Below are 71,173 nucleotides of genomic sequence, written 5' to 3' on the forward strand. Positions count from 1 at the left end.
ATTCTTCAGATTGTTTGCATCTCACTTTCCTGTCTGGTTGATCAGCATTCCCACCCTTACTTAAGTTATTGCTCTTTGTCTTACAAAGCATTTTAAAAATAATTGAGTGCCTTTTGACAGATATTTACTACATTTGGCTTCCTAGTACAGAACAATTTCCATGTCTAGTTTAGTTGTAGGTACAGCATAGTACTTCTCAGTTCAGGGTTAAGGTAATGGTGTGACTACACAGAAATACAGAAATGCTGCCCATCCAAATTGACCACTGCTCTGTTTTGCAAACTTCCACATCAAATGGAAGCATTGACTGGTTATGGACTCAGTCAGTAAACCTAAGTATAATCTGACTTCCTGCTGAAACTATATCTTGCTGATGGCTGTGATCATCTTCCTATTCTACCTCTGAAATGTAGGACAGAGAAGGGAGCTGGCAAGCTGTGAATACGCCTCCTGAATGCTTAATTTCATTTTAATTTCAAAAAGCTTTTATAAATGTATGGTGTGTAAGCTATAATAGTCTCATGATGATATTGTTATGAAATCATCTGCCAGTCTTGGGCTTAATTGGAAAAAAAGATTCAACCTTCAAACAAACCATCATTAGCAAAAAGATGGGAAGGGAATTCAGACCAACTCAATGTATTGAGAGGTGCTCTGGCATTTTTTTGTGCTGATCCTATTGATCTGATGCATCTGAGTTGCTTTGCTGGTAGAATTCCAGCTTTTCTACTTACTGTCTCTTCAGCAATAAACCTGCATTTCTTCTAGTCCTGGTGTTTCTAAGGGTAAATCCAAGGGTAAGGTGGATCCACTGCATTTTCTCAAGGAGTGTGGAGTATGGAGAGATGCAGCAGCAGAACACCAGTGAACTCAACTCATGCTAAGATAGGATCAGATGCTGTAGACGCATCTGTAAAGATGTGAATTTACTCAGAGCTCAAGGTACCTACACTACTATTTAGAAAAATTTCAAAGATTCTTGGATCAAATGTGAAGTACTATCAAGGGAGTAAGAGCAGCGTTTGTATCTGGACAGTATTTGAGCTGCTAGGCCAAAGAATTAAATGCTTTTCTGGTTTTGCATATTAACCTGAGAGCCTGCCACATGCGGATTCTGTTTGTAAATATTTGCCACAGAGGAGTTTGTTTTAAAATGAGAGTGTGCAAATTTCACACACTATTACAGTGAGCTCAGGTCTGTTGCTATCTCATTTTGAAAAAACTTTTTCTTATTCACTAAATTCTGAAGAGGTTTTCCCCTGGAGAACGTTACTACAGTTATTGCTGCTTTAAAGAAATTCTGAAGTTGCACTTCATTTTCAAGTTTCTGTGGATAGGATCTGTCTTTGGCTGGCTTTGCTTAGAGCACTGTGCAACACGTTATTTTTTTAATTTTTTTTTGTGATGCTATGGGCTTGGTTGGTTCTGTGTACATATACATATATATGTGTGTTGTGACATAATAGACTCCTTTAAGCAAGATGCAAAGAGGAGTGTGCCTGAAGATAGGGTTGTTCCTGAAAAGCAATGTAAGCTTGTTGTTATTTTGCAGTAGTTTTGATGTTTTGCTACAGGTACTAACGTTTGCATGTAAGATGCTAAAAATGATGTGCCCACAAGGGGTAACAGTTGTTAAAATGAATGCCTCTTTTGACTCTGTTTCCATTGAGTCACAGACATCTCAATTGTTCTGTCCCTAAAGAGAAAGCAGAACAGGTTCAAACATCATCCAGCATGTTTACTCACTGCTGTCACTTATCTTTCTCCCCCAGGAAAGCTCTGATCTAGACACATAAATGCCTCAGGTTCTTAAAGTGAGATGGGGCAATATTTTTTATCCCTGTAGGAGGGAAAGTCTTGTTGCCAGATGCTGTATTACCATGCTTTCTTGCAAAACAAACTTCACAACAGTGGGATTTTATTGTAAATGCAAAATTTTAAGGATTTTTCTCATATCAAGGAAAAAAATCAGATGTCACTATAGAAACGTAGTCAAAACTGAGTTTTTGCTTAAGGGAAAAGAAGGCCTTGTGTTTTGAGGGACTACAGGCATATGAGTTGAGTGTGAGTCAAGAGAGCAGTTGGATTTCCTGTAAAATGGAGAGATTTAGTCCATCTCACTCGTTAGTTGGAAAGATCTGTGCTTGTCAAGTGACCTAACAGTCGGACAGAAAAATTACATGCATCTACCTTGGCTGTTTGATTTAATGAAATTTTATTCAGTGTTTAATGTATACCAGGTCAGAAGCTAGCCCTACCTTTTCACCCAGGTTTAGATCAATGTCTTTCCTGCATAGATCTGAATAGCGTTGAACTCCCTCAGAGTTGTAATGGTCAGCATTTTGGAGTAGATGAAAGGAAATTTTTTGGTTTTGGCAATTTCATTTTGGCTCTAAGGGAAACTTGAAACCAAACCGTGAAGTTCACCCACAGTGAATTAACAGCTGTGTAGTTCTCTACATTGTTTGTTAAACTGGTGGTTATAAAGTGAAGCCAAAATCTATTTATGTAGCTATTTATCTATTTATATACTCCTGGCTGCAGTTACTGAAGGGAAATCATTTGCCATTTTCAGGAGGTCTTTAATGCAGTGAAAGAAAAAATCCGCAGCACTAAATGGATCTCTCTTGCTGTGGAATGCATTGATTAGACTGTAGGATGATTGTGCTGTGATTAAGACAGAATTTAAGTGTCTATAAATAAATTCATCTCTCTTTGCATCTTAATTGTATTTGGTTAAGAATCCAGTGCCTGAGGGAATTGGAAAAAAGGAAGACATTCAAGACCTTGAACCAATGGAGAGGAAAACAAAGCATTTTCCAAGCAGCAGCTTTATTGTTAAATTTTTAATCTGAATAAAAAGTTTGAATTTTACATAAGAAAGCAGCATATGTCCTAACACGTCTAGCATGTGCAAGATGCCAACAGCCAAGTTCTAGGTAGGAAATGCCAAGGGCTTCTCTCCTTAAAATTAGCATCAGCATTAGAAGACCTGTGTCAGATCCTAAATAAGTATTTCCTATCCAAGGGCTTGGCTAATTGGGGAAAATTAAATGGTAAATACTCCCTCAGGGAATACTCTTAGAAAAGCAGCATCTGTGTAGGAATCGCTGTCAGTTTTGGTATATCTCCGGGAGCTGCCACAGCAACAGCTCACCCACAGGAACCCACTCATGTCTGTTACTTCAGATGGGGGGATTTAGGAGACTGCCTCATGGAGAACACTATGCTGGTATATCTTAATTGTTTGCCCTGTTTCATTAATGTTCTATCTACATCAGTTACCACATGTTGGCTGATGACTTTTAATTCATTTTTCCAGTGTAGTAAATGTAGAGCAGCAGAAATTTGTTGTTTCCTACTCTATTATAAAAACAGGTAAAATAATATAGTAGTATTAATTCAATCTATATTCAGTCCCAAAGGTAAATCTGCTGAATACTGGAGTTGGCTTGCAATGGTGTAATGAGTGACTGGAAGAAAAAATGTCTTATAGCAGTGCAGTTCATCCAGTTTTGAAACTTCTAGTGAAGTAAATGTGACTGCATGCTTGGTGCTGCTTCCACCCTGGTGCTGCTGGATCAGTAGTTCCTTATGCGTTTGGAAGTGGCCAGGCATTGCCAAACATCTTTCTGTGAGTGCTTGGCAAAATCTCACTGTGCCTGTGCTCACAGAGAGACCGGTGGCTAGCAGAAGCTCTATAGGACACGGAGTACATTTGGGACTGCTGAAGAGGCTGAAGGAAACAAAGGATAAAGCAAAGAAGTGCCAAGTCTGAAATCTGTTGGTAGTGCACAATGTGCATAATTCTTTTTTTAGAAGAGTTCAAAGTGGAGGCTGAGTTTAAACAAATGCATACTGGATGTTTCATATGATACACAATCAATAAAGCACTACTCTTGGAAAATCATAGGAAGGTCAATAATGCTAGAAAGAGCACTAAAGGAAGGATCTGACAGGGCAGCAAACTGCAGAGAAGTTTCTGGGAAATGGGAATGACCTACTTTGTACCGAGTGATAGAATCTGTCAGGAATAAAGAGCAGGAGTGAATCTTTCACACTTTGAGATATCTTTAGCAGAAGCCTCCAAAAATTCCTCAGCATCAGCAATCTGGAAGAGAGACAACAGCCTTCTACTCCCCTAAACTTTGTTTGTTTATGGCCAGCACCAGAAGATACCATTTAGGAAGCAGTGTTATCACGTGTAATGCCACAGGGAGAGAGCTATGGTTCTGACAAGGTTGTGAAGAGACTGGTGAAGAAACACCAGAAGAGAGAGCTAACTAATGAGAGGACTTGGTAGCTGTGGTTGGGGCTTCCTGGGGAGGTGTTTCGCTCGCTACCAGGCTAGATTGATTTATTCTATCTCAGAACAATGGGTAAAGTCAGTGTGTAGATGATCTGAAGAACTACTCCATGAGAATGAATGATAAAGTTGTTTCAGACGAATCACAAAAATACAAAGCCCCCGAGTCAAACTGTTGTTAAGGCAACCAAAATGTCAACACCACAATAGCTCTTAATCTTGTTGGGTGATAGAAGTGAGGAGGCAGGCTGTCTTGTTTTATAATGTGGTGTGTAAATAGGCAGCATTGGCCATATGTCTACTGCTGGTGTGACACGGCAGCTGGGAGGTGACACCCGTGGGTGGTGTGACAGGGCGTGTGGAGGGCAGCAGTCAGGGCTGCATGGCAGGCTGGCAGTGTGTGTCTTGTGGTGGAAGGCTCGGTGCTGACTGGAAAACAAGCACAAGTGCTAAAAATAAATAGATTATAAGCCATGTTCTTTGGCGATGAGTGTTTGGCCAACATTTCTAATGGACTTCTTTGGGTGGTGTGAGGGAAATAAAAAGAAAAATCCCTTCGTGAAGACCGCAGGGGGACGAGCTCCTGCCCCGTGAGGCGAGTCGCCGCCGCCCTCCCGCCAACCTCCCTAACGGCCCGTCAGGCTGCCGCCACAGCAGCCGAGGAGGCGGGGAGCCACGCAATGCCCGACGGGAGTTGTAGTCCCTCAGTCGCCGGCGCCGGGCGGCGGGGCTGCCGCGAGGACTACAACTCCCAGCGTGCCTCGGGGGGCGGCGGCGGCGCTTGGCAGCCGGGCTGTGGACGTGGGAGCGGGAGGCCGGGAAGGCGGCGGGCATGGGCGGCGGCGGCGGCGGCGGCGGGGGGGTGCAGTGAGGGGCCGCCGAGATGTGGCTGAAGCCCGAGGAGGTGCTGCTGAAAAACGCCCTCAAGCTGTGGGTGCTGGAGCGCTCCAACCAGTACTTCGTGCTGCAGAGGCGGCGGGGCTACGGCGAGGAGGGCGGCGGCGGGCTGGCAGGTACTGCCCTGCAACGGGGGGGGGGTGAGGGGAGAGTCCTGTGGGGAGGGAAAAAAAGGGGGAGGGAAGGGTGGGCGAAATGCCTGGGGCTCGGTGCGGGGCCTGCTGGGTGCCCCCCGTGCTGGCAGCGCTGTGAGGGGCCGGCAGATCCGCCTCGGAGGCGAGCTGCTTGGGTGCTTCTGAGCTCGCATTTAAAATGTAAAAAAAAAAATAAAAAATAAGCGTGCGATGTGGTAGAGTGTCTCAGGGGCAGCTGACCAGAAGCTGACAGGGCGCTGACCCCAGTATAATAAACTTTGTTTCATGAGAACTGAAGGTATGGACCAGAGTTTGTGTTTTTAATTACCGGCTGTGTGTCTCCTAACGTGCTGCAGGGACCCCCCGCTGCCACTGAGCCCCCTGTGGTGGGGGAGCTGCTCAGGCTCCTGCCTGGTCTGGTGGCATCGGTCATCGCCCCTTCAAGGAGAAATGCCCCAGGGTAAAGCCAGGGTATGGTTCTTGAACGTTTTGCATGAGTCTGGGTTTTCTAGGCGCTCTCTAACTGTGTCATCATAGTGTAAGGTGTTTTAAACATAAGGCGTAGTTGTCTTGTTGAAACATTGGTTTATTCTGCCCAACAGAAAAAAAAAAAAAAAAAAAACAACATCAGTTTGGCTGATGTAATTTCCTATGTAGAAGGAGCCCTCCTGGCTGGAGGAAGGGTATTCCTCGTTGGCATCTGAACCACTTGCAGGGAACAGGGAAAACATAAAAAGAAATCACTGCAAAATCACAGGTTCCCTTTTAGGGGTATCATGATATTCTAAGTAACATCAGGCTTCAACTTAGAATCAAGGGTCATATTTTTCAGCCTTGGAAGACTTGTGGTCGTCAGGCTAGATTGGCCATTCCTGTCCTGGTGTCTTTGGAAAACAAAGCCAGCTGAGTCAGTACAAAGGTTGTCTGGCTGTGTGATAAAATTCACGTAAGAACAGTGATGAAAACGAAACGAGACCTGGAATCAGGTGTTCATTTAAAAGCATCCTTGTAGACTTGCAGCTGGCAAACAGCTGGGGCCTCCTATTGCCCTTCTGCTGTTGTTGAAGGTGAGATTTCTATTGCTTATCTTCTGTCCTTGATGGCATTTGACAGCATGGAAAAACACTTGAATGAGAGTTCCAGTAGGGTGCCTTCTTGTGTGGTGTTGCACATTGTATTTCTATAACTTCTCTCATTATTTGAGGTTCATTCAGATTTCATCTGTATGTGTTTTTTCAGAGGACAAAATCAAAAATGTTATTGAATTAAAATTGGAAATAAGAAAGATAAGAGAAGTGGAAAATAATATAGCTAGATTTGTGTTTGCAGGTATAAAAATATTCAAGCCTCCTAGGTATAAACTAGCACAACTTGCTATGTCAGGTTTTAATTTTGTATTGCTGTATGTTACTCAAGAAAATTAGCACTTGCTTTAGCAGGAAAACACCAATGAGCAGCTATTATCTCATGAGATCATCGCGGATGTGCCAAGTGAAGCCTTTTTCTGGCTTTCCAGAGCAGCGTTTTCCAGCAGGTGTGATGGAAGAGTGGAGGTGCCCAGCAGCCGGAGGGGCAGGGGGTTCCCGGTGAAGGAGGCAGCAGCAGCGCAGGGTGAGGTCTCGCAGGAGAAGGAGCGAGTATTGAGGAAGCAACCAAAAGCAGGTGCAGACCAAGCAGAGAAAAAAGACAGCAGCAGAGACACCTGAAGGAAGGCTGGAATTTGCTGTGCTGGCCTAGGTTTATAAAGGAAACCACGCGTGGATGTGTTTGTATGACCCTTCTGCACTGACACAGCAGGGCCAATTGGTAATCCGTCGGTGACAGAGTTAGCTCTGAGGCTTGTCTCTACTACACACAACGTAGTTGCTAGTTGGCTAGCATGGGTAGAAATGGATGGAAGTGCTTTGTGCTGGTTTTGCTTAGCCTCGTCTCTCTCTGCTGTTACGCCCCTGCCTGGTTTTCCATTTCATTCTCTTTTCTTTCATAGACCTCACCTAAGGATACAGATACTGTAACCTGTTGGGCTGGTTCTATTTCCTGATAGCTCAGCCCGCAGACTGTCACAAAATGTGTTGTTGTATGTCTGGCAGCGCAGCCGTGTGGCTGTGTCCTCTGCTCCTTCTTTTTTCTGCAGAGCCACCATGGGAGATTTGCTCAGGTTTGCTGGACTGCGTTGGAAATGTCAGAAAACAAATTATTTGTTTTCTGCTTCCATTGCTTTAACTTCTTTTTCTGCTTCAGAGTAGAACACAGCTGTGAGAGGGAAGACAACTGTCAATAAAGTACACGGCTGGAACTGATCTTCCCTGCTTGCTGTTTGTGCCATGCTTGAAGAAAGGGGGATCCCAAATGCAGGAAAAAGTCCTGACTCCTACTCCTGACTCCTACTGAGTCCTAGTTTTCCTGGAACAATTATTGCCGTCTTGAATCTGTAGAATTCCCCTGCTGATATTCTTGCTTTTTAAAGGATGTAGCTTGTTGTCTGCATCATTGCTAGCTAATTTGCAGGTGTAGGAGTTTGGAGGAAGGGGAGACAGAGCTAGACTTGTGTATTTGTTCTGGGGAAACTTTCTTTATCTGGCATCTGTCAGAAGGAGCTATGTGAAAGTGTTATGAGTGGTAGGTATCAGTGGCAAGGACCTCGTCTCCAATAGATTTTCCTCTTGGACCAATTAAAATACCTGATGATCTCACAGAAATTCATTTTGGTAGGAACAGCAGGATGGGAGAGGAGACTTTAGCTGTAAGCAGACTTGTTATGCAGCAAAGAAATTTGCGTTTCAGAACTTAAAGTTCTGTGCTGTGGAATCACTAAGTATACAGTAGTAGAATAAATGGTAGAAATCATTTATACCTGCTGGGGTTTTAGCAGACTGGAGCTTTTGGTTTGGCTTGCTTGCTGCAGGTTTTCCACTGTGATAGGAATTGAGAGGAAAACTTGCTAGATGAATAAAGATCTGGAATGATCTATGCTGCGTTTTTCATTTCAGCAGCTGCAGCAAAGATTGTTTTTCAGTGTGTATATTTTGCAAGACAAATAATACTGCTCTGTCACGGAGCGTTTTTACATCTGGGGATGGCAGGTGGCAAAATGATCAGCGTGTACTCTGGTCACTTCCCAAATACTTTCACTTTCCAAATTAGAGGAGCAAGTGCACCCTGGGGCCACAGGAGTAAGCACCCTTGGAAGCATCAAGTCGGACTGCCAGCAGTTACGGAGGCGCTGTGACTTGCTGCAGAATGGAGGGGTTGGTTCTGAGCCTGGAGGGGCAAAACTTGTGCTCCCCACTGGGCATGGGAGCAAAGGGCTGTTGCTAAAGTTCATTTCCTCTGCTTGGCCCCTGCAGAAGGTGCTGTGCTGTTTCAATATTGCAGGAGATTTTGCTCAGCTCCGTATTTAGCTCTGATTGTGTATTGACTTCATATCCATGTTGTACAGCTTTTTAACTGTACAGAAGCAAAGACAAGGAGCTGTGGTATCTGCCAGGCTTTTCTGTGTACCCCCCAAGGAGACCGATGCTTACTTTTCTCAGAGTTGTGCTTCTAATTTCCCTGCTCTCAGGGATATCCGTTGCCACAAGTACTTTTACATGTGATCTTGAATACACACCTTAGTTTAATGAGTTACCATTGTCTTACCTGAGCCATCTGCTGACCATGATGGACGTGAGTTATTGTAAACAGAGATGAAATCTTTTTCACTGCAGGCTTAAACTAACCTGTTTGACATCTCAGTTACCTAAGAACATTTGCATCACAGCCCAGGCTCAGCATTGCGTTAAGCTGAGGTTTCTTGGTCATGAGACCAAGTTCCTTTAGGAAATTAAATAATAATAATAAAAAAAGAGAATTCTGTGCTTAATTTAAAGAAATGGGAAAGAGGGCCTTACTATCAAGTTGGCATTCATGTGTTTTAAATCAAATATATCAAGCCAACGGCTTTTCATGGCTTATATTTGTGTCTTAGTTTGTTTGGCGAAAGCTGGGCCTTTACTTTTTTATTTCCTGAGCCAGAGTGCTCTGTTTGCCACCCTGGAATGAAGCTTTATCCTTCTTTTGTAAGCAAGTATTTCTAGTAGTAGGACTTTGCAGTTTGGGTCTCCTGTGTTGTAATTTGGCAACAGCTCACTCCTGGTGTATCTTTTTCCCCGATACTCCCCCTGGGGACCTTGCAGAAGGTGTGCTGTGCTGCTCTGAAAGCTTTGCTTTCTACAGATCTGCACCTTCTGGTTTTTAAGAGGGATTTCTCAAAGAATGTAGTCCGCTTAAATTTTAGTTGGCATAGTTGAATTCGTCTTCATGTATCTGGGCAGTGGGTATCAGTTTTGTAGTAAATCTGTGTATTTCACATACTTCGTATATTTCCTGTTGATGTTACTCCTTGCAGCTGTGTCTAGGTATTGCATTGCCTTCAAGTTTTATTTTCCTTTTTAATTTACAAGTTACTAACAGGTTGACTTTGTGATACAAAAATAACATAAAATAATCCTGTAAAGTTCATTGATTTTTATTTGTGTTTGTATTTCTACTAAATGTACAGACTTTAGTTTTCAGGAGGTGGCTGTTTAAAACCCTTTTAAGGTTGCTCCAGGCTTCCTTGCTGTGAGGTGCCCTTGCAGGGAGGGATCCACTGAGTCTGTTCGGGTAGCTCAGGATCATACAGACATCCTGCTCAACTTCTAGCATTTCTCCTTGTTATGTCAATGTAAATAAACGAAGAGTGAGTACTTGGCAGTACGTGGAAGTGTCTGCTGTTCAAAGTCCTTAGGGATATGGGGCTGGCCAGTGTTGTGCTAACAGAGTATCTCTGTTTGTAAGGAGCTCCTACTCATAAATATTTTATGTCCAGTAACACTAGTAATGTAGTAAATCAGGAGACGGGCTGATCCACTTCTAATATCATTAATTATTGACCTCAGAGGTGCTGTTAGGCAGCAGAGGAGAAAACAGGCTTGTGCTAACTTTGCTTCAGAACAGTAACACTCTTTTTAGGAAAAGCAAACAGTAGTACTCTCTTGATGTACTTGGTGAAATAAATACCGAAGAACAAGGCAGTGTTGCTCCCAAACTGCAAAATGCCAGCCAGTTATTTTCATGTATATCGGCTTTATTGCCATAAATTGGTACAACTGAGAGCAGAATTCATTGCTAATATGCTTTGGTACATGTCACTGCAGGAAACAGGCCGCGTGAGCTGCTGCTCTGGTACATTGCTTCATTGTACCACTGAACCATCTGCACTCATCTCTGAAGGTTTGCTTTGGACTACTGAGACTCTTTCTATTTGCTGATATTCTGTTACCTAATGTTCATATGCTGTCAACTGAGTATTGTAGAAACTTTTGAAAGTAATGCTTCCGTATTTCAAAGCTATTCTATTTTCCTTGCCCTTTTTTATTATTTTGTAGGGTGTTTTACCCCATTTATTTAAGTATCCAGGTTATTTTGTAGTGGTTTGACACAAGTAACTCCGAAATCAAAAATGTTTTCCAAAAGCAGAACCTTTTCTCCTTGTGAATGTGCATCACCTTCCATATCTAGAGCTGAAGTTCTTCCCTGCGTGAGGCTAGAGGATGATGTGGGTGAAATCACCACTGGACACTGCAAGTCTAGCTTAGAGCAGAGGTGGGAGTGTAGATGACCTTCTGAAGGTTTTTGTTAGAGAATGATGTATGCTGCATTTCATTAGCAAGGAATTGGCAAATAGGGCCTGATTTTTCCCCTTGCATCCCTCATGGAGATAATGCTAGTATCTGGGCTGAGCAGTTGCTGATTCTCTTGTTCTCTGTTCCTCTATGTTACAATTAATATCCTTGTCATTGTACAGGTGACTTCTAAATCTTTTCTTGTCTGCAACCCTGGAAATGAATCATTCTTCAGCAAGCTGGTGAGAATGGGGTCAGCAGAGTGCCAGCAAACCGCTCAGCATTGGTCATGCTTGCCTGCGTGGACATGGTTCTTGATTTCCCACGGGAAATAGCAAATAAAGAGAGTGCTTCCTCTGGTGCTTACTGCCCAACAACTTGCAGTTACGGAAACCCTGACTGACAGTACAGTATTCAGAAAAGTTCACAGCTCGTAGTTAGAGCACATTCAGGGCTAGGGTAAGAAGAAGGAACTGCCAGTTCCTTGCAATTTTGCCAGTGCCCATAGCTGTGAAATTAGCTCATAATGTACCGAGTAGTTATCAGCTGAAGCACAAACCTGTGGTCTGTATCGTGGACGAAGCAGCATTGACTAGTGTACCTGCAGAAATGACCAGTCCCAGCCTGGTGCAGCGTTTTGTGTCCAAATCTGACGACCTTCCTTCCCACAGACGGGAACTTAGGGCGCAGTGAGGAGTGCTGCTCTCTGGTGCGCTGTCGTGAGCATTCGCTCAAGCTCAGCACTTGAATCGACCTCATAAATGGTGACTAATGTCCTGGAACAAAAATTAAATCAGGAAAATTGTAAAAGATGATAAAGTAGCTGCTAAAGCACAGCCATCTTTGAGATGAGCTCAGTGTTCTGACTCATTCAGAAAGGCAAAGGTCTTTGTACAGATCTGAATGTTATCTAGTCAATGTCTGACTTCGGTTAGAAACTACAATAAATGATACTTACTGTAGTAAGCTACAGGCTATGAACTGCAGACACTACAAGGTGGTATTTTTGATCAAATTTACTGGCCTGTGGGTTTTCTGTGCTTTTTTTTTTTTTATTATTATTATTCACTTTTTTTTTTTTTTTTTTTTAAGAGGAGGAAAATCATTCTGCAACTTGAATAGCCACAGGGAGATAGGTCACACAGGCTCTGTGCTGAAAATGAATCCTTAGGAAACATGTTCTGAGGATGACTGCCTAGATTTCTCAATTTTGCCTTACTTTGCTTCCTTGTATTCCCACAGTTAATACCGTATATATCCTCCCTCCCTTATATACCTTAATACCCTCCCCATCACTTGAGATGGGATTAATGGCAGGAAAGTGGAATGAAAGGTACCAGAAGCCAGCCTAAAAATTCTGAAATCACTTTTGAGAGACGCAGTTGTAGTAATCTAAATCTAATGCTTCCATAGCATATTAAAGCCTGAATCAGAAGATAACTTTCAGTTTCCGTGGAAGGATACCTAGAGGAGCTATAAAGGGATGTACTAACTTTGCAAACAAGCTCTCTACCCTAATAGCAACTCTCAATGAAAAGTTCTGCATCTATGATCCACTTTACAGCATCTCTTTGGGTAGCTGCCTCACTTGCAGGCCTTACTTTTCACTTCTTCTGTAGGAGATTAAAGGCTGTGTGTGATTTCTTTGGCAGCATTGCTTTATTTGAACCTTCCATTTAGGCGGCGATGCTAGAAGGATGCCAAGCATAGGAAATACAGGAAGGAAACATAAGATTATGTTGCCCGTGTTTTTGTCACTTGTAAAACTTCTTTTTATGAAAATACTTGAGCATCAGGATCCAAAAGCTTATATTTTTTTCTGTATGGATTTTTCTTCTCCTTTTGGAATTCTCCGATCCTTAGATTTAAAATCAACTGTTAAGGTCTCTGAGCTGTCTAACACTTTTATTACTGAGCAGAAAGAATGATTTTGGCTGCCAAGCTAAAATGCATACTCATTTTCTCAGGAAATTTTTTTGAAAGAGAGTATCTCATTTGTCGTGAGAGTTGAAGTGTGTCTCATTAATGGAATTACTATATTTTGATCTGAGCTGGGCTTAATAGGAGCTAATTCAATCTCTAGTGGAAAGGAGGTGACATGGCCATTATATCTGACATTATAATGTATAATGGAATAATGTGCCTTATGAAATATACTGATGCATGGGATGGTAGGATGAAATCTTAGTGTTCCCTACTGAATGTAGGAGTCCTCTGATAGAGCGTTGATAAAGAATGGCAGGCATTTTGTAGGGCAGTACTTAGAGTATGGAATGAGCAGCAGAAGTTCTGTAGGTACAGAACGTATGATACATTTTTCTCGTGTAAAAACAATGGGTGGGATTTGTATAAATCAGACAAAATGGAATTGCGGTTTTCTGAGAACTGTTTCCTTTCTCCGTAAAACAGAACAACAGTAAATGACTAATTACGAGGTAGTTCAATTACTGCTTGTTCTTATTAAAGGCTGGGAACTACCGCGTTCCTTTTCAGGTTACTCTCTGGTTTGCCATGCTGCATGGCTATTACTTTCATACTTCCATGGGTGTCATCTCCAGACCTTCTTCATCCTCAGGTTGTGTTTATAATGTCTTTTGCTGGATGAATGTTTCACCACCTCGCAACATGGTTCCTCTAGGAGCACTTTGGCTTTACTCATTTGTGTTTCTTAATTTCTCAGTGTTTGTTAGAGAATACCTTGTCACTGGGGTAGCGCTCCTGTTCACTAAGAAAGGAGACAGAAGGTGAGTGCATTTCAAGACCTTAGTTTCACCAGGCTGTGTATGTTTTGTTAAATGTTACAGGTCTTCTTGTGGGAACGCTAGATGCAGTGCTGGATTCGACATCCAAAGTGGCTCCTTTTCGCATCCTGCATCAGACACCAGACTCACAAGTCTACTGGTCCATCGCATGTGGTATGTATTATTAGTTAGAAGTGAGTTTGTAAAGTGCAAAATCATGGTACAAAGAATGGTCTCGATTTTTGTGTTGGGTTAATTCTCTCACATCATTATTCATTCCAATGGCATCTAAATGGTTTAAAAATATTTGGTAATGATAGAGTGTTTCTCAGGAGATTGGAAATGAGATTGGCAGTAGTTTATGGTTCCAGTTTTTCAGAATATATCTTCGTATTATAATGTCAGATTGCCTTTTCTGCAGCAGTCTGTGAAGTACCGAGAAACCACTTTGGTGCTTTCTTAGAATAACAGAGGCACAATCTTTTAGTTTGTAAGCTGCGATGGAGCTCTGTAACTTGGCACAGTTCAGGATGATATGGATAAGTTGACACTTCGGAGTACTAAGTGTGCTGTAGGTATGAATAACAGGAATAACAGGAATAGCTTATCTGGATTTTTTTCTACTTTATCTTTGTTTGTAAAAATGAGCTGGGTTCCCAGTCATGGTAGCAGCTGAATTCTTCCTCATATCTGCTGCTCTCAGTGCAAGAAGTTCTTTCTCTTTATGCTATGTTATTAAGCAGTAAGAAATGGAAAAGAAAATTGACCTTGAGTGCAGAGTATGTGATTTTTCATAAAGCATCCTTATTGCTAGTGTGTGTATTTTTTATTTTAATATTGCAGCTTCCCTTGAGAATGAAGTCTTTATACAGGCTGCTTAAGTAGTAAGTCTCCAGACAGACTTTCATTCCACAAGCTGAGCGGATGCTTAATTCTTTGCATGCATCGTTTTTTCTTCCTTAGCATGGTCTTGTTTTTACATTGAAAGTAAAATAGTCATATGATCTGATGGTAAATGTCACAATTGATCTATTTCCTAGGCTTATTGAAAATTCTGAAAATACATAGAATTGGAGTTTATATATATATATTCATTTTTTTGTAGCTTTCATTTTTTTAAAAATTATTTGTGTTCTTTAAAAAAACAAAAACAAAAACAAAACCATGCCAGTTAGATTTCAGTGGTCTCCAGGCCTTCTTTTTAGTTGCCTGTGATGAAAGATGAACTTTGTAGGAAAATTTGGAGGTGCTGTTCTGCAAACATGTACGTACATATATAATTCTACTAGTAAGTGCAATGCTATTGTCACATTGGATTTTGCTGCTATCCTTTTATTATAAATCTTTGTTTCTTCACCTTAAATGAGAAAATGTGCCTTTTCCTATCTTTTTTAATAAAGTTAGCTACTTTCAAAATACAGATTTCTCCTTTTAGATGTGTAGTTCAGTAGTTAACGCATTTCATGCTGTAATGCGAATCTGTTCTTGTTCTGCAGGGACTTATCTTAAGGGCAGTAGTTGGTGAAAGACCTGCTTAATAACAATTTAATAGAACTCAGTACATGTCACTTAAAAGGGGCAGCATATTAAAGTTGATAGAATTTGAACAGTTTGTGAATTGGCAGTAAATAAAAATTTCTGACTTCTTCTGAAGTCAGAACTAATGGTGACAGGCTATTAAAAAAATCCTTTGATAAGTACATTGGAAATACACTGTAGGAAATTCTAAAAGCATCATGTAAGACCCCTGGGAAAATATTAAGTGTAGTCTTCACTTTAGGACTGGATTTATATAAATTCTATTCTACGTAAGTATACTTTAGAACAAAAGGCTACATAATGTAATTGTACTTGGTGTTAGAAAGCAGGTTATTCCTTCTGTGAAGTGAATAAATTGAAGAGATTAAGAGATTACATTTCTTTCCTGCTTTTACATGTTAAGCGTCTGAAATGGTGCTCCTAAAGCATTTAAATGTTTATTAAAAATTTCATCTTTATTGTGTCACATCTGTTCCTCTGATTCTTGTTCTGACTCAAATAATTGCTCCACATGTGTAGTCTGAGAAAAAGAATTAGCTTTTGAATTCATTGCTGTGTTAATTACTCTTTATATCATTTCTTTGTGATTGCAAATCCAGCATATGTAGCACAGTCTATTTACCTGTATTTAGAACAATTTCTGTTCATTCCCATAGCAGCCTTAATTCTGTGGAGTCCACTGAAAATTGTTCAATTATTCTTTACAAAGTAAATTGAGAAAATAGAAATAGTTAATTCTGCCTTCTTACTTAGGGGTATTGATAGTATGCAATTGTACTGGCTTTATTTGTGAGCATTCCTGTGAAGGATAAAATAACCAACTTACTTATATTCTAGAATCCCTTTCTTCAATCCTATATAAATTCTTCCCATCCGTTTTCTTCTTCCTGTTTCCCACCATCTGATGGGATGGAAACAACCTCCTGTTTCTAAGGAATTGCCACTGTTGAATTTGCAGGACCACAAAGGTTGTTTCATTAGCACAAGCTCTGCTTTACTGCCTGTTACCACTTCCATAACTTGTATATGAGTTAGTGAAGAGAGTAAGATGAATTATCATAAATATTTCACGGATCGTACAAGTATCTAGTAGGTAAGAGTTTCCCTTTGTATTTGAAACAAACCACAAATCTACTTTTGGGAAGTTCGGGTGAGATAGGTTTTCTTTGCTATGAAATTGCAGTGACATATGGTAAGCGATTGCTATCTGAAACCTAGATTAAAAGCACTATAAAGTGAATAAAGTAACGTAATAAAGATGGCTTCTCTCTAAGATGTTTGATAACGCAGTATTTATATTCTTGGAACATTGAATTTTATCTTGGCTATGGTTTGTACATTCCTTATGGTTAGTGATGACAGATTTTTTATGATACTGCTCCCCTGGCATGTGTGTAATGACAGGGAAGAAAACATTCCTTATTCCTGTGTGTTGGAGTCCCAGAGGGTTCAGAAGAGAAACACTGCTAATTTTGGAGGTGCAAAAAAACATTTCAAGGATTATTCATCTTGTATGAATAGATAAGTTTTTTGTTTTTTTTCCTGGTTCCTGATACCAGATCTTCCATCTGGGATGTAGCTGTGCTTCTGTCCTCTTGCAGAACCCTTTAATTGCATGAAAACATCAAGTTATTTGGAATTACAACACAAGTAGAACTTTGCTGTAGATAGAATGACAAGTGTTTCCTGAATGATGGTTGCTTATATTTTAGTGTGATAGAAATATAATTAAAATATGACTTGGTAGAAAATGAGATAAAACCATTACTTACATTGAGCACAACTAACCAGTAATTGTGGTAGGCAGCGTAAATGGTTGTTTCATGTATCCAAAGAGAATTCTCTGCTACCGTCCTGGTCACAGTGATACAGACTTTACATCCTTACACTTCTCAGAAGGGTTTTTGCACCATAGCAAGACCAAGTCTTGAAGTTCTCATGAATTTGGTCTCATGTTTCCCACCTTCTAGGGGAGTGTCCTAGTTACTGAACTGGGAGCGTGCTAAAGATGCTCTGAGGGACTGCTGAGCTAAGGAACTCTCAGTCCAAGTCAGGCTTCAGCACTGAGCCACAAAATGTTGACAAAGCTGAGATGCCTCTGGATGTCAAGGCTAGAAATATAGCTGTATAAAGAGCATGAAAAATAAAAGCATGACTGTGCTTTTTAACGTATACCATATACATTTTTGCTGTACAAAAGAGTTCAGTGGTAGGTTTGTGACTTAGGATTTGAACTCATCTATCTACGTTACTCTGTGAACCTGGAATACACTGAGTATTCTGTTGATTATTATTGTGAATAAACTTATTGAAGTCTCTTCTAATTTTTGTTAATACTAATTTTCTCTTTCAGGAGCCAGCAGAGAAGAGATAACAGAACACTGGGACTGGTTAGAAAACAATGTTATGAACACTTTATCAGTATTTGATTCAAATGAAGATATTACGAGCTTTGTCCAGGGAAAGATAAGAGTAAGTAACAGGCACACACCACAATTAGGAAAGACTAAGTATTTTTTCCTTCTAAATGTTCACAAATACTATGTTCCCTATAGAATGTCAAAGGACAGCACCATAACGTTGTATACTTCTGAGTGGGAAGTATGTGGCTGTTAACTTCAATGTGCTCTGTTGTTACTGTTTATCTGCTGGACATAGATTATTTCTTTTTGGTAAATGATACAGTAGATGCCTTTAGATAGTGGTCTGAAACTGATGATACATTACAATAATTTTCATAATGCCTAGGAAGCATATGGGAGTTTTTTTGTTTTTCTTTTTTGAGGTACAATGCTTCACTTTGCATATACTAAATGCTTAGTTTAGGAATTCTTGTGATTAAGTAAAGAAAATACATTATTTTCAGATTGTGTATTTTGTACCTAAGTTGTGTGGGGAAACTCGTTGTATATGTCTGAAATAGCACATTTGATTTATAACCTGTGTTTTGATTCTCAAACTATTTTTGCAGTTCTTAAATTTGCTATAATATGAGAATACTCCATTGTATGTATGCAGGTGCATATATGACACTCACCAATGTGGACACATAAAGTAACTGGTTCTTTTGTTTTAGGGTTTGATTGCTGAAGAGGGAAAAGGTTCTTTTGTAAAAGAAGAAGATCCTGAGAAGTTTCGTGAGGGTCTTATGAAGTTTGAAAGGTGTTTTGGATTACCAGAGCAGGAGAAGTTGGTTACCTATTACTCATGCAGCTACTGGAAGGGCAGAGTGCCTTGTCAAGGATGGCTGTATCTCAGTACCAACTTCCTTAGCTTTTACTCGTTTTTGCTGGGAGCAGAAAGTAAGTAAGCCTGGATGTTAAGCTTAGTCCCTTTATGTTTTGCTATGTATCTTTCAGATTTAGAGTAATCTTATATTCTGAGTAAACTATTTTGCCATGTGAGTAGATGTTATCACAGAATAGAAAAAAACACAAATAATGTAGGGAAATAAATACATTTATGAAACATACCTCAAAATGCCTGTTTTTTTCCCCTCTGTTAGATTCACAAATAAAGCACCAAAGAATGATTCACACCAAAGAGCGGTGTGTCTTTAGTGTTTTTATTTCTACGAGAGTCATTCTAATTGTATTGCTTTATAGCAACTGTGAGGGGAATCTTTTTTTTTGGCCTTGTGAATTTGTAGCCCTTTCCAAATGGGTTATGATTTAACTGTGTTGCTTAATTGTACTTTATTAGTGCTGTTGACTACCACTGTTCTTTGTTTAGTAGATAGGAGCTAAAGAGAAGTTACTCAGATCTGCCTATATTTGTATTTTCAGTAAAACTTATTATCTCCTGGGATGAAATATCAAAGCTTGAGAAGACTTCCAATGTTATCCTGACAGAGAGCATTCATGTCTGCTCCCGTGGGGAAGATCACTATTTTTCCATGTTTTTGCACATTAATGAAACATTCCTTCTCATGGAGCAGCTGGCGAACTATGCTGTTAGGAGGCTTTTTGACAAAGAGACATTTGAAAATGACCTAGTCCTTCATGACCCCCTGCAGATCACCAAGAGGTAACGTAATTGCTTGTAGCCTGTCTGCTCTGGGCCCAGTGCTTTTTCAAGACAAGCGGGAGGAGAATCCTTGCCTCGGGGAGATAAATAAATGTTGGCAAAGCTCTTAAACAAGTATCTTGTTAAAAACTGGGATCAAAGTAACGTGAGGCATTGTAACTTATTACTTTGCAGTAGCAGGAACTGATTACACCTTCAGAACTGGGCTCCTTCTATGCAGTTTACAGTAGTTGAAGTTTTTAAAAGGCATTTTAGAAGCATCTAGAAATAGACACTGCAGTTCCATTCTTGATTTTCTAGCTAGTATCCTGATGAGGAAGGAGAAGGTGGAGAATAAATGATTAAATACACATATGTAGGTAATAACTGCATGGCCTTTCTGCTACAGGATATAGGTGATAAAATTGGTGAGTTATAGATGGGTGCGTGGCTTTCCTTGTTTATGGCAGTGTTTTAGGCAATGGAAAAGATGTGTATGTCAATAACCGGATGGTTAGAGTCCTTCCTTCTCAAGGAAGGCGTGTGGTTATTTCATGTTGTACAATTTGAGGTCTAGTTTCTGTAGAAGTAAATGTTGTCTACTCAAGGAATTATTCAAATTCTCACTCAGATGTTGAAGTGATGATCTGCTAGTTACTGTGAAAAGCAGCCAGGAAAAGCAAGTCTATTGTTAAGTAACTTAAATTCACATGAGAGGACTTTGTTGAAAATGTTATCTATACAAATAGAAAATATGATAAAGCATTTTTCTAATAAATTTCAGTCAGAACCTGACTTCCAGTAACTCCATTTTACTTGTTCCTAGTTAAAGCCCCTCACAACTGCAATGTAAAAGGGAAAGGAGGGGAAAAAGCCAAGTCTTTAATTGTATAGTAAATAAAACCTGTTCTAGGTGGTATTTCCTGGGTAATTAATACCTCAATTTGGTAGCAATGCTGGCGAGAGATGGTGCTCTGTGACCAACATGTTGATTGTGGTTGCTGTTATCTGTGACGAATTTTTCCATGGCAGATGTCTACAACATGTGCTACATTTCTAGCTAATTGGCCCTCTGTCAAGCAAAAACTTGTTTTAGGTTTAAATGGATTATTTTGATGGTTTGGGAAACAGAGCAGGATTAAGCTAATAATATGTTGTTGTTTTTTTGTTGTTGTTGTTTGTTTTCTCCATCATGTTTAGGTCCCGATTCAGCAAAGTGCTTCACTGTGTAAGAGCATGCTTGAATCTATTCCTATTTAGTGAAGCATTTAAGTATTTTGTTAAGTGCGTGTATACAGGTTTGGTCCTACATTTTGTTGCCTCTTTAGGCAAAATGCTGAGCCCTCCAGATGGACACCACAGATTATGGGAGAGCATGATGCTTACATAGCCTTTTCCCAAGGTATTTTAACTTTCTTATTTATAAGGTCGTTTAAATATATTTCTTTTTTTTTCTCTCTATTTTCCTCTTTGTTTTTTTATTTTCTTTTTAATCTAGAGGCCTAGAGAGCCGAGCCCACAGTGAGCAGTTCAGTGCATTCTTCAGGCTACCCAAAGAAGAAACTTTGAAGGAAGTTCATGAGTGCTTCTTATGGGTTCCTTTCACTCATTACAACACCCACGGGAAAATGTGCATTTCAGAAAACTACATCTGCTTTGCTAGCCAGGATGGCAGCCTGTGCAGTGTAATCATTCCATTAAGAGAGGTAATGGAAACTACAGTCAGAGCCTGCTTTACCAGACGATTTGCATTTGCGTAGTTTAATGCCAATTTAGCAGATTTTTGTTACAATCTGTTTCGTTTATATGATGTCATAATTTCTCCTTACCTTGGATAGTGCATATAGCAATACTGGTTATAGAACTGCTTTCATGTTCCGGCATTGTCCCCTGTGTCTTTTTTGCCTTTTCCATAATTACTCTGATTTCTGTAGAAGAATACAGAATCCAATTTTTTAAATACTTTTTTTGTAAAATAAAAGCCCATGCTAAATTCTTGAGGCTGAGTTAAGGGGAGATTCTCAAGATAGAAAGTAAAGGATTTAAGAGGGTAGATCTTGAAGATGATTGTTCTGCCATGTTATTTTCTTGCCTCTGTGGTGCCGTTCACCTCTTTGCAGTAGTACAGCAGTGCCATCTATTCAAACATCTAGGAATATCCATTGACAGTCTTCAGTGAGCAAATACCACCACTGTTACAGCTGGTAGTCTCAACAGACTGAATAAGGACCATATTGTCAAGGGCACAGCGTTCAGAGTATTCTGTAGAGTACTGTAGCTAGCCCGTGGAATAAAATCTAGGGGAAAAACCCTTCATCCCTGTGCTAACTTCATGTGATCCAGAACACCTCATGTGATTGCCACATTTCAGTCTTTTGGTGTTGGAAGCCTTTCAGCAGCACCTGGACTTGTAATACAATAGCTTAAAAATTAACCAGGCTCTGTAATTGCTCTGTATGCTCTGTGTACACACTGCCAATGTGAGACACCCGACAGTGCAGTGAACGGAGCTGATTTCAGCAATGCATTTGGTGTTCTCCACCCAGACAAGGGACTTTATTTGATCTTCTGTAAATAGTCTTGCAAACAATAGTGACTTCTATAAGCTGTAAAAAAAAAAAAAAAAAAAAAAAAAAAAAAAAACAAAAAACCAACAAAAAAACACAGAAGAGACTGTGTTAAAGGATCTGACTCTAAATGCTCTCATGCAGATTGTCAGGTACTGCAGGGTTGTTTTGTTTCAGCAGTCTTCCATTCTTTGCTTTCAACAATGTAAAAGCATCAGCAATGACAGCCACTCCAGCTATTCACTGTTGTCTTGTAAGAACGTGCATTATTAAAGTGTATTAACTGCTCTAATCTGTAACTGTTCCATTGTGGCAATTAAAAGCAGCTCCAACTGTCATGTTACGACAGCTGTCATTGAAAGGGTATTCTCAGTGGAAATTCCTTCTTGTGAAACTTGATTTGTTTGATTACTTGCAAGAGCCAGGTTTTGTCTGTTTTTGGATGGTAAGAAAAAAACGTAACAGCTCCAGCAGATAGAAGGAGGGAAGATACTCAGATACATACCGTACTTACAGCTGAGAGAACCCTTTCAAAGATTTTTTTTTTTTTGGTACTCTGTAGAAAAACTATCACAGATCCTGTTGCCTTGTATTAAAATAGCTCTAAACCACTGAGCTGTAAAGTAGTAAGTTACTTGCATGACTAATTCTATTTGTGCGGTGCTACTGTTATACTACTGTTTCATGTATGTCTATGTTTTTAAGTTTTTTCTTTTAGAAGCAATTTGTTGAGATGAGTTGCATAATTAATATATCCTTGCCTCCGTAGGTCATAGGGGTGGATAAGGCTGATCCAGCCAACAGAGGAGTCAGCATTAGTACCAAAGGAAAAAGAGCTTTTCGTTTCACTGAGGTTAAAGATTTCGAACAGCTTGTCACAAAGCTCCAAATCAAATGCAATGCAACTTCAAATCCACAGCATATCATAAGTACAGAGGTAACTGTTCAGTGAATTCTAATTTCTTACTACCTATTCCTAGGAATTAGGTTTTCTAGTCTTACAATGTCTGCTTCACCTCTAGATTACAGGTTGTCTTTTTCTATTTTTTTTAAATCACGTTTCCGTTTCTTGCTTTCAGACCCTTCACATTAAGGTCTGATATAAAAAAAGTCTGATATAAAGAGTGATATAAAAATATGTTTTGCTATGTTTTTGTCAGCTGACTCTCTGAGTCAGAAAGATGATGGAATAATTGTAAGTGTGCTTCTGGATGTGAGGAAAGCTGTGTGTAGTTTCATGCATAAGAAATAAGAAAACAATGACAAAACAGCCCAAGCAAGCATTACTCATTACAGTTTCTGTATCTCTTCCATGAAGGTTTTCTCTTGAGAAAAATGTAATTAGCTGGAGTAGTGTCTAAAATGACGGCTGTAAGAAAACGATCAGTGTCTCAGCAAAGTCTCTAATTTTTTGCTTCTTATGAGTTAGTAGCTGCAAGTGGAGTAATAAAAGCAAAATAGTTTGATACCAGCAGAAATGTTCAGCTAGCAAGGGTACATGTAGCACAACCCTGAGAGACCTGAGTGGTAAGGTCTGCTTCTCAAGGGCATTCCCCTTCAGACCACTTTCTTTTGGGTAATATTTGCATTGTTTTGGCATAGTGTAATGAGTTGTGTAGCTTTGGTTTTAAGGTGAGGAAAAACAAATAACTCAGTGCCCATGTGAACGAGAATGTGTTGAACAATAATGTTACTGTTGAATGCATTATGTTTTGGATTCTTTGGCTTTATTTTCTATCAGGTTTTGAAAAGCAATCCAGGTTCTAATGCCGTTTTTGAAATGCTCTTAGCATTTCTGTATAGTTCTATATGGCTCCATTTAAATTAATGTGTTTTTTTTTTACTTGATGGTCCGGCCTCCCTGTCTATTATAATTTTCATAATGAGTTTTTGTCCTTTATAATTAAGTTCTTAGCTGTAGAGATGGATTTTTCAAGTGGAGCCTCCTGATAGCCTGGCTGTGCAGAACAGGGACAGCTGGTTTTCATTTATTTTGGAAGTTTGTTCATGCATATATGAATTGTATGCAAGTCTAAATTTTAAAACTGTGCCTGGTACTGGTAAATTAATATCATAAACAAGGGTAGTCTAGAAACAAAAACAGTTTCTGCTATCAGTACTGCTTCTTGAAGGATTGTTTGGCATTTATAACTACCATTTGTTAATTTTTGTTTATTTATTTATGAAGGTTGCAACTAGTTCTGCCTCTGATAGTCCAAAGGATTTTGATGAGTTACCAGCAAAGACGGGTCAGAGAGATACCAGCAAAACTGTCAGCACAGAAGCCCTAATGACTGTCTACCATCCTCAGGATGCCGAGAATCTAGACTCTAAAATGGTAAGGGATAAAAGTGGCCAACAGGCTTTGGAACCTAATTGGAAAGGAGTTAAGTATATTCCAAATGTACTCCAGCAAGGCTTCTGATTTCCTCTGGGGCTTTGCCAATCTTCTTTCATCTGCATGTTCTGTATTTTGAGTCCACAGGGTGCTTCTTCATGGCTCCATTCAATTTTCTGCTCATCTTGTTTAATAATGATATGCCTTATCTTCATGGAACTAATTCCTCTTGCTCTTCCAGCCCCTCAGGGAAGAGTTGGCTGTTTGTTTTGTGATAGCTAACATATTTCATATCTTTCTGAATTGTCAAGGTAGAAAGTCACTACAAATGCTTTGGGAACAAGGAGAATGTTATCAGGAAATTGACTTCATTTCTTCATTGCTTCATTCTGTTTGTACTTCTTTGTAACAAAGTTATGCTCTGGAGATTTTTTTTTTTTAATTATTATTTTTTCAGTAAGATGTACTTATATTGATTCTCCAAAATGTGTGCAATAAGACACAATATTTATTTTAAAATTAGTCTTTCAGCAAAATAGGGTAAATTCAGATATGGAATTTATGATACCAGAAAATAAACACCCCTTTGGCAGGAATGAAAGCAATACAGGTTTTTAAGTTCTGCTTTTTATAGCACATTGAACAAAAGTGGGCAAAATCTACTTTTCCTTTCTGCAGATCACCTTGAAATGCTTTAGCAATATTAAATCTTACTGCTGCATGTGTAGAAAACGCAGTGGCAGTGTTCACCCTGTCTTAGCACTGAAGCCTCTCATGGGATGTAACGCCCGATTGTCAGTTGGCTCTGCTTCAGAGAAATTGAATTGCTTTTTTAGGTGCATAATCAATAGTTTATTAGAAGCCTTATACCTCACAAAGGACCTGTTTCACTGCTGCCAGTGAAACTTTCTACCTCCCTCTACTCTGCAGGTAAATGCCTCTTACTTCAGTTATGTTTGAGTAGGGAATTTTTGCTAGTTTTCCCTCTGAAGCAGGTTTTATGTACATGGCTGGTCCTACTGAAGTTCAGATGCATACACAGTTGTTTTGTATTTTGACAGTGATTGCTATTTTGTAAAATGTTCTCTCTAGTCAATAAATATCCGATTAAATGTTAAACCGATAGGGGGTTTTCAGCTATTAGTTCCCCTCTTTAATCCAAATAGACTTCATTCTCCTGCAGTTTTCCCTGATTATTGATTCTCTCCCGTTGCTATGTGGAGTTCATGCAGATAAACCGAGGGGAGATATAGAAACTGTGGCAAAACAATGACACTGATGTCATGTCATCCCTCTCTGCTTTCCACCATTTGTACGCACTCCGTTCCAAATCTGTTAACTGGTGTAATGCAACAAAGCATGATGAATCAGACAAAAGGAGAGTAGCCTGTTTTGCCTGTTGAGCTTCCATGGGATATTATCTCATCTGTGTCAGTGTTACTACATTTTTATTGCTGTTAGCAAGAACAATTCATAAACACATTGAAGTCATGGTATGTTACTTCATCTGAATAACTAAGCAGGTATCTGTGACAGTATGATTTCATCTTGCAAATAATCATATGCTTAACTACCTTGTGCCGTCATGGCCAAATGCTTTTCTCATAGCTTGTTTGTTAGAGCTCTCAAATTAGCACAGAGAAAACTGAAACTACATAAATGATCTGAACCTTCTCCCTATTTTTCTTGGTTGTCTTTTCTACTGCTTTCTCTCAGTTCTGTCTTTTTTTCCTTATTCTATCAACTTGCTCTTTACCAAGAAAATTTTATGCTATTTATGACAAAGCAGGAATAAAAAATGGAGTATAAGGGTACTTTAAAATTGGCCCAAGTTATAATCAGACTTGTGTGTGTGTTTGTATATCATATAAACATATGTATATTTACATGGAAAGAGCTGACAAAGAATCTTAGAAGTACCTCTGTTTTTTTGCCAAAAGAATCATTAAATGTGAATTTGCTTATTTGTTTAAAAATCCAGTTTACTTACATTTATTACCCTTTATTTATTGGATACATTCTCAAGTGGGAAGTAAAGAAAAAGTCTAACTTTCAAGTGACCTGAAGGTGAAGGGGGTTGATTGCTTGGTATCCTAATACATCAGCTAGGAGTCCTCAAGTGAAGTTAGAAGAACGCAGATTTATCCGAGTTCAGAAAGCAGTTTGCAGGGATAAAACCTGCTGTGGGTTTTTGTGTTGTTAATTTCAGAGAGATTGCCTCTGTTGAGGTCGTGCCTGCACCTCAATTTGTTGCAGAATGGAGGAGGAATTTGTGGATATTTTGATTGACTTTGCTGTCCTTTGGCACTTACTGTTGGTTCTTGTCAGATGGAATACTGGATTAGGTTTACCTTTTGTCTGGTCTGGTATAGAAATTCTTGTAAGAATTAAGAATGTAAAATATTCTTGTAAGAATATTTTAAAGAATGGTTATGTGGGAGATTCAATTGTATCCCAGACTTAAACTATGCATGGATTACATTTTTGCTCTGATCAGCATCAGCATTCATTTCAGATATCAAACATTAGAGAATCTTCCGGTTTACTTAGTAGGCTTTTTTTTTTTTTTCTTTTCTTTTTGTAGTTGAAAGAAAAAATGAAAGAACAGTCCTGGAACATCCTCTTTGTTGAGCGGGGACACGGTGTCAGTATGTTTCGAACAAAGAAGACTCGAGACTTGGTGGTAAGAGGGATCCCGGAGGCCTTACGAGGAGAGCTCTGGCTGCTGTTCTCAGGTATTACCTAGCAAGTATAATTGATTCATTTTGTAGACTCTGCTGTATGGATGTTCTAGTTACTTACTGACAGTAGTATGCCCAAACAAACAAACAAAAAAAACCAACTTATTTCCTCTGGCAACTTATCTAAATCTTTCTGAAGAAAGATTTCAAAAGATTTCAAAAGAATAGACAAATTTATTCTGTTCTGCATTGATTCAAACTAAACCTGTCATCTTCGACAACAAACTAAACTAAAAATAGTAAGACTATGAGTTGAAGGGGACAATCAGTTTCAGCAGCGTCTCTGTACTTGCTAAAAAGAAAAGCAAGTTTGCAGGACCATTTTTCAATTGTTTTGGTTTAATCTTTCTGAGACGATAGTGTTCCTAGGCAAAAAAAAAAAGTTTTCTATTTGTCTATAGTATTGGTAGCTCTTTGTTATACACTGTTGCTTGGTTGAGAGTGAGAAGTGTACAGGAATTGTGGACTTTGACACGCATAAGGGATCTCTTGCCAAAACTCTGAGTATACTTTTGTGGCTTTCTGCTGTAGAACACACCTGTGTCAGAGCACTTAATGTGAGGCAGTGGAGGCCTGGGGAATTAAGGCATTGCTTTAAAAGGTGCTTAAAAGGCACTTCTGTGCACTTGTTATTCCCGTTCACTTAAACACTTACAAAGGTGGTAGCCACTGACAGGTAAGCTGAGTTGATTCAGAAAATGAGCTGCATATTCTCAGGAGACCTTACCCACTACCTGTACTCATGGTGTTCCCCTGGGCAAAGCATTCCGCTGTTCTAAAGGGTCTGTTTATTGTAACAAATATGTTTTAACCTACTCATTCAGCATACTGCTGTATGGTAGTTCTTTTTGAGGGCGATTGAATGTGGATTTCTTTGCTAGTGTTCTTTGAGTGTTTATGTAGACATGCATGCTTCTGTTACCAGATATCTCTATCTTGGATTGTGTTGACATAAAAGTTATGGAATGAATTAGGTAAATATCAATCCGTTGCCGAGTTTTTTCTAATCTGTCACCAGTTCTACAAAAGGAAAAGTATTTGCCTAAAAACTTAAGCAAAATTGTAGGTGAAAGGAAGCTGCTTTTTCCCTGCAATGAAACAGGAAAAAAAAATAAGTCAGTCAACTGTATAATGGATAGTGTCTGGAATATGGAAATAAATTTACTCCAGGCCTTATTTTAGTTTGCTTTTCTATTTTTATTTCATACTGATTGTGTTAATGACAGTAGAATTACTCTGTTACATTACTGCAATAGCAGCTGGAGATATCTTACTAAACACCAGAAATGTTTGTACAAATTGCAGAGAATTATGTACATACTTTATTGTTGCCCTCTAATGCTGTGCAATAACATTTATTGGCAGGTGCTGTAAATGATATGGCATCCAACCCTGGTTATTACACTGAGTTGGTGGAAAAATCCTTAGGAACATGCACGTTAGCTACTGATGAAATCGAACGAGATTTACGTCGTTCCTTGCCTGAGCATCCCGCTTTTCAAAGTGACACAGGAATTTCTGCACTCAGGAGAGTTCTGACAGCTTATGCCTACAGGAATCCCCAAATTGGATATTGTCAGGTACAGCAGTTTTGAGAATCTTAATATTGGTTGCCTGAACGTTAGTTTACCATATCAGTATTGTGGCACCTCATAAAAATCAGTCAGAAATACGTAAAAGTTTCCTTCTCAGTGGTTCACCTGCATTGCTTATTTCATCCCACTGCGTGACATGAGCTATTTTTATGTAGTTTAAATGCTATGCTCTGTATTGAAAATGTAGAGGTACAAATACTACACTGGATAAGGCTGTAAGTTATCCCAACACCCCTGAACACATGCTGTGAAATGTCATGAGAAGTATAAACTTTAACAAATGACAGAACAGTTGTCTTTTCACTGTCTTCTCATGTGAATGTTTCCTTCCCTGTTAAAACATTGCAGGCAATGAACATTTTGACATCAGTACTTCTGCTGTATGCTAAAGAGGAAGAAGCATTCTGGCTGTTGGTTGCTGTGTGTGAAAGGATGCTACCCGATTATTTCAATCGTCGAATCATTGGTAACATCAGTCTATCTTTTGGTCTGTCTAGAACTGAATATAAGCAATCATTCTGTGAGAACAAGTGTAAGGAATGAGCTGAAGCCTGAACAGTGCAGAGAAACTGTGGTGTTTGGTTCAGTATTTTAAAGTAGAAAATGGAAGTAACAGAACATCCCAAGATCCTCCATAAGAGAGTGTGGATGTGACTTTCAAATATTGTCATTATTCTAGGGAAGTAGTGAAGTAGTCACTTAGACTATTACACAGTTCTTTCAGAATTGTAACTGCAGTTCATACTATTTATTGTAATTTACCCAGCTTAAATAAAAAGAAACAGAGTTACTCCAGGAGCAGACTTAGTCTTTGATCTGGTACTCAATGCTTGCAGCTTTAAATGCTAGAAGAAAATTGCATATGAAGTTTCTGTCATTGCAGAGAGCGTATATCGACTGACAGGAGAATCATTAGCAGTAACCATGCACCCACAAGGGTGCTAATATACTTTGCAACGTGCAAGCCTCTGGACCTATAGAGTGCATAGCTTCCAGCACAGCGAACGGAGCCAGTGGTGCCATGCAGCTAGGTCTCTGCTTGTTTTTACATCAAAGTCGCACTAGGATAGGGGCTAGGTTTCTGGCCAGTGCTCTGAGAAAACTGTGCTTCTGTGTATTAAGATTTGGGTGGTGGTTTTGTTATCCTCTCCCTGCAGGTGCCTTGGTAGATCAGGCAGTGTTTGAGGAGCTCATCAGGGTTCATCTGCCTCAGTTGACAGACCACATGACGGATATGACTTTTTTCTCCTCGGTCTCTCTCTCCTGGTTCCTTACCCTTTTTATCAGTGTGCTGCCTATTGAAAGTGCAGTCAATGTGGTGGACTGTTTCTTCTATGATGGAATAAAGGCAATCTTGCAGCTGGGTCTCGCAGTGCTGGAATACAACATGGAGAAGTTGCTGACTTGTAAGGATGATGCAGAAGCCGTGACTGTGCTCAACAGGTATCAGTGCAACTGCTGTTCTTACAGGCAGTGTAGCAGCTGCTGTAATTTCAAACAGATAAGTCATTTCCTCTGAAAATCCCATCTTCTCTTTATGTTTGTCATATGTTGCATGTTTGAGTGGGGTAGGAACAAATGAGGAAAATGAGGAATTAATGGGAATTAATGAGGAAAATGTAATTTTTACTTTATGATGCCATGCAGCCTGATATTTATTGTGAAACCTAACTGTGCTCATTAAAATTTTTAGCACTTAATAGCAATAAGAGCACATTCAGACAGTTTCTAATTTATTAAAATTTAAAATAGGAGTAAAATTTTAATTTTCACTTGAACCAAACAAGCTGCTGCTTCCACTTGACACTCAAGCTTTTGATGATTATTGTGAACTCTTTGTGAACTCTGACTTTCAACACTTTATCCGGCTGCAACACTTCCATTGCACGGTAAATCCAGCCTGCAGCATTCTGATGGTTGTAAAAAATAATGATGGTAGTTTGCCTCGCCTCAAGAAAAAGGAAGCTATTACTCCATAGATGTTTTTCTCTGCTTTCTCAGTGTTGGCAAAGGAACTGGCTAACCTCTGTGATGGAACTGTTTAGTCTGGTTTTGTAGGTGCGATGAAGAGTGCAGATCAGGCAGGTCCTGGTTTGTGCATCTGAGGGAATTAAAATTGCCTCAGTTGCAGTTCAGCCTAGGCATCCATTCCTCTCTCCCAGTTACGTGGTACATTGCTGATAGGTGGATTAGAGAACCGGGAGAAAGCCAAGTGAAAGGGAGCTCGAGAGGTCTCTAATTTAACTTCCCACTCCAGAAAAGACTACTGTTAGGTCACGTCAGCCATGTTACTGCCTAGCTGGGTCTTAAAAGCTTCAAGGCTAGAGGCTCTGCAGCCTTCTTTGGGTAGCCAGTTCCCTTGTTTGTGTGTCTGTTCTATTGTTACAGCATATTGGTGCTATTCATGGTGATATTCTTTCATTTTTTCCATTCTTTGCTTACTTTTTTCTTCAGTAGATGCTGATGTTATCCTTGTGTTGTGATAATCTGCTTCCTCTGCTTCCTGCTGATATCTTGTGTGTTTCCTTCATGCAGGTTTTTTGACAGTGTCACCAACAAAGACAGTCCTTTGCCTCCAGCTGTGCAGCAGGGCGCCAACCTCAGCGATACAAAGAGTGACCACCCAAAAGTGGACATTACTGATTTGATCCGAGAGTCAAACGAAGTATGTGTTCTTGTGGGTAAGGTTTTGCATCCCTTGCAGTGTTTACATTATTGTGTGGGCTGGCTACAAACCAGATAGAAAACCTCTCTAGATTGGTAGGAATTAGGCTCTGCGTTTTCCTAAGTCTTGCTGAAAACCTTGTAGGTTATGGGATAGGTTTGTTTTGTTTTGTATTTGTTTATTCTTTTAACTGCCTGGAATGTGTTTGCTAGGCTGTCCTGAGTGCAGTTCCCTGGTTTCATCACAGGTCACGTATTGCTGTCCACTCTGTCAGCTAAACGACAAAGAGTGCATGGGAGAAGCAGCCCTTGCATTTACTGATTTGAGACTGATTACTTTACATTGCAGATGGTGGTAACATTTGGCATACTGGGCAGTGCAGGAAACTGTGTGCTTGTGTAGTTTATTGCACTGATGAAACGGATGTTTTGAGGTGTGTTGGGTGAGGAAGACAAATTATGGTATTTTAACACTTCCTTTGAGTTTGCTACTTTTGATTTCTGCAACGTTCTAGCTTCTTAGGTCTATAACGGGGAGGAAGTGGCTTCTCATTCTTATTTTGTCCTCAGATTTTCATCAGGCAGTTCCTTCCTTGGCATGATTTAGATCAGGGCATTAATCCATTGTAGATAGGTTTCTCTTTAGCCAATGCAAAATGAAAAGCAAGCTGATAGAAAAGATAGGTTAGTGGTTTGATTTTTTTTTTTTCTATTAGCTGGCTTCTTTTATCTGTATGATGCTTTTCTGACTCTCATTCATATGTTTCCAGTGAAAGAGCCACATTGCATCTCTTTAGGAAAAATGTTGCAGCATTCACTCAAAAAAGGTTAGCTAGCTATTATTTCTATAATTAAAGAATGGTGTCTCTCTTTTTTTTATTTTTATTTTTTTACCTGAGAAGACGGCTTTGCTTTTAGTGGAGTGAACAAAGCCAAGAAACAGAAATTCAAGATCTCTTGGAGTGTCTTCTATAGCATTAGGTTAATTATACAAAATGTCACTATTTCTGCTGTCACTGTTGTTTCACAAGAATGTTATACCAAAGAATCACTTTAAGACTCTTATAAGAAGTAGTGCAAACTATTACAGGTCTTTCTTGCCATGGTGAGGTCTCAAAGTATGAGCATGAATACTTACGGAATGAAGAATAGATGTGGTAAATAACGAAGTGCTGGATGTTACGTTCTGAAGTGTAAGCTGAAGTTTTCACGGAGAGAGAATAATTACTGACAGACAGAGAAAGCAAAAGGAACTCGCTTTCTTTTTCTCCTGTTGTTTTAGTCAGGTGACTGGACCAAAATGGTAATAGTGTCTTGATTAGGTATGGCTTCTGAAAATTGATTTGGGCAGATCTTTGAATGTGAATCTCCCACTTTGAAGCTGACAGTCCTGCTCCCAGGCCTTTATCCCCATTTTTATCTCATGGCCCCTTTTTGGCTGTAACCTTGGATCTTCAGATGAAACTGAATTTTGTCAGTGCTGGTAAGTGTTGCAACCCTTTGTTTGAGAATTGCTGATACAAAGTGAGAGTCAATTTCTCACTTCCCTTTTAGACCACACAGTTCATTTCAACACAGTTCAGTTCTGGTATAGGGTTTTATTTTCATATGACTGTTGAATTCACATTGAACAAATTTTGAAATGGGAAGATTGCTGCAATGGAGAGTTGTCCCTCTGCAGACAGGTCTAGTTACTAATCATGAATAAGTGACCAGAGATGTTCTTTGTGGTACTGTTGCTTCACGTAGGTATTCAGAAACAGATGAGACTAAATGAAAAAATATGGAGTCAAAGCTTAAAATTACGTTCAGCTTTATGTCGTTAGGACTCAGGTACAAACACAAGCTTTATTCTTTTCTAGTCTAATCAGGTATGAAGAAGTCATGCTTAACTGGTGAATGGAAATATGAATTTATCACACTTACCCAGAGTTAGTTTATACATCTTGTTTATATTCTTAGTGAGGCCGTTGCACAATGTCAGTGTCTGGATGTCAGATTAGTGAATGCATTGTGACTCAAAGATGCAATTCCTCTGTTTCCCTTTTGTTTCATGACAGAAATATGCTGCTAGGGGTCTTCACACACAGAACTACAGTTCTGGAAAAGAACTGCAGAGTTCATCCAGTTCAGCTTCCTCTCCAGGGTACACCCCGATCATCCTTTAAAAATGTCTAATATATGAAAACGTTGACAAAGAGAACCTGCAACAACTTTAGCCCATTGTAGCTTTTATGTACCTTTAACTGCAAAATATCCTAATATCCAGTATAACTCATCTTAGGTGCTCGTAAAGAGCTGTTGAGGAAAATCAATTGCATCTTTCTCTGCAAATCCTTGTTGCTATTAAATTGTTATTCATCTCTTACCACTTCAGCTCTGGTTTCTTCTTTTTCTAGATTCAGTATGAACAGTTCCTTCAACCTTTCTTCAAAATGCATATGTTCAGATTCTTTTTATGACTGTTGAAGTCTTTCATACCTTATTTAAAGTGCACTGTAAAAAATGGGAGTAAAACACTGTTAAAACTTCTGAAAGTCCTGCCTAGTTTGGTAGTTTATCACTGATTTGCTCTCCAAGTCTGGTCCTAGAACCAGTTGTGCACATGGTTCCTGGTGACGGTGGTTACACTGTCTTCCTAGCTCCATGCATTGCTGAAGAGTGTCAAAAACCGTATAGAAGTAAAGATGCATCATACCCACTGTTTCAGTTCTATATATTAGGCTGAATTTTTCTCACAGGAGAAAATAAAATTGATTTGACATGATTTTGGTTAAGAGTATTGGCCAATATTGATTATTTTACCTGTTTCTATTTAGATTTTAATTGTTTGATAATTTATTCTAGGATTTCTCTGGGAATTTTCTTCTAGTTTTTGCTTACTTTCCTACCCTTTTTAAAGGTAAATGTATTTATTCTACTCAAATCCTTAGACACCTTCCCTGTCCTTTAGACATCGAAGAGTTAGCTAGGGATGGTTCAGAAATTAACTTCACTCTAGTGAACTTCAAGCCTGACAACGTGTACATATTTTTCTTTTATACCCTGCAGTGCTAGTCACCACGTGATAACAAAGTTGTATATAGAGCCAACACACAGTAAAATCCTTTCCTTCGCCTTCCCTTACAGTGAACTAATCCATAGTTTCTTCTTTCCTTGTCACGATTTTAAACACCCACCCTTTAGAAAGTTACACTGTTCAGGGTGAATCATGGTGTGATAACAAATGATTCTTTGCTCAGAGCTCCTGCTGTCTTCTTTGTGTCCCTACCTGTATTGTATTTAGATGCAGAAAAGACATAAATATCTGCTTAGATTTATCTAGCAACGGTTGATTTCATAGAACTATGCTTTTCTTCATAGAGATACGGCGATATTCGATATGAGGACGTTGAGAGTATGCGCTGCAGAAACAGGCTTTATGTGATCCAGACATTAGAAGCTACAACTAAGCAGAATGTGGTGAGTGACTTAAAGAACTAAACCCTTCCCTCTGCTAAAATTCCTTCTCTCTTGGAAAATTTTGAAAAAAAGCTACACTTTTAAGGCCAAATAAATCATTGTTTAGGGTGAAATCCCTCTTGTCTGCAGGGTATCTGTGAAGTGAGGTTTGGGTTGTGATGTTTTCAGTCTGTCAGTCACAGCATGACCTTCTGCTCTCATTACAAGTACTGTCATCACAGATAGTTTCTAAAGGCTGCCATCTCTCTGACACTTGCATTGATTGGAGCAGGCTGACCTATATTTCTTTCTGCTGTTCTTGAATTGTTAATGCATTTTTCTGTGAGACCTAATGCTGTAGTAAAACAATCAATCACTTGCATTTTTGCTCTCCAAAGCAATCCCAAATGTCACTGAATGCACTGCCTTCAATAAGGGTTGCTTCTTGTGTCTGTGGTGTGTGTGGAGGTGTGGTAATGAGTGTGTGGTGCGGCAGCTCTTCAGCTACTAACACCATCCTTTCAGCTCAGACCCCTGAATGAAGGTAGAGGTGACAGGGTGCTTCCTTTGTTTGCCTGTTTTTTGTTTTCTTCAGTGGCGTATTTGCAATAACTGGTGATAAGACTAGACTACTTAAACAAGCAGTGCTTTTTTTCTCTAGTAGAGGTGGCTTGCACCAACTGATACTAAATGCTGTTTGTTGAGCTAAGATGATAGCTGTTGTATTTCATTTTACAAAATGTACATCTTGTGAAGATGGATATAGATCTTGTTTGAAAATGTTGTTGTTGTTTTTTTTTTTCCTTTAAAAAAAATGGGGATTCAGCTTCACTGGTAAGGGCTGAATGTCCATTGTAACAGAAGGTAAATGTTACTTCATTATAAATGATCTGGCATTCAAGTTTTATCTCATGAGTTTCATAGTGTAGGCTCAATATATGCAAATGATGTGAGTAGCTTCAAGGTCTCTTTTCAGAAAGAAATTGTTTTTTCCAGTCATCTCCTTCCAATCATCTTCTGATTGTTTTTAAGAAATAACCCTATTCTTTTTTAAAAAATAACCCTATTCTTACTCCTAATTGGTTACATGCCAAAACATGGAATATTCAAACTGTATTTTTTAAATGTAAGGTTAAATCTTGTGGATGTTTTATGGGCTTATTCCAAAAAGAAAAGACTCATTAACTATTTTTCTTTATTTTGTTTCAGCTACGTGTTGTGTCCCAGGATGTAAAATTCAGTCCTAGTGATCTTGACGAGCTTTACGACTTATTCAAGGTAGTGTGCCGCCTTCCTCGCTTCGCAAACATGTATGTTAATGGTGAGCTGTATGATGGCTGTGAAACAGTTTTAACAAATTGAGGAGAAAGCTAGATTCAGTGTATTTTTTACACGTACACAAATTAAATAGCTAACTCCCCACATCTTTTACCCAGATAAATAGTTGTTCCATCCAGTTAAATGATTTTACCTTTTCTTTGCAGAAGGAGCACTTTCTTTCCTGTTACTGGAATGTGAATAGTCCTGTTTTGCAACACCACGATGCCAGCCTACCTTATCTTGAGCAGTATCGAATTGATTGCCAGCAGTTCAGGGTTCTCTGTCATCTCTTAAGTCCCTGGTCACACTGTGCAAACAGAGACTCGCTTGCATTGTGGACGTTCAGACTGATGGATGAGAGCTCTGATGGCCTTATAAATTTCAAGCAATTTGCCTGTGTTCTTGGTAAGAGAACAGTACATATGTAGCACGTTCACAAGGGAACTCCATCTTGGAAATAGTCCTCGGTGTTATCACCTTCCATACACGAGATAAGGAGCCTAAGGAGGCTATCCTCTTAATGTAGGGTCAAATTGTCTTGCCTTTATCTTGGGGCATTAAATGCAAAGATGTGAAATGGCAAGTCAGATGCTCAAAGTATATTTATAAACTTCAGAGTGGGAGCTGTGTTCTTTAGGTGAATGAAAAAGGCTTTAAATTGCAGAACTGTGCGCTCATTTTCTTATCTGTATTTCACTGTGAAATAGTTGACACAAAGCTTTATAAATTAGGAACTTCTCTGAAATGTTAATCCCATGGAGAGCAATCTCCTGTTTGAGATGAAATTTAAATATAGCTTTGCCATCAAAATACCAGAAAATTAGGAAAGGGCACGACCTCATTGCACAACCTGTTTGGTTGATGATAAATGCTTCCTCGCACTGAAAGCCTACTCATACACAGATCATGTAAGATAAACAGTGCTTTATATCCCTGGGCAACTGAAAGTTTTCTGGAGTTAGTGCTCTATTCTTTTCATCTAGTTTTCAAAGTGCTATTGTTTACATGGTGGTTTTACCCTGCTGGGCAGTTAAAGTCTGCCACAACAGCTCTCTCACTCCCTCTCCTCAAAAGAGAAGAAAATATGATGGAAAGAAAAAGGCTCAAAGGTTGAGGTGAGGATAATTTAAGGGGGAAAGAAAGAAGGGAAAAACAAGCAAAAGCTGTGAGTTAGCAAAGAGGGGAAAAATACAGTTATTCTTCACTTCATATCACTTCATATCAATGAGCCATGCTCAGATGTGTCCTGGGAAGCAGGGCCTCAATATGTGGGATGGTGTGCTAAAATATTTTGGTGTTCTTGCCTCAGTGTAGGCAAACCTCAGGCTTAGCTGCAGCTCATACTTCCTTAAGCATCATCTCTAATCATACTCCACGGAAGACAGAATATGTGTCCCGTTCTGACATCCTTGGGTTGTATTTGTTTAGGTTAAGAGGGTATTTTAAAGCTGGGTCCAGTTGAATAACCTTGGTTGCCTCTTTCCTCCAATAGATACCATGTACAACGGAAGTTTCACAGACAAACTCAAGTTTCTTTTTAAGTTGCACATTCCTCCAGGTGAGTGAGAGATGGTAGCATTTGGGGAGGGCTGTTCCTGGCTTTTATCATCTTTGCATGATTTTAATTTAAGCTTCGCTTTCCTTCCTGTTCTCACTAGCCCTGGTTACAGTACAGTCCCATAGCTGTAATACAGATGTGTATTTTTTCCAGAGTGATACATTCTTTGGGGAGGACTTAATCTACTCAAACACACTTTCTGTTTTGTTCATAGGAACAATATGTACAAAGCTTTTGCTTTTTCCTCCCTGCTTTGTTAATGCTTGGGAGCCCTAAAAACACTTCATTCACTTATTTATTTCAGCTTTTACTGAAGTAGAATCTATAAGCCCTTCCAAAGGCGGTGATCTTTCAAAAGAAGAACTGATCCACTTCAGTCAACTCAGTGGTAAGTGTCAAAGTGTGTGACTTTGCCTGCAGAATTTGGGAAGGACTCCATTAATTTTCCTGTAGTGCATAATGGAGATCTTCTGAAAGCCTCCAAAAGCTGTTTTGAATTCTAGCAAATCGCGTCCTTGTTAACAAGAATCCTCTTTGAAGATCTTCTGGAGACAGTTACATTGCCATATGAAGCAGTGCAGAATTTGAGGATAGCCATCTTTCTTCACAGCAGTTTTTTCTGTAGCAACACATGGGTTAATTATCATAACCAGCTGTGTGGGGTGGTGCATCCAGGCATCAGTAACAGGCCATTTCATTGGCAGCCATATAAAGAACAGAGATGTTCCCTGCCCTGAATTGGTTTTGTCTGATGATTGAACTCAAAGGCCCCAAATGTTTACATGGAAATAGAGGAGTATATTTGGTCAGCATTTCTCAGCATAAGAGGCAGCCTTTCTGTTGCAGTAGTCATTAAAATGATGACCATTGCAGTTTTGTATTCAAGGCATAAAGGCATATTTCCTGCCTCAAGAAATTTATTAATGTAATATCCATGTCCTCCATTATTTTGAGGTACTTAAGGGTTTCATAATCTTTTGCTGTCATTTTAAATCCACTAAGGTGTGTATGTGTGTGGTTTTTTTTAAATGTGGGGTTTAAACTTATGGAGTTAACAAAATACTACATTTGGAAAGCTGTTTGTTTTCACATCTTTGGAGGAGATATCCTTTCTGGTTTTTAGAAACTATCTAAAAGTACTTTATCTGTAGTATGGTGGCACTGTCCTCACTGTTGTTCAAGAAATGGAGCACAAAATATTATCCACTTGATACAGCTGGTTTTAGCTTTTTCATGATCTCCAATCTCATGGTGCCTTTTATTTTTTTTTTTTATTTTTATTTTTTAGAAATATGTGTATATCTTACCGTGTGCTTTTTTGGCCTAATCTGTGTTGAAAACATGGGGGTCTTGCTCCTTAAGGAAAGATTTTTTGATAAAGGAAGTGAAGCACTGGTCCTCCTTTCTTGAAGTAGTAACTTTTCTTTTCTTCTCTGAAACTCTAGTTTCATCTACTGGGGATAATCTTGAAAGTAATGCTTTGAAGAGCAGCCCGGAAAAAGGTAGAGAATCCTGGAAACGCTTGGTAGTAACTTGATAAAGTGGGAGTATAGCTGGGAAAGTGTGTGCTGAAAAAGTACGCTGATCTTAGCATAATGCTAATGTTATATACACTTTTATAAGTGTATTCCTCGGGGAGGAGGGGCATGTAATGTAAATCCTGATCCTGTATAGTTTTTGGTCCTACTACTCTGTTGAGAAAGAATGACATGGAGGATACAATTGTTTTGCTCTTCATCCCCCATGTAAACTCTTAGTTCTTGTTTGCTCACTCTTTTTTTCTTTTTGTCAAATAGGGAAGGGGAAAGTTGATATTCAGGCATATCTGAAGCAATGGCAAGACGAACTTCTTAAAAAAGAAGAAAACATCAAGGATCTGCCAAGAATGAATCAGGTAAAACAGTCTGTGTCAGAGAATTACAGAAGTCTGGTTTTGATTGCTGTATCTCTTTTTAAGTTCTGTTAGTATTTTTCTAAAGGATTCCTAGGATCCCTTAAATTTCAGGCTTTCACATTAACCATAGACTGTGTTTTTCTAAATTCCTGTAACGTAAGCTTACTGTAAACTGCAAGAGAGGGGCTTCCAGACGCACAGTTTTATTAGGGCTGGCCCAGGCCCGTACTGTTAGTAGAGCAGTTGTTATCAGGTGCCTAGCAGAAGCAAGTGCTGGATTGAGAACATGGTGTGGAGTGAGAAATGAGAGTTGTGTGCTGTTCTCTAAATAGTCTCCTCTGTTATCTGTGTAGTCTCAGTTCATCCAGTTCTCAAAAACCCTTTACAATCTATTCCACGGGGATCCTGAGGAGGAGCTGTTGTACCGGGCTATAGCAGTGGTTACCAGCCTCCTGCTGAAAATGGAAGAAGTTGGGAGAAGACTGCAAGGTCCCATGTCACCAGTCAAAAGTGCGGCTGCTGTTACAGAGGTTTCTGCTGAAAGCCTCCAAAAAGGGCCGGAGGAAGGCAGCTCTGAGCAGACTGAAGGCGGTAGGGCACAGAGTTTGAAAGGGAACCATGAATGGTCCTTTGCCTTTGAACAGATCCTGGCATCCTTATTAAATGAGCCAGCCTTTGTGAGATTTTTTGAGAAACCTCACGAGATAAAAGCTAAAATAGAGAGTGCTAAAAATTTGCAACTTAAAGCAAGAACCAGAGTGTAATTTGCTTTATCTTTGACTCTGAGCTAACCACATAAAGCACTTGCAAATGAAGGTTGTTTCTATGGAAATTGAGTACGATGTTTACATAGGGAACGGGGTTTGAAGATTGAGCTTTAAATATCAGATTACTGGTATTCTTTGATGTAAATAAAAATAGTTTGAAGCACAATCACTTTCTTGCATTGTTCATAAGTTTCAGCCCAAGCAGGGGCTGAAGGATAAACTGTCTTTACCATGTTATTAAAATATGCAACATTGCTAGAAAACACTAGGCGTGACCTATGACAAACCTTTCTGAATGACAGCTGTTACAGTGCGTGCTCTGCAGGTTCATTTCTATTACTGGGATAAATGTAATGACTTCCAGACATTTTCCACTTAAAATGAGTTATCAACAGCTAAGAGGTTGACTTCCAGGTTAGTTGCGTAATTTCCAAGTCTGCATGTGGACTGGGATCAAAAGCAGGGTGAAGACTGAGAACACAGGTTTGAACTGGTAGCTGTGGTGGGCACAAGAACCTGAGGTTAGGAAATAAAAGTTGTCCTGCTTACTATTCCCCTGCTTTGGTGTCACCGATGGTCATGGCTATTGCAGATTCCAGTCCCTCATTGCCAGTTTTCACACAGCATTCTTGCAGCCCACGTATCAGCTTTTGCAGTGTGGCCTGTAAAACTAATTTCCTATTTTTCTAGCTCAGCCTGTATTTGTGATTTCTTTCCCATTCTCATATCAATCCTCCTTCAGGACAGATGAAAGGACATAAGGTGCTTGGTCATCCAGGATGCACACGGATGCAGAGGCTAGTAGTATAGGTTGTTGAAATCAAGGGAGAACAGTGGCTAAATCTGTCTGACCACATGGTGGTTGTCATTTATCTTCCAAGAGGAGCCATTGTTGACATCTTAGGAGCATGTTGATGAAACGTATAGTTTTCTTTGTGTTTGGAGTGCCCAAGGACAGACCATCCTTAGCTGCTTCTTAAGCTGCTTCTTAGTTAGCTGAATGTGACCGTGGAACTGCTACAGACAGATTGCAGTTGCTCCTTTTTCTACCCTGAGTCCACACCTCAAACTAGTGATTATTATTTCATTTTTATAGCTCTTTGGATTGTTGCTGTTGTAATTTTCTATCTGCCAGGACTAATGGCAACAGCAAACCCTCTAGAATCCAAATTGGAATTCTTAATAAATAAATAAAGATAGAGTAAACATCCTGGGCAGGTAAGCCCTGCCAGTGTTCATGCTTATGGGTGTTGACCTTGAACCTTAGGTAGCTTGTGCTAGAATGGGTTTAGAGAAGGAGGGGAAGAGCTTGTATTTTAACAACAACAACAAAGTAAGTTGGGAATCTGTTAAACTGGTTAAAAATGACTGCTTTTAAAGCTGTATGACAAACATATTCTTCAGGGCAGCATTATTTTATATTGTGTGTATTTTTTGCAAAGAAGCAGAACAGGGATGAAAACATTCACTGTTGGTTGTTTTTCTTGCAATACTAAAATGAATGAGGAATAACATGAAATTCTGACTTGTGTTACAAGCATTTGCTGAAATGCCATAATTGCAATCGGGTTTAATGCTTCCATGCTGCTTTTAAAGAATACAGTCTTGATCAGGAGCAATGAATGTATATTATTTCCTCTTCTCTTCTCTGCACTCTCAGGTATTAATATAAAGATTTACTGAATGAACAGTAACTCCAAAAAATATAAGATATTTGCGAAAAACGAGGAAGCTTGTTTTAGAAGCCTTCATAAAGTAGTCACAGGTGATACAATATAAATCTGATTTGTATATTTATGCATAAAACATACAAACTAATTTATTCATATGCATGTTTCTGAGGCAAAGTAGGGCAACACTGTGTTTGTAAATGTGTTTGCTCACTGTTTTCCTAATGTTGTTTTAGAAATATAAGCAGATGATACTGATGTTCTAGTCCAGGACGTACTCAGATAAGCTTTGCTCTGTGAGTAATTCTTATGCAAGCAGCTGTGCTGAAGTTAACATAGCCCCATGAAAAGAGAGACAGCTACCCAGACAAAAAGCTTTTGTAGGTCCGTGATGGATATTGCTAATTTCAAGAGGTAGTCAAAGCTATAGTTTGCTAAGCAACATAGCATAGTGACATGAAATTCTTAAAACTCAAAGACATTTTCAGTTGGAGAGCCAATTTATTTGTTAAAAAAGAAAAAAGACAAAAAAGAAAAACATGCAAGTTAAAATCAAAGTACAAAATACTGTACTGAAGAAACCTGCAAAATAAGAATGGCCTCGTGTTATTACACAGTTTGGTTATGCAAAACTGAGCACCCTTTTGAAATACCAGTTTCTATCGGTGTCAGTCCAAGAAACCATAGAGCCATTACCAGTGATGTAGTAATCCTTGTCAGCTATATCATATCTATGTATAAAGAGAGATTACCAGCATACAATTTTTTAAAAATATATTTAAAATATATTTGGTGTTGCAAAGATAAATGCTGTTTCACGTTGTATTGCATTAGGACTCAGTGGGTGAGCACATTTCTGTTGCAAGAGGTCAGCTGCGGCACGTAGCTGGGAGTTAAGCAGAAGCGCTAGTAGGGAGCCTGCTGGTTGCAGGGTGGCTGGCCCAGCACTACTCAGCTACTTCCCAGTGGGGGGACTTTCCATTCAAATTGCAACTTGGAAGTTTTTAGAAGTGTTTTTAAGCAGCTTACTCATCAATAGGAAGCAGTGTGGTTAAATGAGTACGGATACATCACTTCACGTCTCAGTTTTATTTTTTTTTTCCTGTAACAGTTTTCATTAAGTGATTTTTTTTTTTTTTTTCGGTTCTGTCATAGGAAATAAATGAATGTACAACATTCAGTACAAAGTAGATGATTGTAGCTCGGATATAGATTGCTAACACTAGTGATGCTGTTTATACAGTTCTTAAATTGCACTACCTTCTGCAGTGTCACCAGCGGGACCTGGCAGCTCTGCCATGGTTACTTGTCCTGAAACATTCTCAGTGGCTGTTGGCGTGCACTGCACAGCCCTTTCTTGTGGCTGGGCCATTATTATTGTTGATAATGCACATAAAATGCCTTTTGTCAAACGCAATCACCTGCCCATGGGGATGGCCAGCAGAGCTGTAGCATTCCCTCAGCCTTTCAATGCGGCGCGTGCTGCTCTGTGACTGCTCAACCCCTTTGTGTATAACAGGTGCGGCGCTGTCTCTGCACAGCCACCCCAAAGGGCTTGAACACACGAGGTGAGGGAATAGCTCCACTGATGGTAATAAAAATGCGAGCCCTTTCCACCATGAAAGTGGAGAGCCCTTTATAACTAAAACAGGGGCATTTCATGGGACTTGGTCACTGCTATGTGATTCAGAATGAGCACTCTCTGTTTCAGTCCATTCCTAAGACAAGCCACTTGTTCCTCACTCTAATGGCTAAATAGTAATATATTTTTTAGAAGAGTTTGCTAATATAACAACTAAGAAATAGCTGTGTGTTGATTCTATTAGAGATTTCTCATCCAGTTGTACTGTACAGGGTTCTTGATTGTGATTGCAGTTATTACCTGAACTAAAAAATTAAATACTCTAATTTGTCTCTGGAAACATAGGCTATTTTGTCTTTTTGCTATAGCTTTGTCACTTTACCAAGAAGGCAACACGTTGGTGTTGGCAGGTTGGCTTTTTATACAATGTATTGTATGCAGAATACTGTAAGACAAATGGGGTGTTAAATAAAAAATGTTTCACTTAAGAACAAAAAAGTTTGAGGCACTATTCTTTCTCAAGATGGACTGCGTCAGAATTTTGTTCAAAAACATCAGTCACGTTGAAAACATTTTTAGCCAGTCCTTTCTGAAGCAGGGATTGAGCCACACAAGGACCACACTAGGACTCCAACCCCTTCAAAAATGAATAAAAGAGGAGATCCAGGTTTTGAAGGCAGTTTTGAAGGGTGGGTCTAGTTTAGCAGCGCATGAAACCTGTCCTTTTTCAGTGCTGAGATGGCTGGTGAGTAAAGCCAGGAAGAGCAGCATTACTTCTGCAACCCCATTAAAACATTTATTGTGTGCAGATATATGACACTGATACCTTGTTCTTTCAAATTCATGCATTGCCCTTATTGTTTCTGGCACTGGTCATGAAAATGGCAGTCTCTTGAGCCCCCTCTGTTCAGCTGTTTCTACATATGTATGTGCGTGCCATGGCTGCAGCTCTTGCACCTCCTAGAGAGGAAGGAGCAATCTGATCATCTGCCTGACCCACACCACTCAAGGAATAACAGCACAAGTTGTGTAAGAGGTCTTGCAAGTATGTTTTTATTTCTTCTTTTTCTTTTTTTTTGAAAATACTATGTACAATCTCTTTAAAGCTTGTCAAAATGCACAGACTGCCATCCAATGGAGCTGTGCAGGGACATAGATTCAAGACGAGAATAAAATCTTTACTGTTCATCTTCATAAGACACTTCCTTTTTCCCATTACAAAATACTTTTAAGAATAGTAACATTTATAAATGTATCTATATTTGACATCATATAAAATAAACCAAGATTTATAGTCAGTTCTAAGATTTTTCATATTTTTTCTTCCTCTTTTTTTTTTTTACATGGACTATGTTACACTATGTACAGTAACTTCTCACTGTGTTTGTCAAACCAGCCTGATGGTACCCACCAGGCTTTAGCTTATATGTACAAATATGCTAAAAGTGCAAGACTTTATTAATTAAAGCTGCCTGTGTTTTCAGAGGTCTGGAATTGTGTGGCCTATATATATAGATATACACGTATATGCACATTAAAAACATATCTGTGTATCTGTATATGTGGAGAGAGATAGTATAGAGGTGCTTGTGTGCTAGAAAGCCTCAGGACGCTAATGAGCAGTGACCCCAGAGCCCAGCCCCTGGCACAGGCAGCACTGGTCATGTTCCCACCCACCGGTGTGACCACCTCACGCCTGGCGTCTCTTCTAAGTACCTGGGGGTGAACCAGACCCACCAGCACCCCTCCATTCCAAACAGGTCCCAAAAACACAGCTTGTAGCTAACACCGAGGTAAACGAATACAACTCAACCTGAATAAAGAGATGTATTTAGTCATTTATCTTCTGAGCGTGAGTGGTGATGCAAGGCAAAAAGCCCCGGGCCCTGAACCAGCCTTGCCCCTGCCTGGAGGCAGCCTGAGCGGGGACAGAGCAAGCCCCACCTCGAGGCTGGGGGACTTTCCCCTCAGGAGCCCAGTTCTGCCCAGTTCGCCTGTGCTGTGCTGGGTGCCTGCACCTGGTACCATGAGCAGCTGCGCTAGCGGCTGTGTGGGCACTGGACCTAAAGCACGTGCAGAGGAGAGGTTCTGATAAAGTGCGTATTTTACATCTCTTGTTCTTAGCAAGGCCAATTGAACATGTAAACATCCTTGCAAATCCACCCTCCCTGCCCAGAGGCTGCCATCAGAAGGGCTGTGCGGGGGCACAGCCCCGTCCGGCACACCCGCTGCCCTGCAACCCCCTCCAACCGCTCCTGGGACTTGCTTTGAAAGCCAGCAAACTCCTGCCTCCTCCCTAGCAAGCCCTGCCAACCACCCCCCGGCCCTCCCAGACCCCAACCCCGACCCCAAGCACCACCACCACCAAGAAGGGTTCACTGCCACACGCCTGGGCTGACGTGTGGGGCTGGCACGCTGCAGCCCAGCCGCCGTGTTGCAGGTTTAGGGGGCACGGCAGGAACTGCACGGCCTCTGCCTCCCAGCAGTGGCACTGGGCCATCAGAGGTGTCCAGCAGCGTGTCCTTAGCACACGTGCCAGCCTCTGTGCGTGTGTTTTCATCCTCATGTTGCTGGAGGCCGTGGCTGCGCCTCCCCTCCGCCTGCTCTGTGACACCCAATTCTTCACCGCCAGCATCCCCGGGGTGCACAACCACTGCCCCCAGCACCAAGCAACCAAGGCCCCATGGCAGGTCGGGCTCTCCCAGCTTTTGGTCGTGTGCAAGCTGTAGCTGCAGGTGTCCCGCAGCGCCCGCTGTTTCCAGCCACAGCTGTACCCCACCTGTACGCCACCGTGCCTGCTCCCCCGTTTCCTGAAGCCAGGGCTGCTTGTGCCAGAGACTGTGGGGTCAGCAGTGCTGTGCAGCTGCTGGGGTGGTGCAGAGAGCCAGGGAAACAACAAATACAAACACAAAATAATAATAAAAAGCCCAACCAACTCCCCCCTCCTCAGAGCATTGATTGGAGGTGACAGCGGTCCCCAAACAGTGCTCTGGCTGCAAGCCGGTGCATCCCTGCTGGCTGACCCTGCTCCTAGCTACCCACCGTCCTGCACAGCTTAAATAATGGCCTAAACCATCTCCTGCTCTGGGCTGGAACAGCGCCCATGGTTAGTACTCAGCTACTAATGCCTCAAAAAAAATGTACATTTTCATTTTTCCTTTGGAAAGACACAAACAGTAGGGACACTTAACTATACACCCACTGAGGAATAAACTGGTTTTCAATTCATAAATATAAACATATAGTTAAAAAGTGACAATTTACAAAAATACAATTTATTGCTGACCCGACAGGCTTGTAACAGTGCCTGTGTCATTGTGAGTACACGTTTCAGGGTTGTCAAATTGAAATATGACCTAGCAAAACCACAAAGTTTGCTGTCACATGATGGTCTACGTGTTGTTTGCTTGTTTTCATGTAAAGAAACATACACAACAACACCCACTTGGAACAAAACAAAAAGACAGAAAAGAAAGAGTAAGGAGTCTTTGTCCGTAACCTGAAAAATATTTGGCTACAGGGAGTAAAAAACATATAAATTTATCTGCACTTGTTAACCAAAGTAAAACATGACGAATATCTTACTAGTTGTGATGTGAGCTGGTATAACAACAGTAAGAAATTCAGGCAAAAGTGGTGTTATGTAAATTAGCAGCATTATCCAATCTCCTGGAAAACAAAAACGGCAGGGTTGAGGTATAGAAAAAAGGAAAAAACTCCACGACGGACCTACTAGAGTGCGACGAGACCTATGTACACGGCAATCCCTCCTGTGACTGCTGCGGCCTGCGTGTGCTGCGTGCGCTGGGCTCGCCCTCACAGTGCCTTCCAGCACCAAAGCCCTGAAGGGACAAGGCGTTGCTGGGTGACCTGCAGCAGCACCCTGCCACCTGCCCGTGGCTCCCAAACGAAGCCCATCCTGCTCACCGACAAGTTTACAGCTGCTTTTGGAGCCAAGCTCCAGTGGGCAGGAGCCCCACTGTGTGTATTCTCTTGCTCCTTGCTCTTGAAGGTGCCCTCCTTCCAGGACACTTGTGGCCTCTCACAGCCCCAAGGCTCTCTTCGGTGGTGGTTGTATCACCAGGAGATTCCCCCCCATGGATACCCCAATCCACGAGGTGTCCTCCAGAGCCATCCGCCCCTGGTGGGGCCATCCCGGCCCCCGTGGGGCCCCGACCTCACCCGTCTGTGCTCCGACGGCTCCGTCCCCGCTCCGCCTGCGCTCGGGTCGCCGAGCTAAGGTTGTCCCTGCCTCTGGGAGCCTGCGGTCAGGGCAGCTGCATTTCGGGCAGGTCCTGCAGGTTGCAGGCCTGGCCCTGTGCGTGGCGGCTCTGCGGCTGCGGGTGCAGGAAGTAGCTCAAGGGGTTCTGCTGTGTGACGTGGGCCGGCTGGAAAACACGCGGGCTCGGGCCCCCCGGCACTGCCTCAGGACTTTGCATCTGTGGGGAGACACGAAGGCAAATCAGCCCTGCTCCGTGCCCAGCCACGCCGTGCCTTGCTGCTGAGCCTCCTGGACAGAAGTACCAGAAGCTGACCCGAAATGCAGCCCTGCAGCACGACTTCCAGCTCTATTTCTTCCTCCTGCTCTGTGTGCTATCGCCTTTGCCAGGAGGACTGTGGCTTACCTCTGCCAACCCAGCAAGCCTCGGAGAGTGTATTGCTCATTAATAATTAGTTTCAACAGCCCCTCTCCTTGGCAACATCATTAACTTGGCATGCACTGATGGAAAACATGCATTGAAAAATCCAAATCACCTTCTACAGAGATTTGTGTTGGGAAACAAAACACAACTGCAGGAATTGACTGCATCTGATAAAGAAAAACCAAACTTGCTATGCTGAGACATAACAGCAGGAGGCACGTTGTCATGCCAGGCCAGGCCTGATTAGTCTTAAGCCCTATTTCTTCTGAAAAAAAAACCCTCAGCTCCCAACCCTAGCCCCGTGTACACCTACAAAGCTGCTCCAGCTCCCTCACCTGAAGGTAGAGCCGGTGCTGCTGAACCTGCTGCTGCGGCCACTGGTGGAGGTGAACTGGGGCACTGGTCTGGTGGGAGGTGAAGCTGGCGTGGGGGATCACCACGGACGGGGAGAAGACGGGCGAGGGGGCAGGGGGCCGGACCGTGCTGCAGGTGATGGGCTGCATCTGCACGGCGGGAGGCAAGGTCTGCTGCTCCGCCACGAATCTGCCATGAGGAGGACAACACTGCATGAGACGCCAACCCCAGAGCCACCACCCTGGGCAGCCCGGGTGCTGCAGGAATCAGGGCTTGTCACGCCGTGCAAAACCTGCCACGAGCGTCTCCCTCCCCACCAAGCATGGGTTGTGTCTGCGTGACCTTATGCAAGCGCCCTGCTACGACACTAAGCACGGACTCACTTTCCCTGCTGCCTGCTGGTGCCGCTCAGCGTGGCCTGAGTGCTGCCGTTGGCGGCGGGCATCATGGCTTGGATGGACTGGTCCAGCAGCATTCTGCGGTGGAGGAAAAGAGAGGATGGTCAGGGCAGGGATGGACCAAACTGCTGACTGCCAGGCTCTAAAAACAAGCCCCTTAAGACCTCTCCAAAAGCATGCAAAGCACCGATCCTCCCTGAAAAAAGCCAATGAAATAGGATGCTTATCATTGCTTTGTGACCCACGGAGGTGAGCTAAAACCTGCCAAATTACGTGAGAAATACATTTTCACATGAGAAATACATGCAAATGTATTATAGATGTTTATAGATGGTGAGACTTCTAGGCAGCCTGGTTTCTCTTGTTCCTTTACACAGTGTTTTGCAGTGGCTGGATCCCCTAGACAATGTCTGCAGATACCTCCCTGAAAGGCGGTCGTATAGTCTGGGGCAGTTTCCAGCTTTGTATACAGGAGTAATGTTTTTGCCACGACACATCTTGGCTGGAAAAGAGACCCTGGAGCTTTGGAGCGAGCAAGACACAGGTCTGTGAGGACAGGGCCAGCTCGTACCTGAGGCTCCTGTCCTGGCTGTAGTTGGACTGCGGCTGCCTTTCGCTCAGGTCGGTCGGCATCTGTGCAGCCACTGTAATGGGATGTGCTTGCGAAAACACCATGGGGTTGTTGTAGAGGGGCATTGAAATGCTCGTCTGCCCTGGCAGACACGTTTGCTGGGCTTGGTTTCCTCTCATGAGGTGCTGCTGCTGCTGCGGTACCTGAAATGCAGACGCAAACACACAGGTAAGATTTTAAAGCTCCCTGTTAGACAGCTAAAGCTACCGCTTCAAGGGTGCAGTTGGGAAAAAGACGATGAATTGTAGATGTTCTCCCTGAACAGAGCGATAGGCACTGTATGTCTGTGAGGACAAACACCCTGTGTGCATTTATTGCGGTGGCAGAGCAGGCGCTGGCAGGCTCTCCTGCTGCATCAGAGCACGTGGGCACAGCTCGAGGGAGAACAGAGCAGCTTACAAAGGGAGGGGGAGTGCAAAGCCCCTCAGGAATGCTTCTCCTGCTTCCTCCATACCTGCATGAGTATTTTTTGGGGCACTTCAAGTCTTTCCCAAGAAGATGGGGGCCTACAGGAAAGCTGGGGAGGGATCCTTTATCAGGGATTGTAATGACAGCACAACAAGGTCCCTTCTGACTCAAACCATTCTATAATTCTGATCTATGCAGTGAATTTAGGTCTAATGATGCCAAACTTGTTTTTCAAAGCTGCCTTCCAAGAAATCTGGGCCAGAAAAAAAGGCAACAAACCCTCTTTTGCAATTATGCCTGGCTCCCTGAACTATGAAGTCACAACTCTTGCTGACTGCAGAGGAGCACTGGGTGGTGATTGCAAGCACCATGAATCAGAAGCCAGACTTCCCACTTGGTTCTGGGATGGCTCCAGCACTCCCTGGGCTCTGACATTTTTAGGCTACTGAGCTTTGATTTTTACAGCTGAACGGCACAATTTGCAATGATCTTGACACAGATTTCATAGTACAGGCTATGGAGTAAAACAAGCACGGTGGAGATGAGCAGGACAGCGGCACGTAACGCTTAGAGCCAGCAGGCACGTGTATAAAAAGCCAGGCAGGGGTCAGGGAAGGCAGCCAGCCACCTGTGAGGATGTGCCACAGGGCTCCCTGAGGAACTGGTGCGGTGAGGACACGTGGGGGCCCCCGTAGTGCTTGGTCCCCATCTGGCCTGGCTGGGGGGACTTCTTGGTGCTGGGCTGCCGGGGCGTCCCGGGCGGCGGCGGGGGTCTCCTGGGGCTCTGGTGCTGCACGTTGTTGAAGACCAAGGGAATAGGTTGCTGCATCAGCATCTTTAAGAAGAAGAGGTGCATGGGTTGTCATGTGAAGAATGGTGAGACAGCTCTTACATGGCTACTGCCACTAGATGGTGCTTCAGTTTTGCTACTAAAAATTGAGGTTTCACAGCGCTGTGGCAGCTGGGTGTACAACACCACAGCTCTAAATTCAGTGGCAAAGTGAACCATGGATAACAGAGTCATGTTAGCTTGTGCACAAATATTCAGAGCCACGAGTGCTCTGGTCTCATTACGCCTGTTACATGCCACAAGGGTGGCACTTGGGGACACAGAAGCATTAACCAGCCACTGAACCACCAAGCTCACCATGAAGAGGGGCTGTCTGAACAGCCTGACCACTTCCTTGTGATTGTTTTTCTAAACCATGCAAATACTTAAACAGACAGTGATGCCAGCTACCTCTCAGGAGACACCTCTCCAGCCCTCTGAGGCTACACTACCAATTTATCCAGAGCTCATTTCTAAGTGCTTTTGCCATAGCCAACATTGTCACTGATCTACACAGCACAGCACCCTGTTCGTGGGCTGGGAACGGCGCGGGCAGCAGCAGCAGGTACCTGCAGGTTGGAGTCCTGCACCAGCTGGAGCTGCTCCTTGATGACGTGGAGCTCCTCTTGCTGTGTCTTGATGTCTGCCTGCAGTATGCGAGTCCTCTCCTCCAGCTGCTCTTTCAGCTGGTGCATCATCCCCAGCTGGGCCGGGAAGTGGTACACTGGCTGTGGGGAGCGGAGAACAAGTCACAAGTAGGACCAGTCCCGCTATGAACACTCATAATGACGCTGGTTCCAGAAAAGCAAATTTCTTGGTACAAGGTGGGCAGATTACTGAAATAACTGACTAGTGGTGTCCTAGCTTGTGCTGGGAGCAGGGACCCAGCCTGACAAGCCCCAGCAAAAACCCTTCGCCCCCCACCCAGCACAGGGGCAGGACACCAGAGCATATCCAGCAGAAGCAAACACGTACCATCACGGCGTGCTGAGAGGGGACTGCCGGCTGAGCCACGGGATGCTGAGGGAGGTGTTCGCCAGGGGCTGGAGGAGTTACTATGGCCTAGAAATGAAAACTCAGCTTTATTGCAGGCCCACAGCACCTCTAGTGCAGAGCTGGCGTGGCAGCGCCTCATGCTGGCCACCCAACTCTGGTGAGGAACAAGTGCAAGAAGTTTGAAAGCCAGGAAGCTTCACGTGGATGGCTGAGAATGTGAGGATGTGAGCTCCTGCATGCCCCCTGCAAAGTGCAAACCCTCAGTGTTTGGACAAAAGCCATTTCACATGTACAAACCCCAAGAGAAGTGGGTTTGTGCAGGGAGGTGTTTGGCACTGAGGAGCAATGAACCCCGAGACAGGAGGCGGCCGTGTTGCCTCCTGCAGCTTGCTGGGCCCCAGGACACCCCAGCCCTGGCCCCACACGTTCAGAGGTGGCGATCAGACCCCTCTGAGGGCGAGACCAAGGTCTGCCAGCTCTTTTCTTTAGCAGCACCGACCTGGGCGCCTCCAGCCAACGCCAGCCGCAGGGCTGCCTTCTCCGGCACCGCCGTCCGGGTGGGAGTGCTGGTGTCGGTGTGCCGCATGGATGAGGTGGCTGGAAAAGAGACATTTTGTTGTGATACGGCGGCAGGGTGGCGGACACGGGCTGCCCCTGCTTAGCCTGAGCTCCCTGTATGGACCAGCAGCCACCCGAGTGCTGTGGGGCTGCATCCCCAAGCCGCCCACCCCTGGTCTCACGTGGGTGACAGAGGACACGGCGTATGGCACCGCAACGCCTCAGTCCCTGATGATGAGCACCCCCCGAACCAACTCGGTCCCTGCTGGTGGACGTCTCCCACCCGACCCATGGATTTTGGGGGCTGCTCTGCCCCTCGCCCCCCCATATCGCGCCAGGCACCTACAGGCGGAGTCGGAGAGCGCGGTGTGCGAGGAGCGGCGGGAGCTGTGGGACGACAGCGACACTCCTTCCCGGCTGGCCTCCTGGCTGCTGCCGCACTGCCCCACGTCCAGGTAGCTGCTGTGGCTCTGTGGGGAGCCGAGCACAGGTTGTCAGAGGGAAAATAACGGGCCTGGTGCTGGAGGGCCAGCAGGGCCGCACGCATCCACCCTGGGGAGGCAGCCAGGCTGCCCCCAGGCCTTCACCCTCCCTGCCCAGAGGGAAACAACCTAACCCAGTGAATATGAGCAGTATTGGAGGCATCACACAGCAAGGACAGATACCATACCGCTTGGCAGATGGTTTATATAATGGGGCTGTTTCACCTGCAGGCTGTGGGAGACCGTGTCACCTCCCCACGCCTCCCTGGGAGCTCCCCTCCAGAAGAGCAAGGAATGGGAGCAGTCGCTCTGCCTCCCCTCCTGCTGCCTTGCACCAGCAGACAAAGCTTAATGTTTGCAGAAAAGTATCTCAGCCATTGTGTGAAGGAGACAGACACACAAACATGCTGTGGGGAGAGAGCAGTTGCTGGCAAGGCAGCCCCTGCTCCAGTGCGAAAGGTCCTGGGACAGCTTCCGCTATGCATCCCATAAATGATTACTCTAAAATAATGGCATGATTTCCTATAAAATAATGGAACGATAATTCTACTTGGAGCTGCTTTGATTATTGGTCTTGTAAACTATTGAGAGGAAGAACTTAAAAATGAATTGAAATGACCCTGTTAATTGGTCAGGCGTGTTGGGATGCCAGGCTGAATCAAGCCATGGAAATTACAGCTCTGGTCAAAATCCTACCCTTGATGCCACCCTGCCCAACGGTGCAAACAGAGCAGAAATCTGGAATAAGAACCAGTTGTGTTGTTTTCCCTTCATTCCAATCTTTGTCTGAGTATTAATGACAAGCTGGCATTAACAAAAGAGGTGCACGCAAGGCAACTGCTGAATTTGCCATTTTACGCCTACACCAAGATGGGACAGCTCAGAGCCACATAGTGTAGAACTTCGGTGTATCTGCTTGAGCCATAACCCAGCTGAAGGCTTGGAAGGAGAGGGGAGGAAAGGAAAAGGAAGAAGAGGTATTTTCCTGAGATCAGGAAGTGACAACTGTATGGTTTAAAAGCCTGTTCATTCAAACGTGAAGAGACGTGGTACCTTTATAGAAGAGGATGCCAGTTCAATTGATGACTCTTCAAGGCCAAGATCTCGCCTCCTTTCAGCTCGAACTTCCGCATAACTAACAAAAACAATGAAAAATTCAAAGTTTTTCAGTGTCAGGCCTCAGCTGTCCATGAAAACAGATGCACTGGGTGTTATGTACTGCAGTGTACCTGCCACACGGGTCACGATAGCGCTTTCCCATAGAGTCAGAAGCTGTGCACAGCTCACACTCATATACTCATCAGGGTAAAGCCTTGCAATCTATGAATAACCATGTGCACTGAAGGTCCAGAGCTCAGAAACAACAGGGCAGTGTCACGTCCCACTCCACCCAAGCAGGACTGCGGGATTAACTGATCTCATCCTTCCAAGCACAGATGTAGACTCCCCTTTGAAAATTTTGGCCCCGGGTGCCTTCAGGCAACATTCGTCTAAAAGCAAAGCTCTGGGGGTGTACAAAGCACCATGCCTGCCACATCAGGGTTAAAATCACCCTGATGGGAGCTGTGCATACACGATGCCGGCTGCCCAGCTGCAATGCGAGGTGGATGCCAGAATCCCCATGAATGTGCCTCTAGAAGTCTGTATTTGCTTCCCTTACTATTTTTTTCTCTTAACTAATAAAATATTTACAGTAAACAATGCCACATGATTCACCACTGGGATAAATTGCAGAGGATGTTCTAAAGACTCTGAGCGGCTGTGTGCTGTGGGCGCTGAAAGGTGTCAGAACTAAGGCTGCTGAAATACAAACAGATACAACCTTTGTGGGGGCAAGAGAAGATGCTGAGAAGAACTTAATTACACCAGTGTAAGCACTAAATTTTCCTGAAATCATGCTTTAAACCTAAAGTTCATTTAACGTGTGTGTTTCAGTGATACATTCTAAGCCTTAACTGTACAAGACAGAACTGTATTTCAAAATCTATTTGGGATTATCACTAGGCTTAAGAGGCACTGAGAGCAGAAGAAGAAACAAGTCCACGCTCAATAAATTCAGAGATTGAAGTGCAGCCCAATTGCCTGAAGGATGGCAGAAGCAAGACAACTCAGAAGCAATCTCTCCATCTAACATTTGCTTAAAATAGCTCTTGACACGTAGTTTGTATCAGCACTCTAACCACTGACACCTGTTTATTGAGGTGTCCTCAGTCTGTTTCTGAACACATGAAAGATTCCCAGTTTACTTGTGCTTTTTCTTTGAGACGTTTGACAGGAGCACAAAAAAAATTGCAAATTGATTCCTGGAAGTAAAGAAAGATGCGTGGAGCCATATGTTTAACCATGTTAATAGATCAAACCAGCATGTCGCTATTTTTTTCAAGCCCTCCACTAGATATATCCCCATACGATGACTGTTTTTGCAGTGGTGGTAACACAGCAGCTCCAGTGCTTCCACTGGAGCTGGCTCTACCCTAGTTTCACAGCCGAGCCCAGAGCAGCATCCCACTGGAGGGCATCCTGGGCCACGCTGCAGTCAAGGAACACGGCCAACAGGACAGCAGCTACCATGGTAGGTCATAGCTAGGTCATGAATATTTAAAACTCTGAGCAAAGGGTTTTGTAGCACATAAAGCTGTCTGATTCCTTGTGATGCCATGTCATTGTTGGGGACAGAAGAGGAACACAACACTGACAGATGTGGCCAGTGGTGGCTTCCAGACCAGCTGCCAAAGAGTGGTGAGAACACATTATGCTTTTCCCCATATTTCCTGCCGTACTGTGTACAATTGCATACCATCTTAGTGTGTTAAGGCGCACAGCAAATATTTGGCTAACACAAAACAGGGCCAGGAAACACGATGGATGTGTACACGGGACAGGTAGTGTGAAGTGCTTGGTGCTTGCTCCTACCTAACTACCAGGTGAGTGCAAACGATGAACTCGGGCTTGGAATTCCACTGGTGGTAGGTGATGTAGTAGTGTGTCTGCAGCCAGATCCACTGCTGGCCTTTGGTCAGGAACCTGTAGTAACACGACTTGCCTTTTCCAAACTGCATCACTGGTAAACAAAAAGAAAGCACTTTATGGCAAACAAACTACAGAAAGTTCATGGTATAAAGGAGATTAGAAAAAAAAAAATGCTTGGTCCCATTCTCCCTTGCAGTTTGCTACCCCACTAAGAAGGCTCTTGTGGCTTTACAAGCATGATGGGCAAAAAAACTTGTGCTGAACTTTCATTTGGGTTCTTTCCTGCTACTTATTTTCACAAGAGTGCACTTTACTATTCTAAGATTGTTCTTATAACTAGTAATTGGCATAACTATCTAACTGGTTTTATTCCTAGAACTAATTAGTGGGCTTCTCTGAAAGTAATAAGCACAGATAACATCATGTAAGCAAGGCACTGGCCTTTCAGAAGCACATGAAAATGCATTTCAGAGACAGTGGGCCTGAAGTCAGGATCCTAATAATGGCACAAAACAGTAAGATAGTGGAGTTTAGCAGTTAAACTGAGAGTTTGCTTCTAAAGAGCTGGCCTAAATACAATAGACCTAGTACACATCATCAGGTTATGTTCAGAAAAATCACAGATGCTGTAATAAAACGGGAACATAATGAGGGGAACTACATTAAATAACCGCATTAATTGCTCCCAGACTGCTGTCAGTACAAAATGAAACATGCTCATTTAAACTACCCGTAATTAGTGCAAAGTGAAATACAAGCGTGCTTTAAGCAAACCCATTTCACTTCAGAGCGGGCAGGATGCCTGCCCACAGAGGCCAACCTGATGGGAGCTCGTCCAGCCACAGGAACCCAGGCACTTCTACAAACCTGCATATCTCTACTTTTTTAACTGTTAGGGCTGCTTTCTTTAGTGACCCCATTAGCAGGGATGGGCTTCAGAAGAAGCACTTGGAGGTCTTCTGGCTAGCAGGCTGTGCTGGGGATTGTTCAGCGCCTGGTCCTGTCACAAATGTCCTGATGCAACTTCTGGAAGTCATTTCACCAGCACCTTACCTTGCCTATCTGCACAGAAAGATGAAAAGATCCTTGCCTGTGGGTGTGCTAGGCAGCTATGCTTTTATAATGTAAGAGGTATCAGTGGTGAGAGATGTAAGCCACTAAATAGATTCAATATAGTTAGCATCTATGTCAAACTGCAAGCGTGTATTACCAAAAGACATCAGCTGGTTAAGTAGCTCACTTCTGTCTGAATGGCCCTTTAAACACACTAAAAAGTGCCATTGTTATAAGCAAATAAAGTATTTATTTAGTATTCCCATCTATGCGTTTGCTGCACCTGACCCAAGCCGTGCCAGCCAGGCAGCCTGTGTCCCTGCTGTCTGCTGGGTCACCGCACTTCACCTCGACCGTGCCTGGAAGCCAGCAGGAGGCAGAGTGGGGAAATTTGATATTTGGAGAAAGACTCATTTTCTCAGTTCTCTTTTAGCATCTCACATGGGTGTACAGTAGAGGGGCAGTGGTAGAAGGGCAGTGATGAGGGTTTACAACTCAGTGTTGAAGCAGTGCTGGCGGTCACGGAGCTCCTTTGTGTCCCAGCATCATGCTGCCAGCACTGCAGAGCAGTTTTCAGCACTTTCCCTTCCCCACTTTCTCAGGCAGATTCATTTCTTTGAATCTGGCAAAACACTCTCCTTCCAGAGATGGCAGACTGACAAACAGAGCACCTTTGCCCAACAGAAAATCTCTAAGTGGTATTTTCTGGAAAAATATCTGATAACCAACATGCATTTTACAGAGTGTGTAGTTAGATTTTATTTCTGGGCATTGCAAACCAGCTAGGGGACAGACTTTATTCCGGTTCAGTATCTTAGCCTGAAGTGCATGTAACAAAATGGAAAAAATAGTCTTTGGGAAAAAGCACCTCCACAGGACCTGGCTCCTCGTGGGCTCCCGCAGGTCACTTCTCTGTGTTCACACAGCAGCCAGAGCTGGACAAATCTTCAAAACGATGAAACGCTGAGAAAAATCTGGGCTGGAAGCCCTCAGACTGTGCCAGGAGATGTTCTGGTGCAAGGACAAGGCTCCTTGCCCTGCTACCAACCCAGTGTGGCCCTGCAGCCACAGAGGGGCAGCGAGGCTCTGCGGCCCTGGGCAGTTACATGCTCAGGTCCTGTTGGCCTACAGAAAGTCCCCAGGAATGGTGACAATCAGCAACATCCCAGGGGTCAGGGCTGCCCTTATAAATGGGGAACAGAGGGTAGGAAGATCTGGATTCCCATCTATCAATCTAATTTCACTCACACAACATGAGCTCAATCCGTGTATCTGCAGTTTGGGAAAGCTGCAGAAATAGTTGCTGATGTGACTGAATTCTGCAGGGACAGAGCCTCTCAGATGTCTAAGGCTGTCTTTATTTCATGAGAAGAGGGCATCCCCTCCCTCCCAGACAGAGATGCCTTTTGCGATGCCAGTGGCAGGCTGTACGAGTGACACAAGAGATCACAGACAGGCACACGGCGGAGGGAGAGGAACTTACAGTGTTCATGGCACCTAGCGAGAAGCTCCAGGTCATCTGCGTGGTAGTAGTCGTACCCTGATGTTCCCAGAACCTCAAAGGGTAAGTATCCTATGATGGGTGGAGCCCTAGGAGGGAAGCAGAGGGCAGGAGGTAAGCACACCTGACACCGTGACACCACGGCCAACATGCTGTGACGGATGCCATCAAGCAAAACCACCTCATACATCCTTTCGGGAGTATCCATCCTTTCACTGTGATGCATTGCCAGATACAAGAGAAAAAAAAAAAAAAAAAGAGAGAGAGGGAGAGGCAAAAACTGAGAAAATGAAAAGGTGTGTGTTTACTGGTTCACAGCCTATTCATTATGTGGGTGTAAAGAAGGCATGTGCGTACGCAAGTGACTCAATTCATTAAGCACGCCTGTGAGACATGGCTTGAGATATGCTACGGGTGTTCATGTGCATAATAACTCGGAGCTTGAGTAAAATTACCCAGTAGGTTGGCTATGTCATCTGGGTAGTGAACGTAGAGGGAAAAGTAAGTGGGAAGCTACAATGTGTGTCAGGGCCAGCTTGAGGAAAAGAGAAAGTAATTGTTCTCCTGGAAAAGCTTGGGGAATTGCAACCTGCAAAAAAAAATGCTTCGATGTGGGCAGTAACAAGAATAGGTATGGGGCTGATCCTGAGGACTGTTATTTCAATGGCAGGTAGAGCAGAAATCGAGTAAGTATTTAGACTGGCACACTGAATAGACACCAGACTATTCTGCTGTCAATTCTAGATGTTTCATTTTCTAGGCAAAACCTGGTATTTTTTATTTTATTTTTTTTTAAGCAGGTGTCCTAACAAGTCTGAGCTTGTACACAGCCTCCACTGGAACCTGCTAGCTTATGAGTATGGAACAGCACTAAACTGTGAGGTGAAAAACACTGTTTTTACCTCTCGTCCCTATAGCAGCATTCTGAGGCACAGGTACACTCCCCCTTGCACAGCCTCAAGCACAACAGGTACTTGGCGAGGCAGGATTTGACCACGCTGAGCTCATTTGGCTTTTTGCTCCACCTGTTTTGGCTGCTGGATGTGCTGACAGCAGGAGGCTCGCCTGGCAAGTTCAGCACTTCCTCGGGAAATGTCAGCAGGGCAGGGAATGCTTCAGGCCTGGGGCGGTCGGAGGTGGCATTGCCCGCTGAGCAAGTGACCCTCTGCAGGAAGGTGAATGCCACAAAGTGGCCAAGAAGGTGAGCAAAAATGTATTTAAGTGTAAGTACATTTTGGTTTGGACAGGGATCTTCAGTCTTCTGGATATTAACATGGGAAGGTCTCCTGTTTTGGCTGAATGACCCAGTTCCAACTTCGTACCCTGGAGAGATGCTGTGGGCACAGATCATTCAACTACGGGGGGGGGGGGGGGGGGGGGGGGCAAAAGAGGTCTGTAACCTCTCCTTTATCAGCTTTGTTCTTTTCTCACTGTGCATGGAGGCTGTAAGTCCTGCCTGTGCCCCCCGAGGGCTCAGCAGAGGAGCTCCTGAGTCTGAGCAATCTGCTAGACCTTGCCCAGCACAAGGGAGGAACCAGACCTCCACTCTGAGGGCAAATCTCTGGAAACAGAGCCCACTTAGCACACTGTGGTCTCTGCCACAATGCAGCCCTATTTATCCAAATGACTCCTCAGAGAGCACTGTGTTCCCTTTCCCCATGTGACACAGATTTCTGTTAATGATGATAATACGTGTATTTATTAAAGTGTCCTTCCTTGCCATCTCTTTGGCAGCTTGGCCAGTATCTCTTGGCTCTTTAATGACATGCTTATCTTCAAGACAATGATGTCTTTCAGATGCACATCAGATAAACTTTTAAGCTGATCAGGAAAGTATTATGCTTCCATGACTTTCGCCAGATTTCCTTAAATGAGAAAGTAACAACAAAATGCTCCTAATCTGTCATTTGACAAGGAGCTGGCTTGCTTGTGGCGCAATTTAGAAGTGTTTTGTTAGCTTAACTTCCAGCCTTGAGGCCTGCAGCTGGCTCTTCAAATGGAAATGCAACATCTTCAGAGAGCCTTTGAGTACAGGATTGGTAAGTAGGCAAAAAGCCTGATGGGTGGTGGGCTTTCAGCTATAACACAAGTTGGACTAGACCCTCCAGTCTTTTAATAAAAGGGAAAATAAGGAGAATGCAGAACAGACATGGATTGTTATCAAAGTTCACAGGATTTCTTCCTCTACACATATGTATATGTAGACCAAGAATACAGCTTTTCTTTATTTTTTTAAGGTTTATCCAGGTCTGTGGAGTGTTTGTTGTACTATTTATCACAACTCCATACATACCATTGCTATGATATGAAAGGTTCCAAGCAATGGTGGGTACCTGCTGCCCCCACTGATGGCACAGCTCTCAGCATCAAGCTGTGCGAGCTGAAGTAACCAAGCAAGAAACAAGAAAATATCCCAAAACATTTCACAGTGTCCTGGAGATCCTGGGGAATGCACTGGAGATAGGTTTGAACCAGTGATTAGATGAGACAACCCACATGATTCCCCTCTGGCTGTTGGGTCTGTGCTCACCGCTTAGAGTTGGTGCTGCCACGAACTGTCTCAGCATCTGCATTAGCTTAATCCACTCCCAGTAACAATGGCTTCCTCGCTGGGGATATCAGTGGGACTGGAGTGGCTGCAAGCGCCCGGCACAGAGCTTCCTCTCTGAGTCATAACCCAGATTCATCAAAAGACTCTTTGATTTGCTTTAAAGGAGCTCCTGCGTGCCTTATTCGCAGCAGCTGCTGGGACGCAGCCCTTTGGAAAGCCAGCTCACTGCTGCAGACGGTGACATAAGGGGCCTAGGGCTCTTTTAGGAATCCTCGTTAAATCACCTGATTCTGAAGACGTGCCTCATTGGGCAGGCCAATTAAAGTCTAACGAAGTCACTGCAGCAAGATCTCAACGATAGGAATAATAACAAGCCCACCATCCCAAACCACACAGCCTTTTAACCATAGGGCTGCCGCGTGGCCAGTTCCCCCGTGCTTCAAGGTATGACGCATGGAGCACCTTCCTTACTACAGAAATGCAAATTATTCATCGGTTACATTCTCTCTCTCCCCTCCTTGATTTAAATGTGCAGAAGATGTTTAGCCCCCCTGCAAAAAAAAACCCTTATTTCCTACAACCTTTCTCACTCACGGTGTATTTCTGCCTTTGCAGAACTTGGAAGGGATAATGGGAAGAGCTGGATTTCACAACGTGTTTACGTATACATGCAGAGAAGCAAAAGAGAGAACAAAACCCTCCATCTTCTTCTGAAGAAAATGAATCCTCTGTTAATCAGCTTAATAAAGTGATTCCTTTTTCATTCCCCGAGCTCTCCATGCTGCACTCAGTCAAAAACAAATCTGCAATTAAACCATCCAATACATTGCGTTTTCTTTTAGTTTTATAAATTGCTTCATTTATCAAGGTGAAAACCAAAATTTGACCAATACAGCAAAATATTTTGGGGTTCCTGGAAGCTGTAGATGGTGAATAGAGAAGCTAAATCAATACAGGTAACACGACCCACAGTGCTCAGCTTCAATGACTTAATGTCTTGGTGAAATTCAACATCTTTCTAGACATTTAACCTTCACTTTATATGGCTTCTTACCTGCCTTAAGTAAGAAAAAGGGCAAAGCTTTTAAAGAGGCCTGATAAGTAAGTTCAGAATATTATCACTGGTGTAGTTTAACTTAATTAGAGCTATTTTGCTTGGGATGTCAGGCAATAGCAACATAAACATTTCTATTTTTAAACTACAAATTGTTTATACTTCAGTGACCAAATCTCTTACCTGTGGTCCAAGAACAAAAACTTCCATTCCAAGCTATGCCTTGATGTAAATTCTTCGCATGGCTCTTCAACATTGCAAAGCTCCTGCAAAACAGTTGGCACATTCAGACATCTAATTCTGCGAAATAACAAAAGGAGTTCTCCCTCAAGACCAAGAATGCATCATCTTGGTATAATAAACCCTAGCAAAACACAGGGCTTTTAAAGCACTCGACTTTTTTTTTTCCTCTAAGGAATGCATAAACCTTGTTTTATAGATGCATAAACTGATGAAAAGTGGCTGAATAATTTACCCTGGGCTGAGTTTCAGAGCTAGGATAAATAGTCCAAGGGCCTCATCGTGCAGTCTGCAGGCAACATTCCCCAACTTTCTGTAAATACTGCTAACCGAAGATGGATGACAGAGCAGGTTCCAGCCTCGAGCTGGGCTGGCTGCTGCTCTCCAGCAAGAAGCACCCGCGACCCTTATCCCTGCCATCACAGCACCGTGCCACACTTAAAGACCGGGAGAAAGAGACCATGAACTGCGGTGCTCAGGGTCTCCAAGTGTGGCTGGCCTTCCTACACCAAGGAGCAGTGGGGTGTAGCTCTTCAGTGCCTCTAACTTTCCAAGCAGTTAGCTGGGCACCTTTTATTGGCACCCCCTGACCTTGCTGCTCTGAAACGTCCCATCACACAACCCCTCTTCTCAAGCACAACTCCCATTTTTCATTTTCTCCTTCCAAAATAAACGTCATCTCCCCCTCCCAAGCACAGCAGTGCCCTCCCTCACTTACAAGCCCTCAGCACAAGGCAGTTTGCACTGCTGCATGTACTGTGAGAGGCTGCTGCAGCATGGCTGCTCGTGCAAGGGCACCAAGCACAGCTCGTGGTACAGCAGCAGCTCCAGCTGAGCATGGGCTGGCTCTGGTACAAAAGGGAAAAGGCAGTGGGAAAGCTCTCACCTTTAAGAACTGCGGTGTGACGAGACGAACAGTCGCTACGAGGCAAATCTGCTCCTCTGTGGCTGACCTGAAAGCTCGTGCAATAGCTGACTCAAAGCCATTACAGGAGGGTGTAGGCACTAGACACAACCAGACAATTTATTTAAGACGAAGAGGAAGGAGACCTTTCTTTTCATGTTAGGACAGGCAGGACGACTGATGAAACCCCAGCAACAAATTCCTCCGACCCACACCGTGATGCCACACTGATAGACACTGATGTTATTTAAAGCACGATCCTTTAGGCTCCGAGTTACAGAGCTGCAGCCACCCACCCCTGGCTTGCAGGGAAGCCTCATAAGACAGCTCTGATTGCTCCCAGCACACAGCTACAGCCTCCTTGCTAGCATGTCCTTACGGAGGATGGAAAACTGATGCAAAGTCACTGAACTTCAGCTGACTTTGAGAGGTAGAGGGATTTGCACCACTTTTTTTTTCCAAACGTATGTTTTACAAGCGTCCCTTCAAAATCACAAATTGAAGATCAAGAGGATTACAGAAAGAACTCTTGGTACCATTATTCTGCCCTGAATCTTTTTTCTCAACACAAAGGAAGTCACAACTGGATGTCAGAAGATGGGGTGAACAAAAGGCTGGAGTATTTTCCCAAGGAAATTGTTCACATCAAATCCAGAAGTTTCTCCCTTTTTATGTTATTTCCAGGAAACAGCACCTTTCTGCAGCCCAACACTTGCAAGATCCAGGATTTTACAAGTTTCTCAAATCATTTCATCTTTAAAAAGTGTCACTCAATTGCCACAAGTGAAACAGAATAGCAGATTTTGTTGGTTAATTGAGTATGTAGGCTTCACAATCGAGTCATGGAGGCAGTCAAATGGAGGGACGATCAGTCTGGTGTCACTCCTCTGACCAACAGACTCCCCAAAGCTTTTATGTGAAAAAAAATCTTGCTAACATATCCGCAGCACACTCCACCCCTGCTGATTACAGCATTTTCAGCTGAAACAAGGCTACAGAAAAACAGACACTTTAAAGGAGAGAGGCTGAGAGGTAACGGCAGGCTGTAGAGGTAACTCACCATGAGTAAAATATTTAAAATCCACTACAAATTTCACATATTCATACGTCAGGGGTTCATTTGGATCTAAGCTGCCTCTTGCTAAATGGCAGCAAAACTCTATTTGCTTTTCCACTGAAAAGAGAGAAAAGAGAGGGAAACACACACGTTATTGGCAGCCTGCATGGTAGCACATAGATTCAATATATTCAATCTGTCCAGGTTTTCTACCCACCCTGCCGCTGTGGCATCTCAGCACCCTCTGCTGAGATTCTCCCGATCCCCATAAATAAACCTATAACTAGCAGGAGCAATGATCAGCTGGTTGTGCTTCAGGATGTCTGTGATCTCCCCTTCTCCCACAGCTTTATAGTTGCCCTGTTACACTGGGGCTGAGGCCCTGGCGAGCTCAAAGTCGGTGGTGTTTGCCCCTTCATCACATGCAGGATTTCACGTGAAACACACTGCCCTGGCACCGCTCTGCAGGACGCAGAGCAAAGGGCGCTGGAGCCACCCTAAGTCTTCCTGCTAGCTGTGGAAGGCACCATGCCAAGCTCTTGCTCGGTTTTCTGCCCCGAGGTCTGAACTCCATGGGTCAGACCACGGCCTCTTCAGCTGCAGGGAAACCAGCACAAGGGGTGCTCAGCTCCTGTGCACGCTTATGGGGCCACAGGGAGGGAGATGAGCTCTGGTGGCCATGGTGAACCCACCAAGAAACGGGGGGGCTGCTAGGAGAAGGGGGTCCCAGCACGTGGATGTAAGGAAGACACGACCACCAGTTCTGGTGTGGGCACACAGTCTGGGGAGAACAGCAGAGGAAGGAACATTTTGGGATTTCCCAAAGCCCTTTGGGATTTCTCCTACCCAAGCTCATCCCCCAAGCCCCTCACGCCTTTCACAGGCTCAGTCCCACCCTGAGAAAAGTATCTAAGGAGGGTGACTCCACCCTGTCCTGTGACCCAAAGCAAACAGTAAAATACAGACTGTCCAAATCAAGTACTGGGAGCAAGTAGGAACATTGGATGGGCTGCTTCCAAACCCAGAAATATGAACAGAGGCCAAAAGCAGCAGCAGGCAGGAGAATTAAATAGCTGGAGGGCCCAGTGCAGGCCGCCCCTGGGAGCTGCTTGCCTTTGGCAAATTTCCTTGATCAACAGACAAGCAAAGAGCTTACCATTGAGAAAATCAGCTGCAACAGGATCTGTCATGAGCACGTGTGGAGAAAGGAGCTTGTACACCTCGCTCTGTTCCCGCTCAGGCAGAAAGTTTAATATATTTTGGTCCACCAAATCTGACTGATGCAAAAGAATGCTTTGTCATGTTCCACAGCACAGCCTGACACAACCACACGCGTTTTCATCCTACAGTGGAGCACAGATGCTGCCAGGCTAGCACAGACACTTAACACAAGGAAGCTGAGTTGATCTGCAGGTGGAGCTTTGTTTCTTTGCACACTGGGCCATTCAGCCAGGTTAGGACATTCAGGATCCAATTTGCCCTCACATAGCATGGCTCTCACTTTGCACCAGATAAAAACAAAAGTTGGTTTTGAGGGGCCAGCAGAAGCTTTTGTACTAAAAATTAACTGATGTCTGTAAATTCTCATGAAAAACTAACATCTTTGCTACTAAAGACCATGGGCTCAAAGTAGAAAAGCCCGATGTCATTAGAAGAGCATATATTTAGTCCTGAAATCACCTTTAAATCTTCTGGGAAGAGCTTCCACATATACAGGTTTCATAAACATTTGGCTGGACAAACCCAAGCCCTGTCTCTGCAGTGATGGGGCTGTGCTAAGGCAGGGGAGCGTTTCTGCAAGGCATTGTGGTGTCAGAACTTACCGGTAAGTGTCCGAGCAGAGAGGAGACGCTGTCAGATACATAAATAATAATCCCATCAGTGGTAAGAGCGATGAGAAAGCCATCTAATGCCTAGTGACAAAAGGCAGACGGAAGGAAAAAGAAAAGAATTATGCATGGGAACAACTTAAACTACAACACAATAGGCTAGTTTACTCAGTGGTGATGACTGTAACAGTCTAAAACCAACATGAATCAATTATGGCAATGACGGTTCAATGTAGAAAAATAAAAAATGACACATGGTGTCTAATTCAGCATTCTTCTTACACTTATTTGCTCATTAATATTAAATTGACCTGTATTTTGCACCCAGTGAGTACTTATTTAATGTGAAGCAAGACGGTGGTGGTTAAGTTTTCTACACCCACACAATCCTAGTGACTTCAGTCACTTCATTATGTGTTCTGAATTGCACAATAGTTAACCAGTTCAGTGTGTAAGGAAATGTTAGATATCATCACGGCAAACCCAGCACTATGGATGAATGGATGAATGGATGGTTGGATGGATAAACAGAGACAGATGAAAAAAATAATACATTTAAAAAAATAATTTTATGGCTCTTAAGGACAAGATCTAAAGCCTTATTTATCTTGCTTAAAGCACTCATTTGCTAGGCAACTGACACAACAATTTGAAAGTTTGTTTTCCCTTTTTTTTCAAAGTTTGTTTTCCCTTTCCTTTTCACAATGGTTCCTGGCCCGGAGTCTATGTTCTCAGTGCCTTCTAAATCACTGCATGTGCTTTCTTCTTTGAGAGCTCTCTCCCTGTTCTTCACAACATCTTCTTGTACCATTGATCCAGTCTCTGTTCCTATTCTTCCGTAACACTTGGAAGGTCTAGGATGTCTGATGCCTGGCCAGCACCGTGTACAAAGCCAGTTCTTCTAATGACATCATTAGGCTGCTCTGCAGCTCAGCTTGCAGGAAGCCAAAGATGCTGCACAGAGGGAGCATCCAGCATCTTTCCCTGCAGCCAGCTACTCCCTGTCTCATTGTCTGAGTTCCTGCCTTTGCTAAAAATAAGCACTCTCTGGGTAAAAACACTGATTTTAAGTAAACTGCTCAATGGTCAAACATAGTCCAGCAAACGAACAGTTATTGAAGGGCTCCCCCCGGCCACTTGTAAGGGAGAAATTTGTTTTGATTCAGCTGGAACAAACTAGCTTGTTTGGTAAGAAAAATTCCCAGAAAGAATGAACAGACTTTTCCAGGGAGGTGAGTCATGACATCCTGATGAAAAGGAGTAACTAAGACACTGCAGCACCTCCCAGCTCAGCCCGGCATACACCCTAGTTTTGGTGGGGCAAAGAGCAGCAGCTGCCTACGCAGGGTAGATGTCCTCGCTGGAGGAGCAGGCAGTACAGAACCCAAGCAGCATCTTTAAGAAAGGAAAAATGTAGGCTCGTGGGGTGTTTCTACATCAGCTCATCATTTTATAGGTGACACGATCAGGGCTCATCTGAGCACACGTAAAAGCAACCGAAGTAAAAGACGTGGCAGTTGCAGCACAGGTACAGCCCTGCGCAGCTAGTGGCAGCAATGCAAAGGCTGCCTTGCTAATGGGATGTGGGAGGATGGGAGCTGCTCTGCTTTGCCCAGATTCTTTCCAGTTTTTGCTCCTGTAGCTGGTCTGAGAAGGGCAGTTCTGTTTCTCCTCTCTCACCTGGACAAAGCTGGGCCAAATCGGGCTTCATGCCTAAATGAAAAGCTGTTTACCTTTAAGGGGAAGCAGTCATATTCCTAATTCTGTGTCTGCAAAGCATTTAGCACAACACTGGTCTCTGTCAGGTTTGGATTATAAGTGCCAGCAAAGCAGAAATCATTAACACTGGGACCCACAGGTGAAAGGAACTGCATGTCTGAACTACTCCACTGAACCGATTACTTTTCACTAATCTATGCAGCTTTAATTTCTTCTTACCTCTAACATCAACTGGGTGAACTCCTCGTTGCTAAGAAATGAAGGCTTCCAGTCTTGTCTAATCTCACAGGCTTCTGTCTGTGCTGTGATTTCTTACAGAGAAAACATCAAAAAAGCAACATGACTCACATTCATTGGGACTTTTTTTTCATTTTCAAGTAACACGATTTCTTTTAAGAAGCTTTCAGAGGAATCATCCTCAGATCATTCTCCATACAAAGCCTTATTATATGCAACACTCAATTTCCACGCCATCACGATAGAAATGCATTAGAAATCAGGAGAGGAAAAAAAAGAAAAAAAAAAAGAGGAGACATTTTGGGTAGTTTGAAGGGAACCTTCAAAACTGAAGAAAACAATTTCTTCAAAAATGTTCTTTCCAGTGCTCTGGGCTAGCCTCAGAGCATCACTGACAGCAGACTGGGGCTGGCTCTGCAGCCACTGCAGGATGGCAGGAGCCCACAGGCAGCAGGAGGGGCTGCACCTATCCAGACCTGGGAAGAGGGGGCAGAAATCCTCTTTTGTGGTGTGTGCTGTTCCTCAGCTCCTCCTTCCTGCTCTGCTTGAGAGCACATAAAGCATGCCAGTGAGGGAAATGCAGCAATGTCACTGCATTCAAGCCTAGCCCCATCTGTTGACGCCAACTGCTGTGCCTTAATCTGACCCTCACTTAAATTCATGTCCTATATGGGGTTCTTAGATGCTTGGGAAAAATAGTTTTCATCTTCTAAGCAGCAACTGGCTGCTGGTCAGCTGCAGAGCCAGTACCTCCAAGGGGAAAGGGCCCAAGGGGAAGGTGGCAGCGCCCTCAGTACCTTTCTGTTTCTGTAAGAAGTCAATGGTCCTCTGCAGTATGGTGGACTTGTCCATCTTGAGAGGGTGGCCGTGGCCCTGCAGCATTGTGCAAAGCTCTTTAATGAGGACATTGAACTGGTCTCTCCTCTTTTTTTCAGATTTGTTGCGTGATGCCCTGGATGACAGAAACATGAATGGCACTAAGTAAAAGGAAGGGTCTGCAGCTCGACCCAAGGAGGATCAAGTAGCCCTGTCCCAGCAAAACACTTTAAGTATCTGAATCTGAACCCTGCTGGGACTGCTCATTTCTTTAAAATTAGGCTCGGGAGTAAGTGTTGGTGCTTTGAGCCTTGCAGTAGGACTGAACTCACTGTCAGAAAGGAATGCTTGCAGGTAACAAATAGGATTTATATGCATTTGAGCAAGACTGCATCCTTACGCACATTTCAGCAGCAGTTCTCATTGTTTCAAAACCAGTGATGGCTTCACAAAGGTGCTATAGGTGAAATTTCTCCAGTACAATAGTCCTGGCACCACTCACTGACTTTTTGCCCACTTCTGTTTTGCAGCTACTCTGCACGCATGTAGAGGTCAAAATGAGAGGGATGCCTCATTCTTGGATTTGTACCTGCAGAAGTAGCTCATTCCCAGAGAACATTGTGCAGAGATAATTTGATTGCAGAACAAAGTCAAGCACACGCTCTCACATCTGGGTTTGGAAATCTGGAGTGGCAGCAGTGTGATATATGAAACTGGGCACGTTAAGAGTCTGGCTGCGGAAACCACAGACTCGTTTCCAGCTTGCATTAATACAATTAAAGAATGTTTTATTAGGGTTTTCCCCTCCATTAAAAACAATAAAGGAGAAAGCAAATCCATTCAATTTCTTCCAAAATGTTCTTTCCAATGCTCCTATCTGAGATAACCCTATTTTCATACAACCTCTTCCAGTAGTAATTATTTTTCTTTACAAGTGCATTCATGATGATACATTGGTCCTGCGATCCAGCCCGAGTGTGCTAAGCAGGAAGCATTTCCATTCACTTTCAGGTTGGCGTTTGGAGGTTCTCACATCCAGCATTTGCTTTCCCAGCCCTCTCTGTTTTGGCACTAATGTACGATGAGTAATTACAGCTGAACCAAGCTCCTCTGAAGGAAGACCAGCTCCTTCCTACCTGTGCTAAGGCAGGACTGCCCTCTAAGTCTCATGGGGAACCCAGGTGGGCAGCACTGCATGAGGTCAATAAAATCACAGATTGGGGTACTGCATCAGCATGGTAAATAGCCATGGGATAACAAGAGGGTAAAGGAATGTAATCTAAGGAGCACCGAGCTGATTAACCCATCGTAGGGGTGGTCAAATACACCGTGAGAAGCTTGAAAATGGTGACAAAATTACATTTTATGTGGTCTGCTATCCACAGCCTGAAAACTGCAGGATTTTGCCTCTGACATCAGTGCCCTGACTACTTTTACAAGCATCAGACAACGCAGCCAGCATTTGCAGTTCTTCCCTGGAAGAGCTTGCAAGCTCAGCGCTCCGTGCATCCCTTCATACCTCTTTGCCCTGTCCTTCTCATCTTCATCCATCAGTTCGTTTACACGACACAGGGCTCTGGAAGGAAAGGACAGAAGTACTTACTGAGTCACATTGCCTGATCTCGTTGAGGCTGTCAGAACATGGAGCTTACTGGTTTGTACGTTATGACCTCCTGGATGTTTCTATCACCCCCTCTCCAGCCTCCGCTCGATTACATGGTTTCTTGCCTGTTCTGTCACCTACTGAGACTTGAGAGCTGAAACCTTTGCCATATGCCCAAACATTCATCTACAATAATTGTAACTGTACTGGGAAAGAGCCAGCAGCCCCCAGCCTGCCTCTGCAGTCCCCTCTGTGAAAACAGCCCCAGCCACAATCAAGCGCAGCCAGCACCTGATGCAGCCAGGGGAACACCAGGGATGGGGAACCCTACCAAAGCACTGATTTCTGCACAGGAACCAGCATCTCCCCTGCAAACGTGAGAGCTGATCTCAGTTCGATGTCTGTGCCAGGTAGCACAGTGCCTGGTCCTGCTAGGCTGCTGGAATCCATTGCAATGCTTAAAGAGCAACTGAGATTTCTGTCCCAGCGCAAGGGCACAGGAGGAAGGTATGCTGATCCCCCAGAGGATTAGTATTAGGCAACAGCAGGATACGGTCAGGAGATTCGAGGGATGATATGAGACAGGCTCACCTGAAATGCCCTGTGGCCAACGACCGATGCTTGCACCGGTGGACTCCCACCACATCATCCCAGCTGCGTCCCACCACAGGGATTCATCCCCAAGGCTGCAAGTCACAACTGTTCCTCCGCTGGCATTAACCAGGGAAAGGAAGGGAAGGTGACCTGGCTTCCCTGGGGTCTGTCAGCAGTCACTGTGGGCTGCTGTCTTTATCGTACACTAACTGCTCCTGCAGCACAGGTGAGGAGAACAGTCGGCCGCAATTCCCAGTAAGGACACGGTACTCTCAAGCCCCATGCAATGATACAAAATCCATCATGATGAGGGTGACCTCTTCACTGGTGCTTTGCTCTCAG

The 71,173-nt window shown here is 42.9% G+C and overlaps 2 protein-coding genes across 3 annotated transcripts in view; one reads left to right on the forward strand and one right to left on the reverse strand.

The window, feature by feature from the left end:
• Positions 1–5,189: 5,189 nt before the first annotated feature.
• TBC1D8B (TBC1 domain family member 8B) lies at positions 5,190–43,878 on the forward strand (the record flags this gene model as incomplete). Of its 2 annotated transcripts, XM_084293795.1 has the most annotated exons (21): positions 5,190–5,319; positions 13,787–13,897; positions 17,616–17,734; positions 18,339–18,564; positions 19,048–19,288; positions 20,766–20,973; positions 22,604–22,771; positions 24,023–24,172; positions 26,757–26,907; positions 28,279–28,493; positions 28,857–28,974; positions 29,666–29,951; positions 31,044–31,173; positions 34,536–34,634; positions 35,823–35,891; positions 36,098–36,338; positions 37,426–37,491; positions 37,796–37,879; positions 38,937–38,993; positions 39,288–39,385; positions 39,739–43,878. In XM_084293795.1, 21 exons carry the CDS (start codon positions 5,190–5,192, stop codon positions 40,147–40,149), a joined length of 3,378 nt encoding a protein of 1,125 aa, XP_084149921.1. In that variant the 3' UTR covers positions 40,150–43,878. The 2 variants fall into 2 exon arrangements, 1 of the variants encoding a protein (XP_084149921.1); XR_014618784.1 differs by lacking the exons at positions 34,536–34,634; positions 35,823–35,891; positions 36,098–36,338; ... (3 more) ...; positions 39,288–39,385; positions 39,739–43,878 and having other exon boundaries at positions 29,796–29,951.
• Positions 43,879–47,507: 3,629 nt separating this feature from the next.
• Positions 47,508–71,173, reverse strand: part of PASD1 (PAS domain containing repressor 1) — a 24,010-nt gene continuing 344 nt past the window's right edge. Inside the window, exons 2-21 of the mRNA XM_084293913.1 lie at positions 70,154–70,210; positions 68,616–68,770; positions 67,801–67,892; positions 65,857–65,946; positions 65,190–65,310; positions 64,037–64,150; positions 62,959–63,077; positions 62,016–62,098; positions 58,210–58,316; positions 55,617–55,764; positions 53,757–53,838; positions 52,568–52,691; positions 52,163–52,260; positions 51,643–51,729; positions 51,237–51,395; positions 50,467–50,673; positions 49,371–49,573; positions 48,785–48,877; positions 48,383–48,590; positions 47,508–47,843 (exon numbers count right to left, since the gene is read on the reverse strand). Of these exons, the coding sequence (XP_084150039.1) occupies positions 47,673–47,843; positions 48,383–48,590; positions 48,785–48,877; positions 49,371–49,573; positions 50,467–50,673; positions 51,237–51,395; positions 51,643–51,729; positions 52,163–52,260; positions 52,568–52,691; positions 53,757–53,838; positions 55,617–55,764; positions 58,210–58,316; positions 62,016–62,098; positions 62,959–63,077; positions 64,037–64,150; positions 65,190–65,310; positions 65,857–65,946; positions 67,801–67,892; positions 68,616–68,770; positions 70,154–70,185 (2,493 nt within the window). The 5' untranslated portion in view covers positions 70,186–70,210 and the 3' untranslated portion in view covers positions 47,508–47,672. The remainder of the gene's footprint in view (positions 47,844–48,382; positions 48,591–48,784; positions 48,878–49,370; positions 49,574–50,466; positions 50,674–51,236; positions 51,396–51,642; positions 51,730–52,162; positions 52,261–52,567; positions 52,692–53,756; positions 53,839–55,616; positions 55,765–58,209; positions 58,317–62,015; positions 62,099–62,958; positions 63,078–64,036; positions 64,151–65,189; positions 65,311–65,856; positions 65,947–67,800; positions 67,893–68,615; positions 68,771–70,153; positions 70,211–71,173) is intronic.

This window comes from Netta rufina (genome assembly GCF_964035555.1).
Source record: "Netta rufina genome assembly, chromosome: 12".
Lineage (NCBI taxonomy): Eukaryota > Metazoa > Chordata > Aves > Anseriformes > Anatidae > Netta > Netta rufina.